The following is a 70,596-nucleotide window of genomic DNA, read 5'->3' as shown; positions in this document are numbered from 1 at the left end:
GAACCAGTACTACTTGTGGTGGGGAAACTTTGAGTGATGGTTGGAAATGGTGGGGACTGAAAAAGGCCACGATAGCTTCACAGCAGAATGGAATATTCCGGAACGACTAGTAGGCTTGTAGCTAGGTACTCCCTGAGTCGTAAAATAAGTATGCATTATACTAAATAAATAAGCATTATTAGATATTTAGATTAATCACGTCATAATTTCATAGTGAATTATTGAATATATAAATGTTAATATTATTTTCTATGAATTTAGTTGAACTTCAAAATTAGTAGACTCATCGGAATACTAGGTGTACATTTATTTTGAAAGGTTAAGAGCAATTATTAGTCCCGTTTTTGAAATATCTTTTTATTATATCCTGCTATGCTGTCGAAATAAATGTCTAGTTCTGTAGCTTCCAATTTAGCAGAACCTCATGTTATCTGAAAGAAGAAATTATCCAATCAAATTAGAACAATTTAGGACCTTATATTCGCAACAGAAATGGACAAACAATAATAAAAAAAACAAAGGAGTCACGTGCCCCTTTTATTCCAACTCTCATCCCCTGTCTCTTGCTTATCTGGTTGCATGTACTTATTAGGGCAGTTCCAACCTTAAAACTATGACGGTTTCTATGCCATTAATTAGGATGTCAACTATGAAAAAAATGGTGATGTGGCATTAGAATTAACACGAGAGCGAGGGGGGAGGGAAATGGCTTCTTATACAAATCAAGATATGGAGATATGTGATAGTAGATGATAGTAGAGAGAATACACATGTTTGGTTGAAGAAACCATACATCAAGAATATGATTTCTATGTGTGGTGTCTACATACATGTTTGGTTGCCTAGTTTACCCCCTCTCTAGGCTCTAGTAATGCAGGCCGGTCCATTTAGTTGGCCTAGCTCCAGCAATGCACCCACCACCTCTTAGTTTGGCTTACTAGAAACAAGTTGGGTGGCCATTTCTATGGAGGCAAGCTTGGCTATCGCTCACCTCACCTCCCACCACTTGGTCCATGCTACTTCATCTCTCACGCCCTCTGTCCCACCGCCTCACCTCCTGCCTTGCCGAGCTCCTCACCTAGAGCACCATGGTGCCTCACCACTTGCCCTGTCGAGCTCCTTGTCTCTTGCCCGCTTCTCTATACCCTACCAAGCACCTAGCACCGAGCAACCACCGAGCACCCATTAGAGAGGATGGCGAGCACGTTGATGTGATCGGAAGCGTTGGCGTCTATGACTAAAGACATCATGGTTGGTGGTAGTTTGAAGCATCCATCGACAAACGCAATAGCTTGTTCTTCCTAGGTTAGTGTTACTACTACTATAAACTCACATGGGTATCATACCCATCTCCCTTGATGAGTATTCTATCACATTCCACGATAACCCTTTGGTAATGGGATTTGTCAAGTTTTTATCTGTTTGCACATAAGCCACAACTATTACTCTAGAGTTTCTTAATTTTCTAATAGACTTCAAGTGTCTTTTAACGTGTCTTGTTGACTTCACATTATCCTTAGCGCTACTCACCTTCACCATTTGGTTATCACTGTTCATAAAGATAGCTGGTACTGGATTTTCAGCCACTAGCAAGTCCAACAAGAGGTCACACAACGATTCTGCCTCTGTAGAAGTTGTATCTAAAGTAGTAAGTTCTACCTCCATGGTTGACTTCGTCAAAATGGTATGTTTGCAAGACCTCCATGACATCATACACATACCCACATGTGGTGTAGATCTTATCAATATCAGATATCTAGTTTGAATCACTATATCCTCAAGCATAGTTGGATGCCAAAAGTTGTGAATCCCATAGCTTAGTGTACCTTTAAGATAATGCAAGACCCTTTCAAGTGTATGCCAATGATCATCACCCATGTTGGACATGAACCTACTCAACTTGCTTACAACAAAAGGGATATCTGGTCTTGTTGCACTAGTTAAGTACATGAGTGAATCAATGATCTGAGAGTACCTCAATTGGTCTCTAGATATTTTCTTGTTCTTTCTCAATGTCACACTAGGATCATAAGGTGTTGGTAGCCATAAAGCCAAATTGGCTCAAGATCTTCTCAACATACTGAGATTGCAACAAAGTAATCCCACTCTCATCCTTAACCAGCTTGATGTTTAGAATCACATCAACTTCTTCTAGATCTTTCATGTCAAAACTCTTTGGCATGAAAGACTTTACGTGATAAATTGGATCTATGTTTTTTCTAAAGATTAGAATATCATCAACACAAAAACATAATATAACAAATTTTCTCTCACCATGTTCATAGAACACACCTAACAACCTCATTTATGACAAAGCCCACACTAGCTAAAGTCATGTCAAATTTCTTGTGCCATTTGTTTAGGTGCTTGTTTCAAGACATACAAATTTCAATAACTTACACACTTTGTGCTCTTCATCTTTTACTATTTACCCATCAGGCTAATCCATATAGATTTTCTCATCTAACTCTCCATTAAGGGAAGTTGCCTTCATGTCCATTTGATGAACATGAAGACCATATGAGGCAGCCAAGGACAGAAGCACTCGAATGGTTATTCTAGCGACAAGTGAATAAGTATCAAAGAAATCACTGTCTTCCTTCTGGGTATAACCCTTAGTCACAAGCCGAGCCTTGTACTTGTCAATAGTACCATCAGGCCTAAGCTTCTTCTTGAATGCCCACTTAATTATAACCCACAAGTTTACAACCAAATGGTAGCTCAGTTAATTCCCAAGTTTTGTTATAAAGAATCAAGTTCATCTCATTACGGACAACTTCTTTCCAATCATCTGCATTTAGAGATGCATACATGCTCTACAATAGACGTGGGAGTATCGTTCACAAGGTACACTATCAAATCATCACCAAAAGATTTTGCAATCCTTTGTCCCTTGTTCCTTATAGGAACTTCATTATCATCCTTCTTAAGGACTTTCTAATGTGGGTTGCTCAAATGACTCAACAAGAGACTAAATAGGTGTAGTAAAATGAGGAGCTATTTCATAAGAAAATCTAATATTGTGATTCATATCTTTTATAGGAAATATATTCTCAAAAACACAACATCACGAGATTCTATAATTATATCAACATGCATATCAAGAACTTCGGATTTTGTTACTAAAAACCTACAAGCAATGCTCTAGTGAGCATATATCCTACAAAAACACAATCCACACTCTTAGGTCCAAGCTTGCACTTCTTAGAAATTGACACTTTTGCTAGTGTATAAAAACGAGAAGAGATATAAAACTGATGGTACTAGAGAAAAAAAGACACGGATAAAGAAACTTGGAGACTGTCCGACCATGCAGACTCCGCAAGCCGGAGGTCTAGCCAATAATGTGGGCCGCAAACCTACAAAAGGAAAAGGCAATGCTAGAATCGGCCCACGAAAGAAGAAAAGAAAAGATAATTTCAAGAAAGACACGAGTCACTATGCAATCCCTTGCTAAATTTAGCTAAACTTTAGTCACTTTAGAGCATCTCCAAGAGATTAGCAAAAAAAACTAGTCAAATTTACAGATTTAACTACTCTCTAAAATAAATTTGACAAAAAGATATCAGAGTACTACTCTAAAAGATGCCTAGTGAGGTAGGCTATCCAAAAGTAGAGAGCGAATAAGGTGGTATGGAGAGTTTCTAAATTTGAAGAGTCGTTTACAGAGTCTGTTGGAGACATTTTTTCTTCAATAATAATAAAATATACCTTTAAAAAATAATTTAGCTAATCTCTTGGAGATACTGTTAGTAGCTAAAGTTCCAAACACATTGACTAAAAGAAGCTAAAATAGTTTAGTTCCATTAATTACCTAAAAGTAGCTAAAATAATTTTAGCTAACTAAAATTTAGTAAGGGAACCAAACGGAGCCTTAGGCCCTGTTTGGTTCCACCTGCTAAATTTTAGCTAGCTAAACTTTAGTCACTTTGGTAGCTAAAGTTCCAAACACATTGACTAAAAAGAACTAAAATAGTTTAGTTTCATTAGTCACCCAAGAGTAGCTAAAATAATTTTAGCTAGCTAAAATTTAGCAAGAGGAACCAAACAGGTTCTAGTTTGAAGTAAAGTAACTGGGCTATATTTATTATCTTGGAGCTTCCATATTAATTGTGAAATTCTAGAATTACCCTATTATAGTCGGAGAAAATAAAAAGCAAAGTGTCTTGGACGTGTTGATAAACTACTCACTGCCATTATATTTAAGAAAAATAAAGCTGATAAAAAAAGAAAACATAGATTAAAGACGTGTGTACACCATACATTTATATTTAATATATTTAAATTAAAATGATATAATATATGATAAAATATGAACATACTCAAATACAAAAAAAATAAAAACAAAGTAGAAAACATAAGGACGTTTTAACAAGAAAATATTAATGTCTCTATATTGCGGAAAATACAATCACTCGTATTTGTCAATCTGATATCACTGCTTTAGATACACACTACACTACAATTACTCGTTGGTGATAATTAAGGCCTTGTTTAGATAAAAAAAGTTTTTAGATTTTAATACTGTAGCACTTTCGTTTTTATTTGGCAAACATTGTTCAATCATGAAGTAACTATGCTTAAAAGATTCATCTCGCAATTTATAGGCATACTATGTAATTAGTTTTTATTTTCATCTATATTTAATGTTCCATGTATGTGCCGTAAGATTCGATGTAACGGAGAATTTTTAAAAGTTTTTGGTTTTGAGGGTTAACTAAACGAGGCCTAAATCTCTGAGTAATTAAGCTCTTTCTCGGTACTCTTTTATATTACAGACGGATAGGAGCTGCACGCACGTCATTGAAAGCCCTAGTTTGGTTTTAGATAATTGATGAAACTTACTAACCTCTATACTAAGTGTGTAGACTTAATAAGGTTGGTACATACCAAGTGATGGAGCAAGAGATGATCAGGGTGATGACTACAAGATGATCAAGTGCTCAGCTTGAAAAAGAAGAAAGAGAAAAACAAAACTCTATGGAGATCAAAGAAAAGGTATTGCTTAGGGTTTTAGTTTTGGTGATCAAGACACCATAGAGGGTGTGATCACATTTATGATAGATAGTCGTACTATAAATAGGGGAATTATTTGGCTAAGTGGTTATCGAGTGCCACTAGATGTCATTGTTGATGTGCATGCATTTAGAACCTAGTGAGCTAACGTAACTCCTTCGAAGAAAAATAATTGTGAAAATGCTAACACGCTTGCACTTATATATTGGTACACACATGGTGGTATTGGCACACTTTAAGAAGGAGGTGGAGTTTGAAGGGTAGAGAGAGGTTTGAGTTCCTCTCTATTGTGTCGGTGGAATAGAGCTTGATTCGGCGCTTTTGAGAAAATAAAATACATATTTTCTATTGCGCCGGTGGAATATTTGGAGAAGTCGCCGGAGTGTTTCTCACTGAAAAACACTCACCAAACGCTCTGACTGCAGGCATCGGACGCTGAGCCTGCGCGTCCGGTGTGCTGTCAGTCTCTGGCAAAGTTAACAGCGAGGCTCGGATGCTCAGCACCGGACGCGGGTGAGACACTGTTCGCACGTCCGATGAAGGTTGACGTCAGCAAGAATGTTGCGAGTATTTCTGACTGAGAGCACCAGACGCTCAGGAGAGAGTCTGGTGGTTGCGTCGAGTGACCCAGCGCGTTTGACAACCTCTTTGCATACGTATCCATTGTGCATCGGACGCGTCCGGTGCCTACTTGACCGCGTCCGGTAGTTTGAATATGACCGTTAGAGATCGACGCACGAGATTTAAGTTAGGGACACATGGTTGTCTTCTGAGCACCGGACGCAGAGTTCGAGCGTCCGGTGGTCACCTGTTGTGTGTCCGGTGGTCTCGACTTCTGTCCAGTGAAAGAGCCAACGACTATATTTGTTTGAGGGACTTATAAAAAGTTGTTGGCCGGCTTGGGTTCATACTCTTGGTATTCTAGCATACTTGACATCCTTGTGAGCTTAAGCAAACACCTCCCACTCATCTCCTTCATAGATTAATCATCTTTGTGAGATTGAGAGTGATTCTAAGTGCATTTGCTTGAGTGATTGCATTGGCACTTGGGGGTCAATTTGGCTACGGTTTTCTTGTTACTCTTGGTGGTTGCCGCCACCTAGACGGCTTGGAGCAGCGTAGGAGCATTGGCACGAGTTGGTGATTATTCGTGGCCATCTTCTAGTGATTGTGAGGGGTTTTGTACCTTCCCCGACGGAGAGCCGAAAGGTAACTCTAGTGGATTGCTCGTGTCATTGAGCTACCTCACTTATGGTTAGGTTCTTGTGGTGTCCTAGTGAGGACGAGGTTCGTGCTACACCTCTTAGCTGCCGAACCACTGAAAGCCCTAGTTTGGTTTTGGATAATTGATGAAACCCTAGTACTAACCTCTATACTAAGTGTGTGTAGACTAAATGAGGTTGGTACATGCCAAGTGATGGAGCAAGTGATGATCATGGTGTGATGATGGTGATGACCACAAGATGATCAAATGCTCAACTTGGAAAAGAAGAAAGAGAAAAACAAAACCCTATGGAGATCAAGGCAAAGGTATTGCTTAGGGTTTTGGTTTTGGTGATCAAGACACCATAGAGGGTGTGATCACATTTAGGATAGATAGCCATACTATAAAGAGGGGAATTCTTTGGCTAAGCGGTTATCAAGTGCCACTAGGTATCATTGTTCATGTGCATGCATTTAGAACCTAGTGAGCTAACTTAACTCCTTCGAAGAAAAATGATTGTGAAAATGCTAATACACGTGCACTTGTTGGTACACACGTTGTGGTGTTGGCACACTTTCAGAAGGAGGTGGAGTTTCAAGGGTAGAGAGAGGATGGGTTCCTCTCTCCCTTCCGCCGAGCTTGCGAGGCGGGATTCGGCGCTTTTCGAGAAAATGAAGTGCATATTTTCTATTGCGCCGGTGGGAAATTTGGAGAAGTCGCGGGAGTGTTTCTCACTGAGGAACACTCACCGGACGCTGACTCAGAAGCACTGGACGCTATTCCTGTGCGTCCGGTGAGCAGGCAGCCTGACTCGGTTAGGGTTAGGCACCGGACGATAGGCACCGGACGCAGCTTGAAGCGTCCGGTGGTGTGCGTCCGGTGTGAGGAGGTTTTGCAAACCTCTCTGCGCATGAGTCCGGTGAGCACCGGACGCTCAGGGTGCGTCCGGTGGCTCGCGTCAAGTGACCCTACAAGTTTGCGGAGCTCTCTGCGCATGAGTCCGGTGTGCACCGGACGCCTGCTCAGCGTCCGGTGCTCTGCAGGTTACCGTTAGACTCTGACACGCGGCTTGTAACACCCTAGGTGTTAAGCATGCACTTAGTCTCACCAAAGCCATGCATAAGCCTTCCATCAAGCATAAGCATCATGAGCATGACACTCTTGCCAAATCATGATTTTATGTGCATCCTCTCATGTGTTCTAAATATGTTTAAAATATGATGCTTGCTTCTAAAATTGTGAAAAATTCAAATTTGGTTGATTCATGTGTGAAAAGAATTTAGAATATTTTTGTGCAATTTTTGGAGCTATGGAAATTGAGAAAATGGAATTTATACAAAAATACCCAAAAAGAATTTATTTAAAACCTAGAACTAAGTTTTAACTTGTAATTCAAATTTTGTTTGGAATTTGGTCTAGCTTGTTAAAGCAAAGTTGTAGAGTTTTTATTTTGGAACAACTTTGTTTTTGGGAGCAAGAGGTGAAAATGACTGGAAATTGGTCCAAATGAATTTATAAGAGAATTTGAAAAAAAAAAGAAATTAAAAAAAAATGGAAAAAGGAGAAAGGGGGCGCTAGCAGGCCGCGGCCTCGCTTCTGGCCCACTGGCCGAAGCCGGCTCGGCCCGCCCGCGCTCTCCCCTCCCCCTTCCCCGCGCTCGCGCCCGCGTCCGCGCGCGCGGACAGCGCTCGCCGCGACGCCGTGGCACGCCGGCAGGGCTCGGCCGCCGCGTGGCGGGCATGCGACGGCGTGGAGACGCCCTGGTCGGCCACCAGGTGCCCCCGGTCGCGCTCGCCTCCGCCCCCGCTCCCATTTGCGCTCCTCAGCTCTCTCTCTCTCGCTCTCTCGCTCTCGCGCAGCGCTCGCCGCTCCGCCGCACGCCATAGCCGCCGACGGCTCGGAGCTCCTCTCCCGGCCAGCTCCGGCCCTCTTCTTCCCCTTCGTGACCACCACCGGCTCCGCCTCGTCCTTCCGCGTCGCGTGCTCGCGTTCTTCCGCGCTTGGTAAGCCCTGCGTGTCCGCTAGAGCTCACCGGAGTAAGTCGGAGCTCCGGCGACCTCTCGGCTCGCGCGGTTCTCCCTCTCCTCTCTGCCTCTGCTTGCGCTCGTAGGTGCTTTGGGTCCGCCTTGACCTCGCGCACCTTTTCCCGTTAGTGGCTCGCGCTCTACCGCCGTGAAACGGCCGGACCACGGCGAGCAGCGCCGCCGCGTCCGCCATTCACGACGGCGAGGTAGTTCCGGTGCTCGTCCGGTGCCAAAGAGGGTACGGCTGGACTCGTCTCGTTCGCGCGAAGCCGTAGGTGCTCACGGTGTCGCCGGAAACCTCACCGGCGGCGAGATTCCGGCCGATCTTTGGCCGCGGGGTCCCGGGGTGGATGACAGGTGGGGTCCTCTGACTCGCGTGTCCCGCCTGTCAGTGGCTCCGAGGGAATGGATCCGGGTGCGTTTAGCGTTTTAGGTGGTTTTTCGTTTTAAAAGTTTTTCCAGAAAATGATTTAAATGTTCAAAAATCCATATCTTGATGAATATAGCTCCAAAAATGGTGAAATAAATTTTGGTGTGTTCCTTATTTCCAGATCTATATCCTAGTATGATTGCATGTCATGTTTGAGTAACTTTTCTGTGTAAGAATAATTAATCCATGATTTTGTTAAACTTGGAAAATGCATAGTAAATGAAATATGGCTCAGAAAAATGTGAAACTTGTTTTGCTGGCTCTGCATGTGTGTTTACTCACTGAGAAAATATTGTTACATATTATTTGGTGTATAAATGAAATTATGGCAATTTAAATGCTTGCATGGCAGTACTTTATGATTTTTAATAATTAAATGGGTCATGCAATAAATCTGGAAAATTTTGTGGGTATTTCTTATGATATTAGATAAATTGTAAAAATATGAAATCTGTTGTTTGACACTTATATCACAGTAGGGTGATTTTACTTGCCTTAGTAATTAATCTTGTGATTTTTGTGGCTCAAAATAAGTAACCAAAAATTATGAAAAAAAATTCTCAGTAAACTTTATGCTTAGCTGGGAGTCTCCTGTAATTTTTGTGGAATTTATTGATGAACAGAACTGCATGTCATTTTTAATGGGCTTAGAAATGAATAAAGAAAACTATAAATGGTTGTATATATAGGTGGAATGGAATAAGTTGGGTTTGGTGTATCTTTGAAGCATCATAGAGGTTGCTGGTTGCATTTGAAAAATAATGATCAAAGAGAATGTAATAGGTGTTTGGTTCAATTGTTTATTCTTGGGTGATGTTAACTACCTTGTAATAAGCATGACCAAGTGCATTACCTATGCATCACAAACATGACTCCTTTGGTACTCTTTCATATAAGCATCCACTCGGGCATCTCGCACGCCACTCATGAGCATATATGCATCATACAGGCTCGCAGGAGAACGAAGTGAGACCCGAGGAACCCGAGGAGCTTCAGGAGCAGGAACCTCCGGAAGTACAAGAGCCCGGAGAGGAACTGCAAGAGTGCCCGGATCACCGACCCAGCACGTTTGAGAAAGGCAAGCCCCGGAGCATTCTAAGTCTCCCTATTTCTCGCTAACTTATATAAAGTGCTATACTTATTCTACTATTTTTGCATATTACGTGATAGGAGTTGCCTGATACCGTTGCTGCATGAGTACTCCTTGTTATTCCTACTCATTCAACTACCTTGTCCTATGTAGACAGGCACGGAGTCTATGCTTAGCTTGCTTAGTCCGGTAGAAGTCGGGTGATTCCCTGTCACCTGCGAGATATAGGTGGATACCTGCTTGATTAAGCATTGGTTGCTCGGGGAAAAGAATAACCCAGGGTGGAATGAATTTGGAGACCGGGCAGGGACTTATGGTGGGTTGACCATAGTGCCCCTGTCTGTGTCGATTAAGGACCGATCGTTGACGGCCCTCTTGTCATGTTGAACGCATGCCCCACATTTAGCTGGAAGGATAAGTCGTTCCGACCGCGAAGCCTGAGCACTATCCGGGCCGGGAATCGGCCCGATGTACGCGCTGTATTGGTGATGGTCGAGGAGAACGACGAGGGCGCGGCGCGCAACCTTGGTATACCTTGGGTACCTCGGTCGCCGGAACGGTCCTCGGGTACGGGCGGTGCCTGTCGAACCCGCGAATTGGTCCTGGATAGTGCAACACGGTGACCTGTAGCTCACTTGATCAGTGAGTGTGGTTTGTGTGGGGAATAAAGTCGCCAGCTGGTTAGAAATCGATTCGAATCGCCATCGCTCCTGGATAGTGAGCACTTGACATGAGCTTCGTCCTCGTAGTAAGGACTATGGAACACTTGGGTTATAATGAAACGGGTTTATGACTGCTGTGATGAGGTACTATCATAGTCTCATACTTGCTTGTAATAGCACAGGAGCAAACCTAGATAATAGATAATGATACTTTCAACTTGAGCAGATTAAAAGCAGAAAAGATTTATGTAGGTTCGGGAAATGAAACCTTGCGGTCTTTGCAAAATGGTTGTCAGCTACCCCACTAAATAGCCTTCATGATCCTCGATGAGTCTTTATTTTAAGTTTATGGCGGGTAAGTCTAGCTGAGTACCTTCTCGTACTCAGGGTTCTATTCCCATGTTGTTTTGCAGATGGTCAGATGTATTATGGTTATTGCATCCTCTGTCTGTACCCAGCTATGGGGGATGACTAGACCAAGGGCGATGGTCACTCTGTCTCTTCTTTTGCTTTTGTGGGAATGACCAAACTATGGCACTGTATCAGACTTATCGTGTGTGTTGTATTTTCGAACTATGAAGCTTCCGCTACTTGAAGAACTTGGTTTGTAATAACTTTAAGCACTCCGATGTGTTTCATGAATGTTGTAATTTGGATGTACGTGTGGATGGCGACCGCTAAACTTATTACGATCTTGGCTGTATATGTGATGTGTGGTTTGAAATCCTTCGAGATTTCACGGACTACCGGGATTATATGGGCTTAAGCGTGATGGTTTGACTATGCAAATGGTCACTATTAGGCTTAATCTCTTATAATTTGGTCGGTTCTGTTACAGCTGGCATCGGAGCAAAGTTTAGCGAGTTACTGTTCATAAGTACGTTTTAAACAAAAATCTAAACCAGCTTAGTAAAAGATTTTATTAATTAATTAATAATGACCAAGGTGTTAAACTAAGTTTGGAAAACTATCTAGTGTGCCATGGTCATATCCTTTATGCCCAGTTAAGGACTCTAAGGTGGCTAGTTAAGTACTGACTTGGGGGTTAATGCATCATATTTTTATTTCGTCGCTCATACGGCGTGCAATAGTATGAGTGCCATTCATTTGAGTGGTAATGTATGGATCAATTCTTCCTCTACGTCAGGGTAAGTGGGAGTTGTGAGAGCATGATCGGATACACTGCCGGTCTAGGGGAGTGTTGTCAGGTGCTGTGTCATGCACACATGTTGGTGTGTCTTGGGAACAGTACCGCATGCTGGGAATTCCGTCCTGAGAGGCGATGCCGTCAATAGGGCGATGATGTGGGTAGTGGCACGTCACATGCATGGACGGGTGTCTGTGTATGTGAAGTGCATGGTTTTAAATTCTTGCTCTGCATGATCACATTGTGGGTGGGCTGAAATGAGTTTTCTGCAGGTACTCTAACCACGTTCTCGCTTAGAACGCTAGTTACGTTATGAGAGAACGTTGTGTGCCACCGCATATACCGCTTAGTGTTAACCTTTGTTTTCTAAGTTTGTGAGATCGTAAGTTCGTGCATGCATCATGTTTATTTCATATCATTGCTTACTTTCCCCCTTAAGTTAACCTGTCTCAACTCTAAATAAAATAATTAAAGGTAATCCTCGCTCTTACCCGCGGTATTCCATTTGCAGCAGATGGCACGCACTAGGCTCACAGCTCGCAAGTCCACTGGTGGGCGGGCCCCTCGCCGTCCGTTGGCAGCTAGGAGCTCGCGACATAAGAGCAAGTTCCTAGAGGAGTTTGGGATGCCCACTTTGCTTTGGAGGGTGCTCAGTTCGATGGGGTATCCCGAAGGAAGGGAGCCTCGCTACTATTGGGATAAGGAGCCGCTTGGTGACGAGACCCTGGTGGGGATTGAGGCAGTTGTCCCTACCAGTGGAGGAGACCCTGCTTGGGGCGGCTGGGTGTACGAGTCCCGAGGTGTCACGCCTTTCCACGGTGCCAGCAGGGCAGCTTTCGCAGTTTTGAGGGACCTCATGGAGAGGTTTCCACAGGAGCTGGCCCACGCCTTCGCTGGGGTGTTTCCCCGGGGTGACCCTTACACTTCGGTGTGGGATCAGTCCGAGGTGAATGCTCTAGAGAGGAGTGCGGATGAGGACCAGCACAGTGACAGTGCAGCTATGAGTGCCATGTACGCGCTGATGAAGACCTATGGAGGCCTAGAGCGTTGTTTGGGTCGCTTGTCCGGGTCTCTTCTCACCGTCCAGGATGAGAAGCGTCAGTTGCAGCGTGAGTTTGACTCTGAGGTTGAGAGGCTACAGGCAGAGTTGGCTCGTGTGACCAGAGAGAGAGACCAGGCAGCCCAGAAGAACAGTGAGCTGAGTCAGGACCTGCTTGCAGTACGGGAGCAGAAGGACAGGGTGACCACTGCTCACAGGAACTGCGAGCGCATGCTAGTCCATGTGCTTGGACAGAGGAATGAAGCCTGGCACGAGGAGGACACTTTGAGGGCCCGACAGCTAGAGCTAGAGCAGCAGCTAGCTAATGCCGAGGAGTACAATGAGAACTTGCATGAGGAGATCCACCAGCTGCATAACCAGCTCCACCCTCACCACCTTCCTGGAGCAGCGGAGCTAGACTCTGAGGACGAGATGGACGCGGATCCCGAGATAGGAGCAGCTGCTAGTGGTGAAGAGGATGAGGATGGCTCTGGCATGGACAGTGACCACAGCGAGTAGATGCTAGGGCTCTAGAGCTAGTCTTCCCTCTTTTGTGATGTATGTTGCGTGGCATGTCATGTACTTTTGGATCTGGGCTGTGTAAGACTTTATGAGTTGATTCGGAAAGTCCAGTGTATGTATGCTGGCAAGTTGGATGTACGCGAACCTTGTTGCGTGAATGATAAGTAATCTGTTAGTGATGTGTGCGTGGATAATGAGTTGTTGTGCCTTTGTTTATTGTGTGAATTTATTCCCTCAGTAAATTCAGTATGGCACGATTTTACACATTTTCTACCGGTTGATGGCAACTCCTAACGATTGCTTATCATTGGCGTATGCAGATGGTACAAACACGTGGCGGGGGTAACGGCCATCCGGGTCTTGGAGCAAGTGCATCCGGAAATGGGGCTCAACGGAATGAGGACCAAGCACCAACACCACCACCACCTCCCCCGTACACTGCGGATGTGTTTTTCGCGCAGTTTCTGGGAAGCCAACGCAACATGGAACAGATGCAGCGCAATATGGAAGAAGCTTTGCGCAACATAGCTGACAACACCCGTCGTGGAGATAATCAGGGCGGTCGAGAGGTCAACCAGTACAGTTCGTTCAAGGACTTCATGGATACCAAGCCACCAATCTTTAAGGAGGCCTTGGAACCGCTCGAAGCGGATGAGTGGATCAACACCATGGAGCAGAAGTTTCGTCTTCTCCGAATGACAGAAGAACTCAAGGCTGAGTATGCGGCACATCAGTTGCAAGGACCCGCTGGGATTTGGTGGTCCCATCACCGTACCACCTACCCAGAGGGGACACCAATCACCTGGAACCGCTTCACCACCGCTTTCCGGGGAAATTACATTCCTCCTGGTATGGTTGAAATGAAGGTTGGGGAGTTCATGAGGCTGTCCCAGGGGACGAAATCTGTGAAAGAGTATCTACATGCCTTCAATAATCTCGCTCGATACGCCCCTGAGTTTGTAAACACAGAGGCCAAGAAGATTGCCAGTTTCCAGAGAGGCTTAAATCCAAAGATGCTGAAGACCATGGGTACAGGGGCCAGGGCTACTTTCAATGCCTATATCAGTGACTGTCTGACCCAAGAGAACAATAACAACAACTACAGTGCGTCCAAGTCACGCAAAAGGGCTTTTGAAGCAGGATCATCCCAGTCCAGGGCACCAGTGGCAGGGCGACAGCAGTATCGTCCTCCTGCCCCGGGTGCTAGGTTCCGACCACCGCAGAGAAGGAACACCGGGTATCCAACACAGCAGAAGCCGTACAAGGTGGCGATAGCTCCTGCCAAGCCAAAGGCCATTCAAGCTGCAGCACCTGCCGTCAATAATGCGCCCAAGGGTCCGTGCTATAACTGCCACAAGATGGGGCATTTTGCTAAGGAATGTCCCTACCCCAAGAGGCAGCAGCCAACCTATCCAGCTCGTGTGCATCATACCTCGATTGAGGAAATCCCGGAAGGAGAACCGGTAACAGCTGGTATGTTTTCTGTCAACCAACATCTTGCAGTTGTTTTGTTTGATTCTGGATCGTCGCATTCTTTCATGAGTCAAGCATTTGCACAAAAGCATGATCAGCCAGTTACTGAGTTAGGTTATGGCTATCGCATCAGCTCAGCCGGGGCCGATGTGTTGACTAATAAAACGGTAACAGGAGTTACCTTGGATATCAGTGGTCGGAGGTTCCGTATAAACCTTGTGGTCATGCCAGGACTGGTTTTGGATGTCATCATTGGGATGAACAAAATGACTGATTGGGGCGCGGTTATAGATACCGGGAATAGAACTCTTTCCCTTAGAGACCCGCAAGGAAAGGGGGTGCTTCAGGTCAAGCTACCTAGACGGTTGGACTTCGCCAGTCTTTCATGTGCAGTACAGGTAGTCTCTCTAGAACACATACCCGTGGTATGTGAGTTCCCGGATGTGTTCCCTGAGGATTTACCAGGACTTCCCCCAGATAGGGAGGTAGAGTTTGCGATCGAGTTGATACCAGGTACAGCACCAATATCTAGAAGGCCGTATCGGATGCCCCCAAATGAACTCGCTGAGTTGAAGACTCAACTAAAAGAGTTGCTGGATAAAGGGTTCATCCGGCCAAGTTCGTCGGAGTGGGGTTGTCCAGCGTTGTTTGTGAAAAAGAAGGATCAGTCGTTGCGCATGTGCGTGGACTATCGTCCACTCAATGCAGTGACAATCAAAAATAAGTATCCCTTGCCAAGGATTGATATCCTGTTTGATCAGTTATCCAAGGCAAGAGTGTTCTCTAAGATAGATTTGAGATCCGGGTATCACCAAATCAAGATTCGTCCGCAAGATATCCCGAAGACTGCTTTTTCCACCAGATATGGGTTGTACGAGTATCTTGTCATGTCCTTTGGGTTGACAAATGCTCCTGCATACTTTATGTATCTGATGAATTCAGTCTTTATGCCAGAATTGGATAAGTTTGTTGTGGTGTTTATCGATGATATCCTGGTGTATTCAGAGAATGAGCAAGATCACGCCGAACATCTGAGAATCGTGCTGACACGATTACGAGAGCATCAGTTATATGCCAAGTTCAGCAAGTGTGAGTTCTGGTTGAAGAAAGTTCCGTTCCTAGGGCACATTTTGTCTGAAGAAGGAATTGCCGTGGATCCATCAAAAGTGCAGGAAGTCATGGACTGGAAGGCACCAACTTCTGTCTCGGAAGTTAGAAGTTTTCTTGGTCTGGCCGGGTATTATCGTCGTTTCATACCTGACTTCTCCAAGATTGCTAAGCCAATGACAAGTTTGCTACAAAAGGATCATAAGTTCGTCTGGACGGAAGGGTGTGAGTTAGCCTTCCGCACCTTGCGAAGGTTACTAACCACTGCTCCCGTTCTGGCACAACCTAATATAGAGGAACCTTTTGATGTGTTTTGTGACGCATCGAAGAGTGGCCTGGGGTGTGTGTTGATGCAAGATGGCAGGGTGATAGCTTATGCTTCCCGACAGTTGAGAAAGCATGAAGTCAACTATCCAACGCACGATCTTGAGTTAGCAGCTGTGGTGCATGCTTTGAAGATCTGGAGACATTATCTGCTAGGAAATAAGTGTCACATTTACACCGATCACAAGAGTTTGAAGTACATCTTCACGCAGTCCGAGCTGAATATGAGGCAGCGACGGTGGTTAGAGCTAATCAAGGATTATGACCTGGAAGTTCACTATCATCCAGGTAAAGCCAATGTGGTCGCAGATGCTTTGAGTCGCAAACCGCACTATCAAATGGTTCAACCGTTGTTTGAAGATGGGTTCAATCTTATGCATCCTGAGGTCTTATGTCATATACAACTCAGTTGTTCACTCGAGAGTCAAGTCATTGAAGGTCAGAAAACAGACAAGGGTATTTTCCACATCAAAGAGAAGATTAAAGATGACCCAAAGACTCAGTTTCGGGTTGATGAGAAGGGAGTACTGTGGTTTCAACAGCGGTTAGTGGTCCCGAAAGATCGGGAGTTGAAGAATCGCATCATGGATGAAGCCCATCTCTCTAAGCTTTCTATTCATCCGGGCAGCAGCAAAATGTATCAAGATCTAAGGCCCCACTTTTGGTGGACCAAGATGAAGAAAGAAATAGCCGCTTATGTGGCCCGTTGTGACACGTGTTGCAGAGTTAAGGCCATCCATATGAAACCTGCAGGTCTGTTACAACCGTTATCAGTTCCGGAGTGGAAATGGGAAGAGGTCAGTATGGACTTTATCACCGGCTTACCGACAACCAGAAAGGGGAATGACTCGATTTGGGTAATCGTAGATCGATTAACCAAGTCGGCTCATTTCATTCCAGTCAAGAACACATACAGACCTCCCGAGTATGCTGATATATATATGGCTGAGATCGTCAAATTGCATGGTATTCCCAAAACCATCGTATCAGATAGAGGACCGCAGTTCACTGCCCACTTCTGGGAGCGCATGCATAAGAGCTTGGGGACCAGTCTGATAAGAAGCACGGCGTATCATCCCCAGACTTCAGGTCAAACCGAGAGGCTAAATCAAGTGTTAGAAGATATGCTAAGGGCCTGTGTGCTATCATCCAAGGGATCATGGGAATCATGGTTACCTCTGGCTGAGTTCTCCTACAATAATAGTTATCAAGAGAGCATCAAGATGGCCCCGTTTGAAGCTTTGTATGGTCGGAGATGTCGAACTCCATTAAACTGGGTGGAACCTGGTGAAAGGAGATACTATGGTATCGACTTTGTGAATGATGCCGAGAAAAAGGTGCAGATTATACAACAAATATGCAAGCAGCACAGTCACGACAGAAGAGTTATGCTGATAAGAGAAGAAGGCCACTTGAATTCAACATAGGTGACTATGTGTACCTCAAGGTTACACCAATGAAGAAAGTTCAACGTTTCCGAGTTCGAAGCAAGCTTGCACCCAGATACGTGGGACCGTACCAAGTGCTAGAGAGGAAAGGCCCAGTGGCCTATAAGATTCAGTTACCTGAAGAGATGAGCTCGATCTTTCCGGTCTTCCATGTGTCACAACTACGGAAATGTTTGAAAGTGCCTGAGCAAAGAGTTGAACCTCGAGAAATCAAGATAAAGGCAGACCTGGAGTATAAGGAGCAGCCGGTGGGGATTGTGGATACCAAGGAGCGAGTAACCCGAAACAAAGTTGTCAGAACATATAAGGTGGTGTGGAGTCATCATGACGATAGGGATGCCACCTGGGAAACAGAGGATTACTTAAAAACAGTTTACCCAAAGTTTCATAAGAAATGGTTAGTAACCCAAAATCTCGGGACGAGATTTCCCTAAGGGGGGAAGGGCTGTAACACCCTAGGTGTTAAGCATGCACTTAGTCTCACCAAAGCCATGCATAAGCCTTCCATCAAGCATAAGCATCATGAGCATGACACTCTTGCCAAATCATGATTTTATGTGCATCCTCTCATGTGTTCTAAATATGTTTAAAATATGATGCTTGCTTCTAAAATTGTGAAAAATTCAAATTTGGTTGATTCATGTGTGAAAAGAATTTAGAATATTTTTGTGCAATTTTTGGAGCTATGGAAATTGAGAAAATGGAATTTATACAAAAATACCCAAAAAGAATTTATTTAAAACCTAGAACTAAGTTTTAACTTGTAATTCAAATTTTGTTTGGAATTTGGTCTAGCTTGTTAAAGCAAAGTTGTAGAGTTTTTATTTTGGAACAACTTTGTTTTTGGGAGCAAGAGGTGAAAATGACTGGAAATTGGTCCAAATGAATTTATAAGAGAATTTGAAAAAAAAAAGAAATTAAAAAAAAAATGGAAAAAGGAGAAAGGGGGCGCTAGCAGGCCGCGGCCTCGCTTCTGGCCCACTGGCCGAAGCCGGCTCGGCCCGCCCGCGCTCTCCCCTCCCCCTTCCCCGCGCTCGCGCCCGCGTCCGCGCGCGCGGACAGCGCTCGCCGCGACGCCGTGGCACGCCGGCAGGGCTCGGCCGCCGCGTGGCGGGCATGCGACGGCGTGGAGACGCCCTGGTCGGCCACCAGGTGCCCCCGGTCGCGCTCGCCTCCGCCCCCGCTCCCATTTGCGCTCCTCAGCTCTCTCTCTCTCGCTCTCTCGCTCTCGCGCAGCGCTCGCCGCTCCGCCGCACGCCATAGCCGCCGACGGCTCGGAGCTCCTCTCCCGGCCAGCTCCGGCCCTCTTCTTCCCCTTCGTGACCACCACCGGCTCCGCCTCGTCCTTCCGCGTCGCGTGCTCGCGTTCTTCCGCGCTTGGTAAGCCCTGCGTGTCCGCTAGAGCTCACCGGAGTAAGTCGGAGCTCCGGCGACCTCTCGGCTCGCGCGGTTCTCCCTCTCCTCTCTGCCTCTGCTTGCGCTCGTAGGTGCTTTGGGTCCGCCTTGACCTCGCGCACCTTTTCCCGTTAGTGGCTCGCGCTCTACCGCCGTGAAACGGCCGGACCACGGCGAGCAGCGCCGCCGCGTCCGCCATTCACGACGGCGAGGTAGTTCCGGTGCTCGTCCGGTGCCAAAGAGGGTACGGCTGGACTCGTCTCGTTCGCGCGAAGCCGTAGGTGCTCACGGTGTCGCCGGAAACCTCACCGGCGGCGAGATTCCGGCCGATCTTTGGCCGCGGGGTCCCGGGGTGGATGACAGGTGGGGTCCTCTGACTCGCGTGTCCCGCCTGTCAGTGGCTCCGAGGGAATGGATCCGGGTGCGTTTAGCGTTTTAGGTGGTTTTTCGTTTTAAAAGTTTTTCCAGAAAATGATTTAAATGTTCAAAAATCCATATCTTGATGAATATAGCTCCAAAAATGGTGAAATAAATTTTGGTGTGTTCCTTATTTCCAGATCTATATCCTAGTATGATTGCATGTCATGTTTGAGTAACTTTTCTGTGTAAGAATAATTAATCCATGATTTTGTTAAACTTGGAAAATGCATAGTAAATGAAATATGGCTCAGAAAAATGTGAAACTTGTTTTGCTGGCTCTGCATGTGTGTTTACTCACTGAGAAAATATTGTTACATATTATTTGGTGTATAAATGAAATTATGGCAATTTAAATGCTTGCATGGCAGTACTTTATGATTTTTAATAATTAAATGGGTCATGCAATAAATCTGGAAAATTTTGTGGGTATTTCTTATGATATTAGATAAATTGTAAAAATATGAAATCTATTGTTTGACACTTATATCACAGTAGGGTGATTTTACTTGCCTTAGTAATTAATCTTGTGATTTTTGTGGCTCAAAATAAGTAACCAAAAATTATGAAAAAAAATTCTCAGTAAACTTTATGCTTAGCTGGGAGTCTCCTGTAATTTTTGTGGAATTTATTGATGAACAGAACTGCATGTCATTTTTAATGGGCTTAGAAATGAATAAAGAAAACTATAAATGGTTGTATATATAGGTGGAATGGAATAAGTTGGGTTTGGTGTATCTTTGAAGCATCATAGAGGTTGCTGGTTGCATTTGAAAAATAATGATCAAAGAGAATGTAATAGGTGTTTGGTTCAATTGTTTATTCTTGGGTGATGTTAACTACCTTGTAATAAGCATGACCAAGTGCATTACCTATGCATCACAAACATGACTCCTTTGGTACTCTTTCATATAAGCATCCACTCGGGCATCTCGCACGCCACTCATGAGCATATATGCATCATACAGGCTCGCAGGAGAACGAAGTGAGACCCGAGGAACCCGAGGAGCTTCAGGAGCAGGAACCTCCGGAAGTACAAGAGCCCGGAGAGGAACTGCAAGAGTGCCCGGATCACCGACCCAGCACGTTTGAGAAAGGCAAGCCCCGGAGCATTCTAAGTCTCCCTATTTCTCGCTAACTTATATAAAGTGCTATACTTATTCTACTATTTTTGCATATTACGTGATAGGAGTTGCCTGATACCGTTGCTGCATGAGTACTCCTTGTTATTCCTACTCATTCAACTACCTTGTCCTATGTAGACAGGCACGGAGTCTATGCTTAGCTTGCTTAGTCCGGTAGAAGTCGGGTGATTCCCTGTCACCTGCGAGATATAGGTGGATACCTGCTTGATTAAGCATTGGTTGCTCGGGGAAAAGAATAACCCAGGGTGGAATGAATTTGGAGACCGGGCAGGGACTTATGGTGGGTTGACCATAGTGCCCCTGTCTGTGTCGATTAAGGACCGATCGTTGACGGCCCTCTTGTCATGTTGAACGCATGCCCCACATTTAGCTGGAAGGATAAGTCGTTCCGACCGCGAAGCCTGAGCACTATCCGGGCCGGGAATCGGCCCGATGTACGCGCTGTATTGGTGATGGTCGAGGAGAACGACGAGGGCGCGGCGCGCAACCTTGGTATACCTTGGGTACCTCGGTCGCCGGAACGGTCCTCGGGTACGGGCGGTGCCTGTCGAACCCGCGAATTGGTCCTGGATAGTGCAACACGGTGACCTGTAGCTCACTTGATCAGTGAGTGTGGTTTGTGTGGGGAATAAAGTCGCCAGCTGGTTAGAAATCGATTCGAATCGCCATCGCTCCTGGATAGTGAGCACTTGACATGAGCTTCGTCCTCGTAGTAAGGACTATGGAACACTTGGGTTATAATGAAACGGGTTTATGACTGCTGTGATGAGGTACTATCATAGTCTCATACTTGCTTGTAATAGCACAGGAGCAAACCTAGATAATAGATAATGATACTTTCAACTTGAGCAGATTAAAAGCAGAAAAGATTTATGTAGGTTCGGGAAATGAAACCTTGCGGTCTTTGCAAAATGGTTGTCAGCTACCCCACTAAATAGCCTTCATGATCCTCGATGAGTCTTTATTTTAAGTTTATGGCGGGTAAGTCTAGCTGAGTACCTTCTCGTACTCAGGGTTCTATTCCCATGTTGTTTTGCAGATGGTCAGATGTATTATGGTTATTGCATCCTCTGTCTGTACCCAGCTATGGGGGATGACTAGACCAAGGGCGATGGTCACTCTGTCTCTTCTTTTGCTTTTGTGGGAATGACCAAACTATGGCACTGTATCAGACTTATCGTGTGTGTTGTATTTTCGAACTATGAAGCTTCCGCTACTTGAAGAACTTGGTTTGTAATAACTTTAAGCACTCCGATGTGTTTCATGAATGTTGTAATTTGGATGTACGTGTGGATGGCGACCGCTAAACTTATTACGATCTTGGCTGTATATGTGATGTGTGGTTTGAAATCCTTCGAGATTTCACGGACTACCGGGATTATATGGGCTTAAGCGTGATGGTTTGACTATGCAAATGGTCACTATTAGGCTTAATCTCTTATAATTTGGTCGGTTCTGTTACACGGCTGACGTTGGAGCACCGGACGCTGGTGTTGAGCGTCCGGTGCCCCTTTAAGAGCGTCCGGTGACCCCGTATTTCGCCCAGTGAAAGAGCCAACGGCTCTATTTGCTTGAGGGGCTATATATACGTGTTTGGCCGGCTTGGGGCTCACTCTCTTGGCATTCTAACCTACTTGACATCCTTGTGAGCCTAAGCAAACACCTCCCACTCATCTCCTTCATAGATTATACATCTTTGTGAGATTGGGAGTGATTTCAAGTGCATTTGCTTGAGTGATTGTATCTAGTGGCACTTGGGGATCGTTCTAGCTGCGGTTTTCTTGTTACTCTTGGTGGTTGCCGCCACCTAGACGGCTTGGAGCAGCGGAGGAGGATTGGCACGAGTCGGTGATTGTTCGTGGCCATCTCCCGGTGATTGTGAGAGGTTTGTGCCTACCTCGGCGGAGAGCCAAAGGCAACATTAGTGGATTGCTCGTGTCATTGAGCTACCTCACTTGTGGGTAGGTTCTTATGGTGTCCTAGTGAGGACGAGGTTCGTGCTACACCTCTTAGCCACCGAACCACCAAGTGTTGGTCGACACAACGGGGACGTAGCGTGCCGGCAAGCACGTGAACCTCGGGAGAAAATTGTGTGTCTCCTTTGTGATTGTTCATTGGATTTCTCCCGGTGATTGGACTTCATATTATTGATTGATTCATCCCCTCTACGTGGCGGTATAAAGATCAAACCATCTCTTTTTCATTCCTGCAAACTAGAGTAGCTTTCTTACTTGCATAGAAACTTTAGGTAGCTCTCTAGTGTAAGTAGTGACATAGCTCTTGTGTGCCTAGAGATTATATCAACTAGAATTGTTGGATAGGTGGCTTGCAAACACCCCTTTAGAGCTAGAGCAAAAAGCTTCGCTTTGTTTTTTACTAACCTCTTGCTCTAGTGAGTTTGTAGAATTTTTAAATAGGCTATTCACCCCCCCTCTAGCCATACTAGGACCTTTCAACCACCAAGTGTTGGTCGACACAACGGGGACATAGCGTGCCGGCAAGCACGTGAACCTCGAGAGAAAAATTGTTGTCTCAATTGTGTTTGATTGGCATTCTCCCGGTGCTTGATTGTTCATATATTGGTGATTGGTTCATCCCCTACACGGCGATATAAATATCTCTTCCTCTCTATTTATTTACCGCAAAGTAGTGTAACTAGTTTAGTTGCTAGTCTTGTCTTGTGTAGCGTAGTTCACTAGTGTAGCTTGTAGTGACATAACACTTGTGTGCCTAGTGTTCATATCAACTAGAATTGTTGGATAGGTGGCTTGCAAACACCCCATTAGAGCTAGAGCAAAAGGCTTTGCTTCGTTATTTACTAACCTCTTGCTCTAGTGAGTTTGTAGAATTTCTAAATAGGCTATTCACCTTCCCTCTAGCCATATTAGGACCTTCCAGTCACGCAGGAGATCGCAAAGGGGGGTGGAGGACGGCCGACGGCGGCGGGGCTCTCCCGCGGCGTGCCGTACTAGGGGGCGACCACCGTCAGGGGCTCCCCAGTGTGGTTGCGCCGCACACCAGCAGCACTGTCGTGCCCAGCCCGCGTGCAGGCAGCCACGACCGATGCGCCACCATGTCGAGGGGGAGGTAGGGAGGGAGAGAAAGAGGAAGGGGAGGGGAGGTGGGGGCGACGATGGGGGCACAGGCGGCGGAGACCGAGAGAAGAGGGAGAGGCCGAGGAGCCAGTGTAGGTTTTGTCGATGGGAATTATGGGCGACGTGACCACATGTTGTCAACGAGAACCTATTTCAGGTGATGTGGCTCAATGTGAGATTTCGGGGTGATATGGCCAGGGTGAGAGATATGGGTTGAACATGCATTTAACATGTTTAATAAGAGAAAGTTGCTACCTAATAATAATATTATTCTTGGGAACTTTGAAGAGATGAAATTACTTGGAGAGATACATGCATGTGGAGAAGACCAGCGTGGGTCTAAATAAGTTTTAGAGTTTTATTTTTTCTACCTCTTTCTTCAATAAATATGCTGCCACATTAGCAAAATATCATAGATAATATATAATTAATTATCTTGGACTCTGTGATAGAGTCTTGCATTGTGAGTGACCTTAGAGCACTCACAATGCAGACTCTATCATAGAGTCTAAAGTTATTTATTATCTCAAACAATATAGACTTAGAGACTAAATAAGACTTGGAGTCTTTTTTTTTTACTTATTTTTTAAATAAATATGCTGCAACATCAGCAAAATACTATAAATAATATGTAATTAATTGTTTTGGATTCTATGATAAAGTCTTGCGTTGTGAGTGCCTTGGCACATGCTTCATTAAGAAGAAGAAAAGGGATCCAAATGAGTTTGTTTCCATTAGACAGCGAGATGCCGGTGGCGGAGGAACGGAGGAACATACTGGCTCGGACGGTGGCGCTAAATAGTCATAGTACAAACAAACTTTGCGACTAAGGAAAGTAGAGACCCGTGCTGCTAGTCAGGTAAGACGATCAGTGGCGTGAGGCTCCTAAAGCCCTCGGCGATCCAACCGTCCGCCTCCTCCGCACACATGCATTGGCGCTAAGGACTTACTCTCGAACGTTCTTGAGTTTCGTTCCATGTTTCACAAGACGAGCAGTACCAGTGAGGTCTTGTTTAGATTCAAAAACTTTTTAGATTTTGACACTATAACATTTTTGTTTTTATTTGACAAATATTATCCAATTATAAAGTAACTAGACTTAAAAGATTCATCTCATGATTTACAGATAAACTGTGCAATTAGTTATTTTTTTATCTATATTTAATGTTCCATTTATACACTACCAGAAACCTGAGATTTCATGAGACTGGATTTACTCACGAAATACGGTAAAACCCTCACGAAAATGATCCGTGACGAGCAACCGTCACACATTAGTTCTCACAATATTAAGATCACGAAAATACAACTTTCATGAGAGTGAACCGTCATGATTTATTTTCGTGGTGAATATTCATGATGGCCACCTCCATAAAAATTACATTGTCCTTTTCCTGGCGGTTTTTCGTGGAGGTCACCGTCATGAAATTAATTCGTGAGAGCCGCAAACTCACAGGAAAATAGTATTTCATGAGAGGTTGGCACCACCACGAAATAAGTTTAAACCTTCACGAAAAATAAATTTCATGAGAGTCGGACACCATCACAGAAACATGTTCAACCCTCATGAAATATGTTTTTCCTAGGAGTCCAACACCACTAGGAAAACATGTTCAACCCTCATGAAATATGATTTCCAGTACAACACCACCAGGAAAACATGTTCAAACTCTCATGAAATATGGTTTTTTTTTCAATAGTCAATCCAAATCAGATTTCAATACATTCATATATTCAACTAATTTCAGTCCAGACATATCACAAAGTGTCCACCACTTGCACTCCAAGCATATTACAAAGTCTCCAACACAATTACATTAATAAAATACAATACTTCATAAGTTATAGCCAACTAACATAAGTTCCAGCAGTCAGCACATACATAGCTCAAGGTCAACTAGCCAAAATTATTTTATTTCAACCTAGGGGCCAAAATTATTTTCCTTCAAATGCATCACACATCATCAATATCATCCTCGTCCTCGATATCATCACTGTCATCCCTTCAAATGCATCACACGGCTTCACTTAACTTAGTGCCTTCAATTAGTGCACTGGTTATAAGCACCTGAAAAATCATAGCAACCAATAAGTCTCTATTGTATTTCATTACAAAGCAACAAACACATGCATTCCAAACAATAACTAATAAATCACATTCAGAAATAGCAAATTTGAAATGAAATGAGAAATAGCACCGCTCACAGAAATAGCTTGTTGCCTAAGCATCAAGTTGGCGAGAAGATGATACAACTCGAATGGGTCTGATTGTTTAAGTGGAAATAATACATATGAAATCTCCGGTCATTTCAAATCTCAGTTGCCATATAGAGATCAGCTAAGTGAAATTCAAACTGAATGTGCTATCATGTCGGCCTCCAATTAACTGGTGATTTTGATGTGTGGTGTGCAATATCAGCAAGAAAAAATTGAATTTTATATAGAAAGTAGTTTATCAACATCCAATGAGCATTGTTACATTAAGAAATGAAAGAAAAATAAGTGAAACAAAAATCAGACTATAGTAAAAACAAAAGTATAGTAACTAAAGCAGATCTGATTATTTTCTTCTATTCGAAGAACAAAGCTCACTGTCTAATCTCTAAATTCATTGTTTTGGAACTTTGATCCAAATATGTTTTTCAAAGAAGCAAAATTAACACTAAGAAATCATTCAGTACATCATTTGTTTAGCTTGCATCCAAAACTGAAAGTAGTAATAGTCAACTATAGTTATGTTACAGTGGGGGAGGGCAGCAAACTCACCTGAGATGGGACGCACCTTATAGAGAACTCGCCGGCCCATGGTGCCTCAAAGCCATGCATCTGCAGAAACAATTGTAAAAAGAGTGCCTTAATTCAAAGACTGGCATACAACATGGCTATATCCTGAACTGCTCATATCCTTTTTCTCAGATAATGCACGTACTTAATGCACATACACAGTCTGACTTATCTGAATTTACATACAAATACATATATAGCCATTCATAAATCCTAATCACGAAGAAGTCCTTCCAAGATATGAATATCCATAGTACCACGAAGAAATCCTAACCACGAAGAAATCCTAATCACAATAGATTATGCGAGAATTACAGAAACCTGCCTATGCTGTAGCGCCATTGGACTAGAGCTCACCCGTGGGGTTGGGTTGCTGGGGATTGCAGCCTCGCCGGTCACTCTTCCTGGAGGAGTCTTGTCACCGTGGCCACCGCACCCGGTTCCAGCGACCTAACAAGTCCCCTGCTAATTGAAGGAGAGAGACAGAGTAGATCTGAGAGGAAGAGGATGGGAGAGAGAGGGAGAGAGAGAGAGATTTCTTACCATGGCTGCTACACCACCGATGGCTGACGTAGGAGAGGGTGCTGCCACTGGAGGCGCTCCGTCGCCGTAGGGGATGCTGCCACCGGAGGCACTCCGTCACTGAAGGGGGCCGTCCCGAAGGGGGCTCTGCAACTCCATTGCCGGAGGGGACGTTGGCACCGGAGGCACCCCGTCGCTGCTGGAGGGGGCCGCCGCAGGAGGGGGCCGTCACCGGAGAGGATCTGGCACGGGAGGCGGGGCCAAGCCGCGGCGGCGGCGGGCGCGGGCGTTTGCGAGGAGGTACGCGGCGCTGCTGCGTGTGTGTGTCCGAGCGGCGCTGTGTGCGTGCGTGTGACGCTGTTTGATGTGTGTGTGGTGGGTCGGCCGGCCCATTAGGGTTCGCGGCTGTGTATTCTTTTTTTATTTTTTATTTCTTTTATATTTTAAAATAAAAATAAAAATCCTAAAATCTTTTTTATTTTTCAGTCCAAAATTTTTATGTTGGTTTCATACACTATCATAGACAATATGATTGAATTTGGAACTTTTTATGACCTTTTGGTATATATTTTAAATTTTTTATGTTCACTTGAATTTTTCTCTAAAAGATAATTTTGAACAGGAGGTGCATGAAATATTAAAATTTGACGATTCAAAAAATTATATTCATGTTTCTGAGTGTGTTTCGAGGCCGTGTTCAAAGACACACTTCATATTTCAAACATGTTCTTCACGAAACATGACCACCAACTTGTAGGAAAAGTGTTTCTAAATTATATAAAATTTGAAAAAAGTCCGAAAATCACAAAACTTGTCTGGGTGTCATGTTATCGCATGTAGAGGCTATGATAAAAAATTCAGAAGGTTTCGAATAAGTTGCAATATCGGATGCCTAAAACTCACACATCTCTACATGTGATCACATAACCTATATGAGGGATATGTAAAATTTGTGAACAATGTTACTACCACTTTATTGGATGAATAAATGACCAAAATAAAAGTTGTAGATCTTGATTAGTTCTACAACTTTTATGTTCATGACTTTTTCTGCTGAAATCATTTACTCTTCGAAAATGTTGTTTCAAGTTATTATTGTTTGAAATTCAAATTTTGAATTGATAGATCAATATCACATGAAAACATGAAAAACATAATAGATATAAGAGCACAATAAATGGATAGAGCATGATTTTAGAAACATTTAGGAAAAAGAATCACCACATTTGGATTTAGCATGAGGGAGAAAGACTAGTTACAAAATTTTGTTGCAGATTAAAAGGAGAAAACCTTTGTTCATGTTCTTGAATTTCCAGCATTTAAGTAATTTATTTTTGTACTAAAAATCAACAACCCATATTTCGTGACGGTGGAAGTGACTCTCATGAAAATGATCACTCTCATAAAAATAGATAATTTCATGGCGGGGATAGTTGTTTTCATGAGAGGTACTTAAATACTCTCACGAAAATAGCTGATTTCATGACGGTGTGTGGAGCACTCTCATGAAAAAAGTTTTCGTGAAGGGATTTGCGCCACTCTCATGAAAAAGAACATTTTCGTGAGAGTGTGTTTTGAACCCTCACGAAAAAATGTAACCCTCACGAGATCTCCGTTTTCTGGTAGTGATATGCCGCAAGATTCGATGTGATGAGAAATCTTGTAAAGTTTTGAATTTTTAGATGCATATAAACAAGGCCTGAGTCGAGAAGCTCCGCCTGAACTCCTTCTGGATGGATGCTCTCGTGCGCAGCAACCACTCTGACAGGCAGGAATCGCCGAGCGGCACAAGTTGCTACCTTCCCACCCTCCTCAACAGGCGGTGCCATACCTCCTCGAACACACATGAAGCAAGCAAGTGGTCGGTGGTCTTGTGATCTTGTCGAGCTAGTTGCAGAGCACGCACACCCCATCTTGCTGGAGGCCATGCCATTTGCGTCGGTTGACGGTCTACAGGCGGCTATGAAGAGGCCAGAAAAACAAACTTGATCTTGGGCAGTACTGCCGCCTCCTAGAGTTGCTTAGCGCCAGGCAGAGCTGTCATTCCAGGAAAGAAAGCCCTGTAGGCCGAGGATGCACCCTATTCTCGTTTAAGGCCCGTTCGTTTGCAGCCCGAAATGGCCTGAAATTGTTCTGGATCTAGAACCATTCAATAAATTGTATTAGACTGGAATTGTTTCAGGCCGTTGCAGGCCGAAAAAGCTTAACCGAACGGGCCTTAGTCGTCCACTTCCAGTTCCAGACAAAGCGATCGTGGTCTAGGGGTCTTAGCTGAATCCCCTCAAGCTTCTCCCAGAGATTAATTGACATATTCGCAGAGAACTGGGGCAGTCGGCGCACCAGTTATGTCCCATGCCCACTGATCCTGCGCCAAAGCGTCCTCGACTGTGCGATTGCGCCGCCGGCGGTCGACGGCTTTGAAGAAATTAGGGAGCGTAGGTGCAAATTACAACCCCCTCCCCCGGCAGCCAGGAGCCCGTCCAAAAGCGCGCGTTGCATCCATCACCAAGCTAGACGCAGATAGAGGCGCTGAACATCGAGGCGATGGCATGTTCCCGCTTCGAAGGTAGCTGAAACTCTTTTCCTCGATCCATCCCCTCATCAATATTCTACCATCTCATCAGATTTACTTAATGTGTCATACCATTAAATAAGAATGAAACTCCTTCAAAACCTTCGTTATTGACATTGGTCTAACATGGTAAACATTCCTTCTACTTAATGCAATGATGCGCAAACCTTTTGCGTATTCGAGAAAAAAGACATTGGTCTAACATGTTTTCTGCATGTAACGAAATCATCGGTGGAAATGCTAGTGATTTTCAGACAAGTGACATGTCCCTCTCAACGATGCTGCCCCCCTGCACTTGAGCTCTTACCGACAAATTAAAAGGTGTTCCTATCCTACCTTTGGGCTTTGGCTCCTTTTAAGTCTTCAGAATTTAGGTGAAACAGAGTGCAGCACAGTCAGCCCGACGTCAAGTCCGCGCATAACTGCTCGACCTGTTTACCGTGCAAAAATTCTTGTGGCAAATTGGCAATACAGATGCAGTCATTCAGAGATCACCGCGCCCATGTCGCTCAGTCAGGAAATTCGACAGTCCTGCACCAGCACCACCGTGGAAACGCTTAACGCAACAGATCGATCGAGCCTGAGCTTTGTCCCATGCAGACTCGCAACGGACGGCTTTTTTCTTTCTTTCTTTTCAGTCAAGCGGTGGTAGCCAGCCTATCGCACTCACTGCAGACACACGCGGAAGACGCAAATCAGTTTGGGGAGACTGGGATTCGATCGCGCGGGCGCGACTGCAGAGAACTGACGGTCCAATTCTTCGGTCAAGTCTGACGAGCCAACTTAGGCCTGGTTTAGTTTGGGAAAAATTTTAGATTTCGCTACTGTGGCATTTTTGTTTGTTTGTGGCAAATATTGTCCAATCATAAACTAACTATGGTCAAAAGATTCATCTCACGATTTACAGGCAAACTATATAATTAGTTTTTATTTTTCTCTATATTTAATGCTTCATGCATATGCCGCAAGATTCGATGTGACGGGGAATCTTGAAAAATTTTGGGAACTGAACAAGGCCTTAAAGCTACTACTACACCCTAGCCGGTACGCATATCGTAGCAACTGCCGATCTCGAGACCTTGGCGCCCACGGCTCGTCAGCTCAATATGTTATCGTCTCACGATCACGTGTGTGTGACTGTGTGAGTGCTCCTACTGAACTGCTGCAGCGAAAATGTTGAACACGGAAAAACGCGGCGAACATTGCTGCATTCACGTCAGCTTGCTGATCCTGATCGGTACATGCACTACATGCACACTTAGGCCTTGTTTAATTTCTAAAAAATTTCAAGATCCCCGTCATATCGAATCAACATTAATTATAGATAATAAAAGAAATAACTAATTGCACAGATTTGATGTAATTTGTGAGACGAGTTTTTTTAGCCTAGTTAGTCTATAATTAGATAATACTAATTACTAAATACAAATGAAAATGCTACAGTAGTTAAAGCTAAAAATTTTCCCTAACTAAAGGAGTTAATAATGTGGTGAAGCACTTGCAGGACATTTGTGAATGACTGACAAATTAGCCGTCCACGTACGGGGCACGCACGCATGCACGCGCACCTGCTCCGGCCATTTTGTTAAGGTTTCGCACACATCAAGGCTGGAGGTGTAGGTGCTCATATTTCGCTCTTCTGGAATCTTTCATATCTGTGTGGCGTCGTCTCTGCAACTGCAATAAACAAGGCGTTTTGGGTACATGCGCTCGCGGCTCAGGTCGTCGCGCGCTGCGGCGCCGTTCACACTGGATAAGCTTCGGAGATTAGCGTCGGCTTAATCATGCATATCATTTGTGATCTGCGAGACTGTGACGCAAGTGCATGGATAAAAGTAGTATTAAGGGATTAATAATCCAAGCCAAGCGTGCAGCTCTACTAATATATGCCGGGCGCTCGATGTGATCGTCGTCGCATCTGCTGGGCGTCGGCGTACTACTTGATTGCGCCCTGATGGCGTCAGTCATAGCACACCACACGCCTCGACTTCCTAGTATGTTAATTCCCAACCCAAAGCGGTTGCAATGATCGACCGATCGACGCTCAAACCTTTGAATATGTATATGGTGATGACGTATATATAGGGCCGTGGCGGCGGCGTGGCCATATATATGCATGACCATATCTCAGCGCTGCGCTTCGTTTCGTTTTCGCGTTGATCGTGTGCTTACGTTCCCACCCGTGGAACGGGAGTTTTGTTTATTTAAGGCCAAACAACTGCCGTAATCACGTTTGCGTCTGATGGGGACACTGGCATTGGCATGACACGGCCGGAGCTAGACCGAGCGCATATGGGACAGGACGAGGACAGGACAGGCAGAGAGGCAGGGGAAGCTGACGCGCGCGCCTGACTGATAGCGAGAGGTTTGGAAGAGACAGCGCGCGAGACGTGGGTGCCGTCCGTTGAATCTGCGGCCGGACCGGGACAAAGGATCAGAACCGGCCGGCCGCCGGCGATCGAACCGCATATAGGCCGGATCGGAGTATTTTTCTTAGTACTCGATCCATGCATGTTGGGGTTAGGGCCTGTTTAGATTGGGGTTGAAAATTTTTTGGGTGTCACATCGGATGTGTCGGAAGGATGTCGGGAGGGGTTTTTAGAAACTAATAAAAAAACAATTACATAGCTCGTCAGAAAACTGCAAGACAAATTTATTAAGCATAATTAATCTGTCATTAGCATATGTGGGTTACTGTAGCACTTAAGGCTAATCATGGAGTAACTAGACTTAAAAGATTCGTCTCGTGATTCTCAACTAAACTGTGTAATTAGTTTATTTTTTTTATCTACATTTAATGTTCCATGCATGTGTCCAAAGATTCGATGGGATGGATGAAAAATTTTTTGGTGGAGAACTAAACAGGGCCTTACGTTGATGATATGTAGATGCTTTCCTTTGCATCGGGGAGAAAGAGAGAAAGTGGTAGAAATAGACTCGATCGATTATGGGTGGAATCTGACGGACGGACTTTTATTTGAGGGGTCGTCGTCGATCATGCTAGCTAGCTGAAGCTGATGCTGCTTGCTAGCTGTGTGATTCATCTCATCATCTCTGGGGAAATAAAGTTGGGCCGTCGTCCGTCCATTGCTGGTACGGTAGAGCTAGCTTGCTTCCCGTGGCGACCTAACTGCCGGTGTGAGCGCAAACGATCGAGTGGGACATGGTGGTGTGTAGTTGCGCCTGATTCGGTGACTTGCCTTCTCTCACTGTCTTTCCTAGCTGCTTGATTGATGCTTATCTCATCTCACGTACTATTAATGAAATTTCAGTCTAGCTTAAGCAGTTAAGCTTATGCTTATCTGACTGATTACATATACATGCATCTCCCATGATCCCTCTTTAATTTCCGTCTCTGGCCTGGTTGGCTCCGTGCGTTAATTAAGCATAAAAAAGCAGTGGTTACAGATAAGACGACGCGACGAGTACACGTGCAAACTGCTGCAGCCTGCAGGTCGGTCGTCCGTGTTCTCACAGCGCAGAAACATAACTGTTTTGTGGGTGAAAAGTTTTGGTACTATAGTATTTTTTTTTCAGAGACGGGGCTAGAGAAATTTGAAAGGAATGCAACCATATATGTGCTCCTAGCCACCGATGACACGTGTATTTTTTCCATAGCGTGATGTGTTGCTACTCGCCACCGATCATATGTTTTTGAGACCATAATAAGAGTTTGCTAAAAAAGACTTTTCTTTTTCTTTTGCACCGCTGAAACATTAGAATGAATGCCTAATAATATATAAAGGAGCTATGAAGTTGCGGTCATGCTTACAATTTTTCTTCTTGTTCTTTTAGAGATGGTGCTTGTACCAATTTTGGTGCCTCGCCTAAACTAATATATACATTAATTCTTATATATGAAATCTACATCATTTTCTAGCTCCATCAGTTTCTCCACATCAAAATCATGAAATGGATCTCTTAGATTGAAAGTGGGCTGACCAAACAAGCAACCAAACCAATTTATTTCCTCCTTTCTTGTGGACAAAATTTTCTTCTACAAATAGCAGTATTTAGAGACGGAGGGAGTATAGTATATAATCTGTTAAATTTGAACATGCACGACCAAACACCGCATGCAGCACAATTCTGGGATTACGAGATCGAACTGACAGCTAGGTTGATGAAAATGGGAAACGGAAGCCGCGCGGGCGTGCCGGCCGACAAACGCAGGTGGTGGCGCGCGGCGATAGATGATGGCATGGCAATGACGCGTGCATATTCCCCCGGCCGGCCGCGCCGGGCCAAGCGCGCGCGCTCTAGCTTACCGCAAACCGCGGGCACATTTACATGCGTCGCACTCGATCGGCCGGGGTGCTAGCTGTCTCTCAGCCCTCTCGCTCTCCCGGCGCCTGATCCCCCCACCTCGCTCGGCCCCCGCCGCCTTTTTGACATTCCGTTCATTCTCTCCGCTGCGCGGGGCGTCGTCGTCGATCCATCGTCGTCCACCAGGGACAAGGGTGTTCAGACGACCCTCGCCAAGTCCTCCTCGGCCGTCCACTATACTACGCACTATATACTACGCGCACCTTTTTCCCTCGCGGCCGCCGGCAGCACATATACCTGTTGTTATTGCTTGCTTTGTTTGCTCACGCTGTCATCACGCACGCACATATATACCTTTGCGTGCCTACGTGCGCGGCGGCAGCAGCGACCACGTCGCAACAACCGTACGTATACTACACATGCATGCACTCTTCAGACCATGAATGCATGCAGTTTTATATATGCAGGAGGAACCGGGCCGGCCGGCCGGCCTCGTCGTTACGTAGTACGTAGACGTGGCTGCAGCGTGCAAGGCGCGCGCGTAAATGTGTACAAGACAAGAAGCTCCTGTACCACTTTAGTAATTTGGTCCCACGCTTGCTTTCAGTTCACCTGGCCAGCAGGCCAAGCGCACTAATTTACATTATCTCCGTCGTCGAGTCTCCCGGTCTAACAATAACTTTAGTACATTTCTCTCTCCATTTATGCTAGCTTTCGACCACCCCACTAGATGCAATGCATGCACACTACGTCAAGGTTGGAACCGATCGAGGTGTGATCCATGCATCTCTGGTTCACTAGTCGTCCAATCCAAGGAGCCCTAAAGTTGGACTTGGTCGAAAAGCCTACTATATGACCTATCCTGCACACGACTTTGAGGCCCAAAAAAGGCACGCCACATTTTGATCTGCTCAAGTAACTAATTTTCCCTTCCCTTCTTTTGCATATAGTTTTAGGTTTACCCCGCGGCGGGTCGACCTACATATAATCTTTTACTTTAGAAAGGATGGCAAAAACTTTATCCTAAATTTTTTATTAGACGACAGATCTATATATATAGTTGATCGAGCAACAAACCGTATATTATTAGCCCTTTTGCTTGTGTGTGGTTTATCCTTTAATTATTATACAGTATATATGTGCGCATCTGTTTAATCCGGCCGCGAGCGTGTGCAATGCATTCGTCGTTTTCTTGACCAGCTTTATTTGCATCGTCTTGCTTTGCTTGCGACACATGTGCCTTCGCGAACGTTGAAAAACTTGCTCATGAATATACTTGTATACAACAAGCGTGCGCGCCCACAGGAAGAAAGCGAGGAAAATAAAGTAGTAGATACATTCCCTGCTAGCTAGAGACCTGCTCTCTAATTATATATATATATAGCACAGGGTCCTATGCATATACTTAAGCAAATAAATCAAACATTCTACACATGTACACCCACCCCTGATCTGCAGCCTGCAGGCTCCATTCAGATTTTGTGCCTATTTAATTTTTTACAGTATTCTAATAGAGCGCACGAACATGTCGAGCAGCAACTAATAATCAGCAGTTGATTGTTTGTTGGGATTATTAATCCATCAACAAACTGTAGGTATATGTTGCGTACACCCTACGGCATCTGTTCACACCTACTCCCTTTATCCCAAATAAATAACTTTATGAGGTTTAAAATTTGTCACAAATACAATAACATATTAGCTATCTCCTAATGCGAAAGCCAATCACCGATGCATGTAAACAACAGCTGCCAAATTTAGGAGATATCCTTCGGGAAAGGAAAGGAGATAATGATATATACGTCTTTTACAACGTCCTTAATCTTTCTAAAAACTTTACAAGTTGTTTATTTTCTGTACATGTCATTAAAAAACTTAACTGAATGTGGGACTTAACATCGAACTAGGGATTAAGTTGACCCAAAAGAAGAAAGTTTGGTTGAAATTGAACCTCTAAGGAAAATAAAGGAACAAAAAGTACCTACTCACAAAAAATTGGGATTGTATTAAACTTGCAGGAAATATCAAATAACCACCTCGCTTCCATGCGCCTAAATTACATAGGTACAACATAACTAGATGTTTAGAATCCATCATTCATTACCTTGTGCCATGGTAGATTAATTAAGAAAATCATAGAAATCACAATCGAAACCTTTCACCAACAATTGTAAGAGGAACCCTGGCTCTTAAAGTACCATAATAGTCAATTACTTGAATCAATTGTGAAGACATATAAGATAATTTAAACAAACAAAGCGATCTCATTGACAGAGGATGTAAATGGTAATATAACATTACCTTCAATAGGTTCAATGGAAGCAGTAACACTAAATAATTCATGGTTAATGACAATGAATCCATCAAACCTAGAACAAATTAAAATCCCACATAATGTCACCATATGAAGCTCTCCAACCATGGAGAAATGATAACATGCCATCTTTGGGATCACCACCATCATCAATGATAACACAACATGCTATTGCTTGAGAAGAGGTGGAGGAACACAATTTGACACCGTCATCACACTATCATGACCACATTGGATAATTAACCCTAACAGATCACATTATTTGAGAGATGAAACCCTAGACCAGGACTCATGTAAAGTCATCCTAGAGCATGCTATATCTAGAATAAATTAGTGGGAGGCCTATGCAATTATGTGCCTTGTTTGCTATTCAAGCCTAACAACATAGTATATGTGCTTCTATCCGATGTTTTACTCTCTCTCTCTCTCTCTCTCTCTCTCTCTCTCTCTCTCTCTCTCACAAATATCTTCATAATGCTTCTTGTCACTAGATATAAGTGGTTGCTCCATTACCAAACTGTGTGAGCTACATCTTACTCTACCACTTAGTTTGTGCCAACATATCTAGTTATGGTGTTCAAGGTTGCTAAAATGGCCCATATATATACTTCTATATTTTTTTCCATGCACGTGTCATGTTCTGTATGGTTCCATATTGGCATTATTCCTTTGTTAGTGTAAGTGATTGTAGTTCTAACATTAGCATGTCTTACTCCATTTGTCTATCATTTTCCATATGATACCAAATCATTCCTCATCTACTACTACAAAGGGATCAACATATAGTTATGCCCCATTTTGGTATGGCTCCAGCTCCTTACTACAGTACATAGAGGAGCTAGAGTCGGCTGAAGCTAAAAAAATACTTGTTTCATTGATTGGCTCTTAGTTTATTTCAAGAATATAGAAAAAAAAAATAGATCCTTGCTATGTTGCACGAACAAGCCAGATTTAGAATGGACTTGTACCAAATAGGGCCTTAAACCTAGAATCTTTTTGTGATTTTCCATTGAGAGGGTGCTTTTCTTTCAAGGAGAGGAATATGCCGTCTATTCTTCTGTACCATTTCTTGTAATATTGAATTATTTATTGTGTTTTCATTTTGTAAATATATACTAAAATATTCAATAATTGTTGCATAATAGCCATGCCGGGAAATTTACCAACATGGACAGGAGATATTTTGCTTTATTTTCATCTGGTTACTAATGTGTAATTTCATAGCTTTAGAGATTTTTTTTTATTATTTGCCTTTGTACGTAAATGTTGTTAGTTGTTACTTTTCGTAGCTTTAGAGATTTTTTTATTGGCCTTTGTACGTAAATGTTGTTAGTTGTTAATTACTTTGCTTCTTGAGAGATGTCGATCCATAAATTTAATTAAACTGCATAAGAAACTGATGATATGGTAGCACGAGAAAGATGAAATTCATGTAGAGAAGTGATTAAAAACAAGATAATTCTGCAAATGACTTACACCATGGAATGATCTTAGATAATTAACATGTGCACTAAATTTCATAAAGTCATGTCATGCATGTGCATGCATGCATTATACGATGATACATATGGTTGCCTCCATATCGGCATGTGAAGCTGATAAATTTTCTCCCTTGCAGATATACCTATATAGGTGTAGAGCTAATAATAACCGTACCAGTCTCTGAAGCTCCTCCTCTGGCTTGTCTGGATAAACCATTGTCTCCATAAAGATTGGGGGAAATAAACTAATTATTATACATCCCCTCCAATCCGAACAGCCCTGCGCTACTTCGGAAGAAAATTCATCTACTTCACAGCCTCCAAGTCCAAAGCAACCTCGATCGATCTCGAGTCTTATTGCCTGTGTCTCTGTACGCCTCCAAGTAGTATATATATGCATCCATAATCATGTTGGAACTGAGATGTAACAACTCTATTCCCTATATATATACGCGTACTACGTACGTCCTGTTAATTAATAACCTGTCCGAGAGATGTCATGCATGGGCGTGTGCTCCATTCCATGGCGCCGCCGCTCCCTGCTGATCGAAGCGGATGATCCGCTCCTTGCTGGGCTTCATCAGCAGCGACGGCCGCGGCACGACGGCCGCGGCCTGGTCGGGCGTGACGGAGAAGTGTCCGCCGCCGAAGGACCGGACGTGGTCGTTGAGGGATCGCTTGTGCTTGAAGTCGGAGCCGCAGGCGCAGAACCAGCGCTTGCCGCAGTTCTTCTCGTGCGTGCGCCAGTCGCCCTTGACGGCGAACGGCTTGCCGCAGCGGCGGCAGCCGAAGTGCTTGTCGCCGTGCTTGCGCTTGTAGTGCGTCTGCAGGGTGCGGAAGTCCTTGAGCGGGCGCGCGCGCGGGTGCGCCACGTTGTTGCGGCACCCGGCCGCGCAGCAGTAGCACGGCAGCTTCAGCAGCGCCAGCGTCGCCGCCTGCGTGCCCTTGAGCGACTCCGGGCCCTTGCGGTACTCGCGCCCGTGGCCCCACATGTGCATCTGCATGCATATATATATACAGATCGTCATGCATCAGCATCAGCTAGCGTTGATCGAGATGCCACATATATATATATATATATATACATACATACATAAATGAAGGAAAAATGTTAAAAATCAACGATCGTGAAGTTAAGTAAAAGGGGAATATGTTCGTTGCAGCACTAGAACGTATTTGTCCTTTGTCATCATGTTGGAGACAATGAAGGGAAAATGAGTGTGAATGAAGTGTGATATGTCGGCAAAGAGCTAGGTAGTGGGGTTTAATCAGTTAATTCCCTAGCTCGTTTTTTTTTTTCATCTGATTCCTTGCTTGCGGGTACGCATGAAACACTTGCTGGTAGCTAGGTCATTCGTTCTACAGCAAGCTTGAGCATGCAAGTAGGAGATGCCTGCCATTTTGTCGATCTCTAGTCTCTACTATGCATATGCCTGTTCAGTTTACACACTCTACGAGTTCACCTTGCATGCCCTATGACCACCTCGCATCGCATGTCCCAGCTGATCGATCGCTGCAAGACGAGGCAATATATAGCCACTTTCCCAATTGGAAAAGCTCTCGTACAAATTTCTTTGGAATATGCATGATCCACATGCTTCAATTATTAGGCGCAGCTGGGGCTGGAGCAATTAATTTAGAATCTTAGATTCTAAATGCATTTTCTGTCCCTATCTCACTCAAGAGTAGTGTGCTAACTAATCAAATTATTAATTTTAATGAAGTCAAGTAGCACTTGTACTTGGAACTTGTTGGAAGAAGCATTCACAGCTTTTCTTTTGCAAAAAAAAAGGCATTCAACGCAATTGCAAACAGAAAATAACTCTGATTGAGGAAGAGAGGATAGCAATTAAAGAAGTGCTCCAAATGAGACATGATAGATATAGATATATAGTAGTAGTATGAGCTAATTAAGTCACCTGCATGTTGTTGTATCTGTTGAATGTCTTGCTGCAGACATGGCAGATGAACTGCACCGGTCCGACGAGTATCTGCGCCGGAGTCGGGATCCAGTACCGCCGGCCACGGCTTCCGACGAAGCCCTTGATGCCCTCCTCCCCACCCACACGCAGGTAATCGGATCTCTGCTCGACGGGCTCCACCACCATCTCACCGTGCTGTTGCTCTCCCCCTGCTTCTTCCACCTTGCACTTCTCATGTTTCTCGTCCTCTTCCTCCTCGAAATCCTCCTCCTCATCGTCGTCTTCCTCGTCCATGGGCACCTCTTCAGAACTATAGCCGCGCCCCCCAGTCGTCGCCGCCGCCGCCGGCAAGCCGATGTTCAGGTCAACACCAGCGGCGGCGGCCTCCTCTCTCCGCGTGGCGCCGCCGGTGGTAGCGATATTATTGCTCAGCAGCTCTTCTTTGATAGGATTATTATGGCCATGATCAGGAGTCGCTGCCCTCCCTTCAAGCCTACCAAGAAGCGGCAAGCACGTCATGGCGTGGCGCTCATCAACGGCGGCTAATTGGTCGATCGATGGCGTTGAGAGCGTCGTCGAGGACGTCGTCGACGAGGAGGAGGACGGCGACGGCGGCGGCGATGACGATGACGATCGTGGCTTGAGCCACTCGTAAAACGGCACGCTGAAAGTACCCGCCTCCATTACTGCGCAAGCCCTCAACACCATAGATCGATCGATCAAATTTGCTTGCTCCCTGGCTCTGTGCGATACACGCCTCGGCAGCTAGCTAGCTAGCTAGCGCGAGAAGTGTTTGTCCTGCTTTATATGCCGGGTTTGGTGGTGTGGAGAAGAAGACACGAGAGAGGTCGTCGTCTATGTCAAGGCGTGCATGTCACGGCCGGCGGGGAGAGGGAGAGGGAAATGGTGAGGTTGGTGCGCCGTTGGTGTTGCTCTCCTTATATGATGCGCTTTTGGAGCATGCTGTGTGCGGCCCTTTTGAAGGTTGGAACGGGCTCTCATCAGGTACTACGTACGCGCGCGGCCGGTGTCTGTCGACGACGCACACGCGCATACATCACGAGGTCGCGTGTGAACACGGTGGGAGCGGCGACGTCTGGGCATCCGTATATATGTGATGCCTAGAGCGCGATAGCCCCGGGCGGCAGGGGCCAGTTGGGGGTGGGTGCTCTCGCTACTGTGCTGTGGGGTACTGTTAGCTTTCCACGAGGGGGGAAGTACTAGGTTTTCGGGAATGTAACGAGAGTCAATCGTGCAGGACAACGCGCCTATCTGGCCAGCTGCGAGAATACGTGTGCCTACCAACAACCTACTCCATCCGTGTATTAAGACATTCTAAACTAAATATAATTTATATATCTATTAATTTTTATATATATTACATATAGAAATTATGGTCAATAGTTTCTTTAGAATAATTTTTTATCTAATTACAATCATTTTCTTTTTATTCTCAACCAATCACATCATTTCGTATTTTGGTTCTCATATAGACATAGTTTCTAACTTAGATCCGGTTTCTATAATTTTTGTTCTATTTTCAATAACTATTTTGCCACATCAGTAAAATACTTAAATGACAGTACAACTTATGCTCACAGAAACTATGATAGTTTCTGCATTAGGAGTGCCCTATCTCCTTCGTTTTAAGCCTTGTGGCTAGAGACCAAGGAGCACGGATGACCCACGTCTTTGCAATAAATTCTTGTGATCCAATTAATCCAATTAATGTGTATGCATGCAACCAAGGAGCGGCTAGGATAGCCCAAGTCCCCCGTGGAGACGTGCACATGCAACCAAGGAACGGCCAGCACGCATGTGAGACGACGCAACTATAATTACAGCGGGCCCCTTCAAGACGATGGAGACTATTGGAATTTTTTTTGCTTAAACGACTGAGATAAATGGACAGAGAGAGTATTTGGTTGAAATTGGTGTTTTTTCCAAGCTAAAATAGTACGCAAGCGGAGACGAACAGCTTGCGGTTTGCTTGTGGGGCGTGCTTGGCTTCTCCTCGTCGCTCACTTCGTCTTGCCGCATGAAAAACAAGGACAACCTTGCCTAGCCGGGCGAGCTGATTCGGCTCTCTCACACGGGCGAGGTAAACCTCGTTAGCGCAGTCCGTGAGGAACTAGAGTGAGGGATTCAAATGCGCCACCTTGCTCGCTATCCTCACTTGACAAGGTGCCACAGTGCCGGGCAAAAGATTACTTGTAGAATATGTCTTCACAGCGTCTGTTATCTCGGCTCACATTACTTGTAGAATATAAAGTAGCACAACTCATAAATGTAAGGGAATACACCTGTTGGATTGGTATGATGAGAAAAATGGCCCAAATTTCACTTTATTGTTGCTCTTCTTGCTAAGCCTACTTGTGTGAAGTGACCCAAAAACTAGGGATGAAAATGAAGCATATAATGTCTTCTCCACATCCTAAACTATTTTATTTTGTTAGGTTCAAAAGTGGAGCGTGGATAATGTATGGATGCACTTATTAATACAATTTTTTAATGACGCCATAAGCAGACTTATGCCGGCGGATAGTACATGCTTGAAAGGAACTATGGATGGTTAGAGGGAGATGAGTAGTGTAATTAAAATTTCTACAAAGTATAAACACTAGGCATACATGTTAGATAACAAGATGACCCTAAAAATTACTACTTCTGTGATGATCTTGCAAGGCTAGGGTGATAAAGACTACACAATTCTAGAATTGAATGAAGCAACTAAGCCACGTCAACTAGAATTGGTAAACTAGCTAGTTGTATATGACAAAACATAATATCTTTACACTATGATTTAAGAGCACAAAGTAACATGGAAGTTAGAGTGAACAAACCACACAAGAGGATGACATAATAATGATATTTCCCCATGGTTCGCTGACTTGCCTGTCATCTGCATCCATATTGAGGCAAGATGAAAGATCACCACCAAGAAAATAATCCTTGATAAGATGATAAGGAAAATTGTTTTCCTTGATAGTTTTAACACTCAAAGATGATTTTCTTTGAAAGGTTGGCTGCCAAGGAAACTAGGACCATACCTAATTTGCCAAACTGACAAGAAAATGTCCAATCACTAAGTAAATTAGTTTCCTTGAGGGCCAATATTGTCAGTAGTGCCATCCTCCCCTCCAAGGAAATGTAAAGCAAGAGCAAAAAAAACAACTGAAATCCTAGCTTCGCGTGAAGCAAAGTTACCACTACACCTCAAAGTTACCTGTGACTAAGTGATTTTTTTTCTTTTGTAATCACTTTAATGAAATTTTGAGATCCTAAATAATTTCAAAAGTAAATAGTTTGAACGAAACAGTTTTACATCTTGTCGAATACTCTAAGGTCATTTGAAAAATTCAAAATAATTTAATTTCAAAGCTCAGAGTACTTCCTTGGCGGTTTCTAATTACACCCAAAAAAACATAAATTATCTTAGCAGTTTCGAATAGCACTCAAGAAAATATGAATTATCTTGACGGTTTGAAATAGCAATTATCTTGACGGTTTGTAATAACACTCAAGGGAAACACAAAATTTGCCTTGGTGCACCGTTTGGACTAAAACTCACCGAAATGAGCAATTTTCTTAGCATGTTTAGTTTGCATTTTCTTGGAGGTCTACGTCCCAAGCCAAGAAAAGCCACATTTTTCTTGGCGGTTTTATGTTAGCACTCACCAAAATTCTTGATCGTCAAGGCAATTCAGTATTTTGTTGTAAGTCGCAGTGGGCACGCGGAAGGAGTTAAATTCCCATCACACCGATCGATCATGAATCACCTCTCGCTCAAGCTGGTCGAAAATCAAAGGTTACTTGAACGTGGTTTTTCAATTTTTCATCATGAGAAGGCGCCAAATATTCAAGTCGCCGGTCGTCACTGACGCATATACCTGATGCAACTTTAACCGCTTTACTTAGAACAAGCCACACATATAGACTTCGTCAAAAAGCATATAAAACCATCATGGCACTGGCCACAGAACAGTCAGCTCGTTTGACATGGATGCATGCATGCAGCTAGTATATACCCGACTACCAGCCCCCTCTCGATCGCGCGCCAGCTAGTTTAGCGTGTGTATACATACATGCATACTCCATGTAAAAGACTAAAAAGTGATGGGACCAGCTGAAAATCTATGTATCTATCTATGTATCTATCTATCTATAGTAGTGGGCTGCTCTAACTTGGTGAGCTATTAGTATAGAGTGTGGTGGGACCTCGATCGGCCCCTCTTTTCGAAGTGGAGGTCGCAGTACCGTGCGCAGTGGTAGTGTATTGGTGGACGACCGGTTGAACGGAGTGCAGTGGCGGGAGCCAGCCGGCGATCGGGAGAGCAGATGTCAAACTCTCTCGGTCGAGTCGAGTCGAGTCCGGTCCACAGGCCAGGCGTGAGCGCGTCAGCCGTCAGCTGGGTCAACCGGCCGGCGTGGTGTGGTGTTTGTGGTGGTACGGTGTGTGGTCGCCATTGGATGACCGACCCCGGCGCCGGGCGCCCGGCGGCAGTGCTGTGCCGCCCGGGCAGGCTTGGTGCGGTTGCCTCACCCTCCTCTCCCAACGGATCAAACACGACGAGGCTCGCGGTCCCGTACGTTCCCGTCCCGCGCGCATGCGCGTCGACGAACGAAAAGGCCGGCAGGTAGCTAGTACTAGTAGCTTTGGCCGCCGCCGCCGCCGCGTCGTCCGCGCTAGACGGGTCACGAACTCGCTCGCGCAGCCGCTGATCTATCGCCGCGCGCGGGGTTGTCGTTGTTCCTGGGGTCACGGGCGAAGTTACCTTGTGTGAACCGGGTCGCCGGCCGGGTATCGAGAAAAATGGGGCCGCGTCGGGCAGGCCGCCACTGACATGTTAGGTGACCTGTCAGGTAATGTGTTGGGCTGCAACCACTGGACCAGCAGAAAGGGGACACCGTATACTATGGGCTTATAAACAGGCTTGCGGCCCATTCTGCACGACGAGATGGGAGGAGTATACATCTGGACTCAATGGGCCAAAGCGATTGATCGGCGATTAACAACAAATTGGGTGTCGACGCAGACCAGGCTATTTCGAATTCCATAGTCTAGAATGTCGCCAAGTAACATGGAAATTGCTGGCCCTAGAGCACAACGCTGTCAAACTCACCTGGTTGCGCACAATTCCCTCAAAAAACAAAAAAGTTCCTCACATGAAAGTTGCCCATAATCTTTACACGTCTAAAAAAAGGTGTATATTATATTTCTATATGCTTAGGACCTGTTTATCACTCCGACTCTTTTTGCAGCAGTTTTTGTAAAGGAGTCATGCCAAACACTTGATGAGTTGTTTTCTGGCGAATAGTAGAGGAGTCAAGCCATTTTGGATCTATAGAGGAGGTGCAATTTGTGACTACATCTCGAGGGCTCCGTCTTATCTAGAGGAGCACTTAAGGAGCCATACCAAGCAAATCCGTACAGAAGGAATAAAAATAAAATGAGGCTGGGTCATATTTTGTAGCGTACGTGCCATCGCGCCGCTCCGCTTCAAAATTAGGGCCGCACCGGGTGGCTAGCGAGTAGCGAGTTCTGAGTGGTCACTTTCCATCAGACATGCACCCAACAAAATTAGGGCCACACCGGGTTGCTCCCTTCGACACGTGGTACGCCGCCGAAACGTTAAATGTTCCCCGCCTGTTTCTGAAACGGAACTAGCCACAAAATGGCACATGGTACCACCATCAGCATCGGCGCAGCAACACGTCGGCGTCCCACTCCCACCTGCGGCCCTCTTTCGGCCTCTCTTTGCACCAAACTTTTCAGAGGCGCTAACCTTTGGTTGAGTTCAAGAGCCAGCGGAACAAATACAAGTGGAGCTATTTTGAGAGCAGAGCCTTTTTGTCCTCTTTTTTTTCCCCTAGTGATGATGATGCATGTTCCATATTCTCGATGAATGCATGAATATGTTAATGACAGAAGAACATTACTACTACAATCTGTCCCCTCGATCGGGCCTCGTTGATCCGCTCGCCACCACTGACGGTGATGGCGGAATCTGTACCCTAGCTGCTACTACCAACCATGTCATGCATCGATCCAACCTTCGATCATCAGAAGCCAGGGAACTGCTGGCTTTGGTGATTGTACGGACGGAGAGCAGCTTGCTCGCTCGTCGTCCCTGTAGCAGGGCTGACATTCTCTGCACCGGCGGCGGCGGCGGCGGCGGCGACGCTGCTCCTGCCAAAGTGAACGAAGAGTCATTTCGCCAAGAGTCAATGCATGCCAACTTGCCAAGAGTGAGGCGTGACGTGTGCAAGTGAGAGTGTTCATGGAACACACAAGAGAGGATCTTACTCGGTTGGAGGGCGGGAGGCCCAGACGGAGCTGAGCGCGCGGAGGCGGCGGTGATACTCGCTGATGGAGAGGAAGCACCGAGCCGTCTGGCGAGTCGTCAGGATCCGCCGCATCTGGTGCAACGTCTGCTGCCTCAGACTGTCCGCCTGCATGTGTAAAGAAACGATGAACAGAGGTGTCAGATAGCCGTTCACGCTTCCATGAATGAACAGACGAAAAGTTGCTAGTTTGGAGGGAACGCGCGCGGACGGGCAGTTCGACACGTCGCGTTCAGGACCGCAAATTATCGGCAGCTGCGGCCTGCGGGCCTGTGGCCGCATCTGGTGACAGGCAAAGCCCGTGCTCGTGCAGTCGTGCGCGAGATGTAGACAGGCTCAAAGCTTAGCTTACTACTGCTGTTGCATAGTCTAAGGATATGTTTGGTTGCTTCGCAATGAATTTTGGCCATTAAACAATCAAAATCAATGGTCTAGATTGTTGTTTGAGCATGCAGTGCAGACTTGCCTGAGCGAGCAACCGAACAGGCCCTGGATGTGTATTGTTTCGCTATATATAGACTACAAGGGAAGGTATATTCTCTTTTGACCTTATAGTAGTACCTATCCTATGTATGCAGCACTTATGACTTATCATGGTTTCCACTCTCATAAGAAGTCTTTTGGATATATATGCTCGTGTGCATCTCTGTTCAACAACTAGTAAAATACAAGGGAGAGCAAAGAGGGATATATATGGTCAGGAATAGGAACAGGGCAGATGTATTATTAGTTCATTCTATAATCATGTAGTAAGGTGGCCATCACATTTCTACTCTGGCTTTTCATAGAAAGGGATAGGTGGTCATGTCGACGAGTATACATTTGTTTTATGTGATAGTAGAAAAGAACCTTTTTGCTTCTGCAAGGACCCTATTATCAATTCCTCGAGAAAGCATATCGAATATATAGTCGGTACCACAAACATAGAAACGGATAGGTGCGATTGATGATGAACAGTGGAAAGTGCTAATGATGTTTATCTGCATGTTTAGTAGAGGGTTAAGCACACAAAGTTGGCTACGATACATTTTAAGATAATATGTAGCTACCTTTCTGCTATCCAGCAAGAAAGGCAACATTTATTTTACAGTTAATGAACTGAGATCAATGTTACCATAATACTCTTATGACTAAAAATTTTATCTTCAAACAATTTTAGCATTGAATTTCTATCCATATAAGTGCTAAGCGTGGTTAGTCAAGGTTAAGGTCGTTGCGACACCTATATGGAAATGGAATGAAGAGTAAAAACTGACCTGACGGTAAAAGCTCTCAAGGGTGTCGAGCCTGTCGAGTGCTAGGGCCATGAGAGCAGTGTAGTTGGCAACATTTGCACCGTCACTGAGAGGACTAGCGCCCACTGCATCCGCAAGCGACTGGTGCAGCTGCTGAAGCCCCTGCCCAAGCGCCTCCTCAGTCTGCTCCGACGACCGTTGCAGATTGTACATCCCTAGTAGCTGCGGCTCCGTAAGAGGATCAAGCTGCGGTATCAGCATCTGACCACAAACCAATACAGAACACTCAGCAGTTAATGGCATTGTGCTGATAAATTCTGCTGTTCGTTTGAGAAAAGCTCAGGTGCTTTTCCCTGAAAAAAAAAAGAGAGAAATTAAAAGGGTGCTTTTGCATGAGTTTAACACCTACATACCTTGAGGATTTCAGAAGGACGAAAGCCGCCCATCCAGAGGAAGCATCGCTCAGCTGTAGTTGCCCACAAGCCAGTCATCAGGTGGAACACATCGGATCTTGCAAGCATAGCCCTCAGGTGGAACAGCTCATCATAGTGCCGCATGCACTCTTCAACGATGGCCCCCAGGTTCGCATCAATAATTTGAGGCTGCAGCACGGCCTGGAGCTCTGTCATGTGCTTGGTGTCATCTTCTAACCACCGGGCATACTCCATGTCAAAAATCACAGCGCCTGTAATAACAAATCAAAATTGAACGAAGACTTTGAATATCAACCGGTTGGGTGGTGAGGCTTTGTTCTGCCAAATGAGATGGTTACCTGAACTCAAATCTCCAGGTGCACCGCCTCCTCCCGGGAACAGACCCTGAAACCATTTTAACATTACACCACATGGTAACACTATGCAAATACTAGATCAAATGTTCTATGTCCTGAGGCTTCTAGAGAATTTGGACCTGTGAACGTGCTCCATGCAGCTCTTGTTCAATTTGCTGAAGCCTAATCCGACTTGTCTCCAACTGCTGTACATAGGCCTGAAGTTGAACAATTTTCATATCTTTGTTAGATATATGGTACCAGTTGATCTAAGCATTTTTCTCTGTTTTGCTTTGCACCTTTTTTCTCAGCCTGCTCTTTCTTGCAGCTTCTCTGTTCTGAGCCAATCGCCTCTCAGTCTAAATTTTAGAATAATATAAGAGATTAATAGTACGGCAAAACTGTAGTGCATGCAAGCAATAAAACGTTCGCAAATGTTACCAAACCTTGGCATCTAACAGCTTGCCGTCTTTTCTTGTGGATCCATGCTTTCCCTGCACCAGAACACCAAAAAGGTAAATAAGAACAGTGTGCAATGCTAGTTCTACAGTAAGATACCTATTCAGCATCAAGAAAGTATATTGGAGCCAAAATCTCCTGTTGGGTGTTACTACTTATTTACTATTGCTTTTAGATAGCAGCTCTTTACCTGTTTCACCCTCCATTCCACAGTATTTCCAGCAGCTCAACCACATAACTACATAAGCCATCCGAAGAGCATCTGTAGGTATTTTTATTGTCTTTCCCAATAGAGGAAGAAGGGAAGTAGCATGCCCCAACCATCATTTGGTTTCTTTGTTTTTGTTTTTATTTTTCCCTGGAAAAACCTTGACCAGATGCTGTTTGAAAAATGATATTACCTACTTTTTTGAGGGTTGACCTACTCTCCAGTCGTTCAAGAAACATACTATTTTACAAAAAGAAGAAGCAGTGACTTCTATATTGAAAGGCTTGTCTGCATCTCAAAACCTTCAAACCAATTCAAGCTTCCAAAAAATAGTTGTTCTAATGGCTCCTGACAATACCAATGCTCTAGTTTCATTGTAAAGCTTACTTATTTCTCAAGAATATTTAGTAATCTATCGACTAGACAGCATAGTACCATTGTGTCACTAGCTATTACCTTGTCTTGGCCTGCCGCATGCTGCTGAAAGATTTGAGCTGTGGTTGCTGCCGCTCCGAGTCCTTGCTCGTAGTTGTAGTCATCAACGGTCACCATCAAAACTTCCTGCCGCTGCCCAGAGTCGGCCCTCATGCTCCCTGGGGACACCAACTCGGTCTGTGGCATACTGTTCTGACCTGAGCTCGAGTCAGTGGTGCTCCCTACTGAGTGCGAGTTACCCTGCGCAGCAATTCATCAAGAGGAGCAGACAGAAGAAGGCAGTGAGCAGTTAATTAACCAAGAACACCTTTGTCCGGTTTGGTCAGCAAGGAACTGTAGGGCACTGTAAATGATGAAACAGAAACAGTGCTTACACTGTATGGCTGCTGTAGATGACTCATTGGCCATGAAGGGAAGATCTCCAGTGTGGGGGGCCTAGCTGCAAGGTATCCAGCTGCTGCATACATACAAATGGAATTAAAGGTCTTTTCAAGGCTCTATCTCCAAGAGGCAGCAAAATTGGACAGAGATAGAAGAGAGGAGTGAGGTGTCCGCTCTGCAGCCTGTGGGATCACAAAATTTATGCTGTCTCCCAATCCCAGCTGCATCTGGTCATGGCTAATCTGTGCTTGGCCAGGCAAAAGCCAAGTCATGCTCCCCTATGCTTATCTACTGCTGTGTTGTGGGGAGGGCAGCAAAGCAAAGAAAGAAACCGATTCCACGGGTGGTTAAGGTTTGGATTAAAGGAGAGAGGTGTAGAGAAAAAGGCAGTCTTACTCTTACACTCTGTGTCCACATCACTTCCGATCATGCCGTGATCAACAGAAGTACGGGTGCCATGGATAAGGGCCTCCTCCAACTCACCAAAGTAATAAGGAGCAGCTGCAGGTTGCAACTCCCTGGACCAAGCAGTAGTGCAGCGAGTTCAGCACCAATGACAGCCATATGCAATATAAGGCAAAGCAGATGAAAGCTTAAATTTTCAAGAAGGTAAAGGCAATGACTGAAAGTGAGGGTCAGAGGTGTACAGATAAGGATGAGGGCTAAAAAGAGGAGCAGGAAGGTAAGATCACTTGCAGGATCAAGGCCTTAGGCATTAAGAAACTATTTGGTTTGTGGGAAGAGGTGTAATCCAATGAGAGGAAGCTCGGAATATATATACAGGAGAGTTTGTTATAAAGATAGTTAAAAAGAGGATATGGAAACACTATTTTATAGCAACTGTGCAAAAAAGAGCTTTAGCTGTGTTGTCTTTGCATTTACTAGTAGTAGCAAGAGAGAAATAGCAGAGGGAGTGAGGGATAGAGTAGAAAGGAGAAGCAGTACAAGAAATTGGCAGGTTGTGCAGCAGAAGCACGCCTTTGGGATCCACATGCAATTGCTTGGCTGAATGATGCAGCTCTACCATGATCACTACTTGTCATGCACCACGAACTCTCCTCACCTTGCGCCATGAGAGTGAGCAGAGCTCAACTGCAAGGGGAGATTAGTGAGCTAGCTAGTTTCACATATATACATGTGTTTGATATATTCAAGAGAGGATCATAGAAGGAGCATATATAAATACCACATGGTAGGCCGTTCCTTCTGTTCTTGTTTGTCTTCTCCGACAATGGTAAGTTGAATCAGCCTTGTGGTTTCATACACTAGTGTGCCCCAAAGAAGATCGTGTCCTTTAGAACATGCCCATGAGGTTGTTTCTCTTTCTGTTTTCACAAGCTATAGAGAAATGAGGGCCGAGGAGAAATAGGTAGGGATGTGCAATGTGCTGATGTGGTAGGCCATTGCCAGGATTTCTGTCTCCTACTTCTTGCAACCACCTCTGATTTCTCATTGGCTACCCTCTGACCTCTCCTCTGGGATAGCAAGTACATCAGTGGGGAGATGGAGATGGGAGGAGGAATGGCACAAAATCTTTTCCTAGAAAATAAAGGTTAAATTTTGGCAAGTTGCTCTAGATTTTTATCCACCTTCATATTCGAAAATGAAAATTCTTGCAATGCAAGAGTATTCGGGGGCAGGAAACTGGATTTGTTTGACATTATCTATGAGACCATGACTTCGAGTACTGTAAGTATTTTCGCTTGAAGAGAAACTCAGACGTTTCAGCACTGCCTAGTTTCTCTGTTTGGAAATGCTATTGGACAGGAGAATATATGTTCTTACCAAGTTGCCTGTTATTTAACTTATTAGTGCTTAACCCTTTGGATAAAGTAGGGCCGAGTATATTTGAAAAGAGTATGGTGTGGTGAAGTGCAGGTGCATTTATACTCACTGGAAAGTTCTCAGGTCTGCTCAGATTTGCTCAATCCTTTGCCTAGCTGAAGCTCAAGATTTTTCTATTATGACTTATGTCGTGCACTAGGAGAAAGGAGACTTTTATATGCTCTTCTCCTGGTACCAAACACTAAGGCAAGCTCATGCGGTTTCTGCAAGGGGAAAAAAAAGTATCAGCAATCCAGGAATTCAATTTCTTCTATACAGATATTTTAGCAACTGGACTATTTTCGGTAATAGCAAGTTATCAGAATTTCTTAGCTCAATTGCTAAAATTATTTAGCTACTCTTGAGTGACTAATGGAACTAAACTATTTTAGCTCCTTTTAGTCAATGTGTTTGAAACTTTAGCTACTAAAGTGTAGCAAGGGGAACCAAACAGGGCCTTATATGAGATTTTCTAATTACAATATGACTTTTTGTCAATATTTTAAATATTCGTGAATAATTACGAAGAATGGTGGAGAATAGCTAGATATTGAAATTTATACTAGCTAAATATAAGTTCAAATATCCATGGAATGGGCACTGGAAATTCCAACAACCAAATTTGAATGTAGATTTGACCCTAGTTTGAGATATCTCGGTCTAGGCCTTATTTAGGCCTTGTTTAGTTCACCCAAAAACCAAAAAGTTTTCAAGATTCCCCGTCACATCGAATTTTGCAGCACATGCATGAAGCATTAAATATAGACGAAAACAAAAACTAATTACACAGTTCAGCTGTAAATCGCGAGACGAATCTTTTGATCCTAGTTTGTCCATGATTGAATAATATCTGTCACAAACAAACGAAAGTGCTACAGTACCGAAATCCGAAATCTTTTCGGAACTAAACAAGGCCTTAGATGCGAAAAGATTTTGGATTTCGCTACTGTAGCACTTCCGTTTGTTTGTGACAAATATTGTCCAATCATGGACTAATTAGGATCAAAAGATTCATCTCGTGATTTACAGGTAAACTGTGCAATTAGTTTTTATTTTCGTCTATATTTAATGTTTCATGCATGTGCCGAAAGATTCGATGTGATGGAGAATCTTGAAAACTTTTTGGTTTTTGGGGTGAACTAAACAAGGCCCTAGTTTCAAAAGCACCGTCAAGGATATTAGGAATGGGGCCAAATTGTGGTATATAAAGCTCCATAGCATATAGCCTTTTATGTCGCTTAATATTTTTTTTCTTCTAATGATTTTGTTTGTCATGGCCTTGCTCTTCTAGGGTTTGTATGAGTCGTGTAAAGTCTCTCTCTTCTTCTTAATATAATGATATGCAATGAAGAAAAAGAAATAGACATGTGAGATTATGTGATTAAACAAGAGAAAATGGCAATAAACAAATACAGATTTGTCTGTGGCAAATGGCTATTGCAAAAAAGGAACTGTATTACATATAGAACAAGTCATGCTGAAACCCAAAAACATGAGAGCATCTAAAGGATTGCTCCAATTGAAATAGCATGTAAAACAGACTACAAATGAGTTCAAACTTCAAAACTTAGGCTCTGTTGAAGTGTTTACATACCTCTGAAAGATAACAATAAATGTAAGTTTTTCCATCACTTGTTCAGCTTACAATCAATCCATGGCTCCATACAGGCATGTTCCTAACTGCTCGATTGCCACAACAATCTAGTCCAGTTTGAGATCTGCCACCTTTTTAATGGGAGAGAGTCCTTTAAACAAAAGGAGAGAGTGGATCCATGCCTTTTGTGTTAAGTTCTTTCCAATTTTTTTTGAAGGAAAGAGGAGGATCCATGCTGGTTGTGATAAAGAAGTCTGTCATGGCAAAAAAAATATTAATGGTCCATTACTTCCTAAAAATCACAATAGTAACACAACATCAAAATTGTTCTACAAACGGATTTTTTTTTCTTTTTTGCAAATGAAAGCTACAAATAGAATTAAAATGGTAGATGGAGGCTAGAGCACATCCAAATTCCAGCTGCAAGCCTGCAACCACCACTGCTTCAAGCATGCCATTTCGCCGAATTAGGAGGCTCACTGGAAATTTCGATGGTTAACCAGCATTTTGAATTTTGGGCCCACTCATGGACAACCTAATTCATCTACTACCCCAACACCACGCCTAAAAAAACGGATAAGTATATACACAGGGATTGCGGAACGCAAGGTATGCGCAAAATCCGTGCATGTCCATGTTAAATTTTCGGTTGGGATATCACTAGCGTGACAAACGCAACAAAATTCGCTGCGGGAAATGAAACTCATACCTTTCCATGACGAGACGAATGCGATCGGGGCACAATAGTGAAGGGCCGGGGATGGATACGTGTGGAGGTGCAGGCAGGACGCCGCAAGAGGAAGCGAACGAGCCCATGGAACTCGGTTCCTTTTTCACGGCGTGGACTGAGGTGGCGCACCGCACACCGGCGGTGAGCTTTCTACATATATAAATACTGAAGGGAGGGAGACGCGGCGGAGCGGCGGCGCCTGTGTCCATCGGCGACGAAGGGGAGACCGATGCTTCGTTTCAGCTGCTGGGCCGTCCGCCCGCCCGCTGTGTTGTGGTGCCAGCCCAGCATGTCGTGCTGGTGTGACTCGCCCGCCTTAGGTGAGGCCCAGCCAGGCATGGCCTGTCAGCGCGTCGGAGGCCGGACTGGGCTGGGCTCACTCGGTCGCTCTATGGCCCATGGGCTCTAGGCCTGCCCAGCTGCAATTTTTCCCCTTTTGCCTTTAACTTTTCTTTAAAAAAATAAATAAAGGAAAAACAAAATTGGATCCCCGTGTCGCCGTTCGCCGCTGGGCTTTGGGCACTCAGTCAGCGCTCACGAAACTCACCGAGTCATTGGTTTGGCTGAGGCCCCGCGCCTCCGGCCGTTGGCGTCGTCGTCTACTCGCCGAAAACCTCGCCGAATCCCTGGCGCGGCGCAGAAACCCTTCGTGCCGGATTCCCCAGCCTTCAGAATCCACCTGGTCGTCTCCTCTATAAAAGCGCCGGGAGGATCTGCCGACGTTGCCGTTCATAGGCGGCGGCGGCTCTCGGGTGTCCTGCGCCTGCACTGCACCACCCCACTCTTCTTCCACTTCCAGTGAAACGGGTATAGTGATAAATCTATCTTGACCCGTTCTCGAATAGTGGTTTTACCTCTGTGTCTAGCAATTTTTGGTGGAGGTTATTTTCCTAGGTGAGATTGGGGTTATTCTTGAAATCTTTGACTGCTTGCTGTTGTTCCCCTATCCCCCTGGCCCCTACTATCGAGCCTCTCTAAATAGGATTCCAGATCCATTTTATGGGGGAATGTATTTTACCTAAATTCCAATTGTCATGTATTATTAGTTCAATTCCATTTTTCTTGTCATGTATTATTAGTTCATTTGGTTCGTTCCGTTCAAATTGTTTCATTTCAAAATGTGGAGTATGGATTATGATCAAACCAAACACTTGGTAAATGAAATTGCCAAGTCAGTTGGCTCGGAAGTTGAAACCATATGGTGGCCTGATTGTTTTCCCCACATATTGGAACTAATGTGGCTGCTATCCAAACACCTGCAATCTTAGCCTGTATTTGTTGTGTTTTCTAACGTGTAATGCCATTTTCTGGTCATCATCAAAGCACAGCTAATGTTTCCCCTTTTTTTTTTTTTGCCAGTTTCAAGGCAGAAACTCTCCTGGAATTAATTATTGAGCCATCGGAGATTGCATTTGCCAGTGCAAGCAAATTCCAGAACTAAGGATGGCAACACAGCTAGTTTTCTCCAATGCTTCCAGTTGCCGGTGCCCATTAGGCATTTCGCCAATAAGGAAGACGCTTCTTGGTGAAAGTGCAAGTTTTCAGAGAAAGAAGTGGTTTGCTGGTGATTCCTATCGCTTTTCTCGACTCGAGTGCTCTGCAAACTCCCGCCGAGCTGGGCCAAGGCGTACCAAGGATACCTTATATGACCTTCACCCTGAGATCTCCTTGCTTTATGGAGAAGATAATGGTGCAGCTACTGTATCCAGCAAAGAGCAGGGCATTGACACTGCAGCTGAAAGATTGGTGGACACTCCTCCCTCTTACCGCTATAATGAGCCCAGGATTAAAGTCATAGGGGTCGGGGGTGGTGGCTCCAATGCTGTGAACAGGATGATTGAAAGCTCCATGAAGGGTGTGGAATTCTGGATTGTGAACACTGATTTTCAGGCTATGCGGATGTCACCCATCGAACCAGAAAATAGGCTACAGATTGGCCAGGAATTGACACGTGGTCTTGGTGCTGGTGGGAACCCAGAAATTGGCATGAATGCAGCCAAGGAAAGCCAGGAGTTGGTAGAACAGGCAGTTGCTGGTGCTGATATGGTTTTCGTGACAGTAAGTACATATTGCTCAAGCTGTCAAGCATTACACATTTCAGTTTGATCTAGAATGGTGTGCATTTCTAGTCATCATGGTAGTTTGATAATATATAGGGTTTTGATAATCAAACCATGTTTTTCCTTCGATTGAACGGCCGATATAATGATATCTATCCATTCTTGAGAAGAATATGGTAACCTCTATTTTGATCCTCAAATTCATTTTGCAGGCTGGAATGGGAGGTGGGACAGGCACTGGTGGCGCACCTATTATTGCAGGGATTGCAAAGTCCATGGGTATATTGACTGTTGGAATTGTCACAACCCCATTTTCATTCGAGGGAAGAAGGCGGGCTCTCCAGGCACAAGAAGGAATTGCATCGTTGAGAAGCAATGTTGATACACTGATTGTAATTCCAAATGATAAGTTACTGACTGCTGTATCCCCAAATACTCCTGTGACAGAAGCATTCAATTTGGCAGATGATATTCTTCGGCAAGGTGTTCGTGGGATATCAGATATAATCACTGTAAGAGAAACTGCTATATGTTATATCATCAATCTTACTCCTTTTGCGAATAAAATGAATCATTTCCTGTCCAAACTCTCCTGTTGTTGAAATATTATGCGTCATAGACAAGCATGCAATAAAGGATAAACAAACCCTACTGAATTACTGATGTTATATAAGTTATGCTAAAGATATAACCTTTTCCTTCTTGACTATGCACTGCCCCATGGTATGGGGTTTCATTTAGTGCAAGTCAATGCCTCTGCACTGCTAACAGGTTTGAAACAGTGGTTTTACTGTCTAGTTTTCTTTTTACATTCATGCAGAACCAGCAACAAAGTAAAAATTGAATAAACATTGTTCTGCGTTTGGTTTCTTCATGTGTCATCCTTTTGCAGAATTTGGTTTCTTGACACACCATTTGGAAATAGGAAAACTCACGTGCCTGAAAATTCAAACATTTTTAACACCTGCTTTGTCATAATGTTCACTGTTCACCTAGATGACAATTGCATGTTATCTACTTGGCTAGAGTGGTCATTTCTACGCTTCATCTTTTGCTTGCAGGTGCCAGGTCTGGTGAATGTGGACTTTGCTGATGTTCGATCAGTTATGTCAGATGCTGGCTCATCATTGATGGGCATTGGAACAGCAACAGGTTAATTTCAGAATACATAGAACCATGTTTATTTAGAATCAAATACATACATGCAGTGGCGGAGCGTGAAGAGGAAACAAGAGGGGGCTAAAAAATATTTTAATGACAATTATAATAGAAAGCAGCGATATGATGCCGACACTTCTGTCATTTTCTGATTGTTGTCTGTAGCCTAGACTTCTGTCTCTCCATGTATAGCTTCATAAAGCAGTATTTTGTAGAGCAACAGGATATAAATAATACAATATACAATAACAAAGCATGGAAGTAAGGGGGGGCAGGTGCCCAGGTTCGCCTCCATGAGGCTCCGCCAGTGCATACATGGATAGGTGTCATGGGCATAAAGAGGGGAGCCGTAGGGCGCAAGTGTCCTAGTTGGGCCTTAAGCCCATTAGTGTTAATTAGTGTCTCTCTTAGTTATTTGTCTATAGGAATAGTACCATATTGTCTAGGCACAAGAGGTGTTAGTCCTATGTACCTTTTATATTCAGCCCATGGGACACAATGGAAAGCAAGCAATGAATTATGAAAAAACAATTCTAGTCTCCCTCAATCTCTCAAGCTCTTGTCATGGGCATAAAGAGGGGCGCCGTAGGGCGCAAGTGTCCTAGTTGGGCCTTAAGCCCATTAGTGTTAATTAGTGTCTCTCTTAGTTATTTGTCTATAGGAATATTACCATATTGTCTAGGCACAAGAGGTGTTAGTCCTATGTACCTTTTATATTCAGCCCATGGGGCACAATGGAAAGCAAGCAATGAATTATGAAAAAACAATTCTAGTCTCCCTCAAGCTCTTGGCAAAGCATAAGGCCTAGTTATCCCAAAGCTCTTGGCAAAGCATAAGGCCTAGTTATCTACCTCCCAAATACACCTCGACCATAACAATAGGTCTGTTATATCAAGTTCTCTGTGGAGTCCTGAGCATATTATGCTATTGAAAAACATAATATGTAGTTTGAAAGTCTAAATGGGTACTGATAATGTTGAGTCTGAATTTCTATGCATCTGGAACATGTCCCCACCAACACATCGACAACTAAACCACACCTGCCAATCTTTTTGACCTTTTTGTAGGCAAGACACGAGCCAGAGATGCCGCACTCAATGCCATACAGTCTCCTCTACTTGATATTGGTATTGAAAGAGCAACTGGAATTGTATGGAATATCACTGGAGGGAATGATCTAACCTTGACAGAGGTAACATACATTCATATATATATATATATATATATATATATATATATATATATATATATATATATATATATATATATATATATATATATATATATATATATATCAATTGTGGTGCTTGCCAAGGGATTCAGCTTTTAAGGAGTTCTTCCTGAGGTTGCTTACTACAGGTCATTAGTTGCCTGTGTGATAAGCAGGCCGTGGTTGTGTTCTGGCCTTTTGTCGCGCTTTTTCTTTCCTTGTCTATCAGTGTGCGTAGGGTGTGTTGGGAGGGCCTGTTCTAGCCTCTCCCGTTCTCTTGTTCATTTTGTACTGCCTCTTTTCTTAATGAGATAACATGCATCTCTCTTGCATTGTTAGAGATGACTTCTTGAATAGTCAGAATACATTCTGACTGAACCCTACTTGCCATCCTTTTCTATAGGTGAATGCTGCAGCTGAAGTAATCTATGATCTTGTTGACCCTGGTGCAAATCTGATTTTTGGCTCTGTTATAGATCCGTCATACACTGGTCAAGTATGTCATGGAATAACACTGTTTCTACTTTGTGGTTAAAATTGTTGTATCAAAACTTAGAGGCCCGTAAATTTCACAACTGTACTTGATCCTATTGCCCGTGTCAATAACACTATACATCTGTTCAGGTGAGCATAACTCTAATTGCAACTGGTTTCAAGCGCCAGGAGGAAAGTGAGAGCCGGTCTTCACAGGTACCCATTGTGACTTCATTTGTTTACTTGACCTTATTTCCTCTATGTATTCTCACGAGTCATGAAACTCCTTGCCCAGGCTGGAGGAGACAGCAACCGTGGTCGCTCGGGTTGGTTTTCTCCCACTTCCCAGGAGGATGGCCATGCATTGCAAATCCCAGAGTTCCTTCAGAGGAAAGGGCGGTCAGGGTTTCCACGAGTCTGAACGCTTTAGTTTATTGTTTTTCTTGTCATGGTTTTTTTCCCCCTTGGCTCTTTATGGTAGTTTGGTATGATGCAGGTTTGGTTTCTAGGTCTCTGAGTTTAGCAAGGTAGAGCAAATGTTTGAATCCTAACTGTAGTTCGTGAACTGTATCCTATATCTGTGTGCAAACTACGCCAGCTGAGTAGATTGGCCTGGTGGCTCTGCTTCTCAGGAACCTGCAGTGAATCAGGATCTGAGATCTCAGTTTGCGAGTTATGAATAAAAGTCAGCGCTGAGATCAAATTATAATGTCCCGTGTGAAGGTTTACACCTCCAATTTCCTTTGCTTCGCATTGTGTGTCTCGTGTAGTAACAATCTCTAACCGATCATTATATGATGCGTGGCATACAGCAGATTTATTGATTTCACTAGTCATTTTTGTTTCGTTCAAAGTTCGGTACATATGAGTCGCATACTAATGTTGTTGCTCACTTGCAGTGCTAAACGTTATCGTTCATGTTTTGGCTTGGTTCGCATTTTTTCCCCTATTTTAGAGCTGAATGTCAATTTCAAATGAAGTGAGAAGAGAACACCGGCACAGATTTAGGGAACAACCAGATAGCTCTCAACTTGCAAATTTAGGGGCCAGCCTGATAGCTTTTTTTTGCTGTTTATTTGCGATGTGATTCCATAAAAGCAGAAACTGATCCTGAGTTGTGCTAAATCTCTATGGAATCCACAGGATCAAAATCTGGCTCGTCCTCACTTGAGCTCAGAGATGATAAACTATCTTTTGCAACCATCTTGACCCTAAACATTTTGTATAACAATTGCTAACTAAGTTGATTCAGACATAATAACCTCGCTGATTCAACAAAGAAACCCCACTAAAGCTATTATCAGCTTTCACTCAGACAATGAAAGAGCAACACCAGTGTTCCTTAATAAGGAGCCCACCCATTCAAAATTTTGCCATCAAACAAAAACTCCAGTCACTAATGCATTCAGGGTCTATTTTTATCAAGTGAGTTATTCTCAATTTCTCATACCCAAGCACTAATTCGGAGTAAAGGGAAAGAAAATACCTCACTGCAGTTTGACACTGCATGCAATAAGAAAAGGTAGTATCATCGCCACTGGAATATGAACCTGTGCAATATTTGAGAAAATAAAAGTTGTGAGGTTTTGTTCTTGTATGAGCAATGAAATTGCAAATGTAAAATGGGTTATAAAATGCAAACTATATCATATTCATATAAATATAATTTAGCCCCTTCTTTTTGGAAAAGGCAGAGCAATTAGTGTATGAAGTACTTTGCCATTGCCATTAACCCACAATTTGTAATCCCTATTAAACCTAATATTGTCTATCACATGATTGCATGTTGCTATCATAGGATCTTTTTAGAAGTCTCTAGCTTACTTGTGGCTGATCATATCTAGAAATATCAAAACAATATCACAACAAATGTGCAAAACAGAGTACATGTTGTTAGGCACAAACAAGAGCTAGAAGCCTACAAGTTCACTATCCCATTGACCATCAGTAAGATGATGAAGTGCCACCATCAGCAAAATCCACTGTCGAAAGAAGGTGCAACATTTCTGCTAGTGCTTGGCATTTTGTTTTGTGGCCTCAACAGCAGATCCAACATTCTTTGCTATTTTCGAGGAAACATCATCCACCTTGATTGAGACCATCTCCCTTAAGATAAGTAACAAACACGAAGGCAAAACAATTACACAGTATAATAACATTGAAGCATGCAAAAATATTGTTAGCAAAAAAAATCATACTATGCTCAAGTTATTACCTTGCGGTTACAATCTCAAGCCCAAACACTTAAGCATGAAAGAGGAGTTACATTACATCTGGAAAGCATGAAGCAATCATGGCAAGCAAAGACCACTTCATTTGTTTTCCTTTAATCAGAAGTGCCTCTCTAGTATTTTTTTTTTTTGCTTTTCAGAGACTCCGTGATTGCACAAAAATTCCATGGATTTATTGCCATCAACAGTAGCAAAAGATGAATCGCTGCTTCCTAGGTATATTACCATATGTCTTCCTTCAAAGTGACATCATATTTTTCAAAACAGTAGCCCCAAGCTCGATCTATTTTTTATATAGAATAATACATGTACAGGGGGCTTATTATAGCTTACTTGAACAATATTTTTTAATAACTTTTTTATAACAGCAACAATTCGTTTAACTTATACAGAGCTATACTTGTGTGCCGATTCAAGTCAAAATGCAAGTACTTATTTACAACTGCAAAGTACGGGCAACTGTAAAATTTACAAGGCATCAGTTGTCACTCAAAATACGTACTGCTACGAATTTTATTGGTTGAGATCCCATAGACAAGGGCTCATCTTTTGGTGGCATTTAGGGCGTGGGAGGGGGGAAGGGCCCGTGGTTGAGGGGGGTGATAAGCCTCGCATCAAACTTCATCTTTCGGTCCTTAGATCTTTTGTGAGCCCTTGATTTTAATAGTGATGAATTCTTATGTGTGGTTTTTTAAGTATACTACTAAGTGGGGATATTTTTCTTGATGGATCTAAAATAATCCAAATTGATTAATTATAGTAGAGATAGAGATGAAAAACGGGCGCAATGCCCCGTGGAGGAAAAAAAAACCTCTATTTGGAAAATACAGTAATTCCACATATCAGTTCAATCTCACGTGAAAAACATTGAAAAGGACTCACGTTCCGCTTCAACCGGAAAACAACCTGGCTGTTCGTGAAGCACCAACCCGGAAGAGGAAAAGGGCGCAGCGCAACGGAACCGCAACAAGCGACACCAACCAAACGAATTTCCCCTCCAAAAACGAGCTCCAGAGCCAGAACGCCCGAATTCGCCCTCGCGCGCTGTCTCGCAGCGCGCGCGCCCCGTCCCTCCTGCCCGTTTGGAGTCCGCTCGGCGGCGGGACGGACCGGATCCTGCTCCATGGCGGAGGGCTTCGGGCGGTGGGAGTCGGATCCGCTCTTCCCCGCCGCCGAGTGCGTGCAGGACTCCGCCGACAGGTACGGCCTCCGCTCGCCCTGCTGCCTGCTTCTTCCTTGATCTGCTTGCTGCCTGGCGCCGGAGTCCCACGCTAGGTTGGTAGTCCTTCCCTCATGAGATTCGTGGCCATAACATTGCCTGTTGTGCAACTGGTCCAATTCTGGAGCCCCGGAATCTGTCTGTGTGGTTTCTTCTGTTTGTCTAAATCATTTGCGAATTAGAATTTTAGACCTCTACTAGGACTAGAATAGTAGGTGAGTATGAATGGCTGAGATCCTCTGGTTACCTGAAGTTTCATTCTGCTGTTCATGAGAAATTGTGAGAACATGAGTTTGACAGTTTGTTTCCATATAAAAAGTGCCTAAGCACTGTCACGACTGAGGTGGAGCCTCCAGGGAGAAGATCGTGGTTGTATATCTGAGGCATGCCTTTCTGGTGGCATGAATATGCTCTATTCATCTATTGATGATGGAAGGCCAAGCAATGGGTTAGCATAATTTTAGATGGTTACAAGAATCATGTCCGGCCAAGCTTTTCTACCAGTGGGACATTGACTCGTGTCCCCAAAGGCTGAGAAAATGAATAGTTCTTTCTCAGAAGACAAACTGACAGGCGGTGCCTGGTGGCTCGCCTCGTGTGGAAGGAGGAAGCAGCGGCAGATCCAGTAGGAAGAGCTACCAGAGATAATGAAGGCTGGCAGGGGGTGGGCTGCATCACATCTTGCTGGGTTCGTGTGGAGGTGGGAAGTGGTGCCAGATTCGGCTGCTGTAGCAGGAACCATCATTTTGCGTGGGTTATTGGAGGTGAGGAAGCAGTTCTGTTTCTCTCCATCTACTTGGACGGCCAAAATGTCGAGGACACCTGTCCCCAGGGCTCTGTTTCCGCTTTGGTTATTAATGATAAGAGGCCATTTCCAATGCTGGAAGCTCCCACGCAAGGTAGGGTCTTGTGAAGGGAATTTCTAGGCAGCCGCACCCTTGCTTATTTCAGTGTTGTAGGTTTTGTTCTGACTAGAATTTGGGAACTTTCTAATTACAGACCTATGGCTTTTTCACTTCCTCATGTTAATATGGTGCCTTATGCCCTTATGGGTGATTAGAATTAATGTGTATATGCCTTTTCTAGAAGGAATTAGGGAGAAATGTGCAATTTAGTTGTTTTTATATTGGTGAAGTACAGTTCATTAAATGCCACACCAACAATTGCTGTGGCTTTTCAAAAGCATTTGTTTTTTTGCTAGATTTGGATGGTGTGGTTTGTCAGAAGCATCTTTTTAGGACCTGTCACTGCAAACTGTTTCTGGGATTTTTAAAAGTTTCCGCAAAAGCTAGATTTTGCAGCGTAGCAGCACTACAACCTTACATTGGCCCTAAGTAGTCTAAGGCCTTGTTTAGTTCCGAAAAAATTTTGGATTTCGCTACTGTAGCACTTTCGTTTTTATTTGACAAATATTGTCCAATCATGAACTAACTAAGATCAAAAGATTCATCTCGCGATTTACAGACAAACTGTGTAATTAGTTTTTGTTTTCGTCTATATTTAATGCTTCATGCATGTGCCGCAAAATTCGATGTGATGGAGAATCTTAAAAACTTTTTGAATTTCGGGGTGAACTAAACAAGGCCTAAGTGTATAACTGGATGTCAAGCTATAAAGATCTTTCTTACATTCGACAAAGAATTTTTTTTTCTTAAACATGCTGTACTGCTGCGTACCTTTATATTAAGAAGATGAAAAAAGGGGTAAAGAGCCCCTACAGAAACCAGAAAGAAGAAAACACCCAAAGCACAGAACACACGCCAGTCTCTCTCTCTCTCTCTCTCTCTCTCTCTCTCTCTCTCCTGTCTACAATGGAGGGTAAAACACATTGACAAAGAATAAGTAATGGGCAGCTTGCTGATTGTACTGATATCTCCTCTTCGGTTGGTGTACAGAATGGAGGGTGTCTACCGCCTGCTTTTGCATGAAAGGAAAGTTATGCAGGATGGTACTTCCGATGCAAAGTTTCATGCTCCAATACAATACGAGAGAGATGTGATTACTGCTCTTGGAACTACCAAATGGCAGGTTCAAACAGTCAAGCTTTCCATATATAGCCTCCAACCACTCCGAGCGCTGTATGATTTATCAATATTTTAGAGATTATTTGCATTTGTTTCTTCTAAGGCATTTACTTTCTAACTTGCAGCTGGAGCAATTTGAGAGGGAGGTGAATGCAGCTGCATTCTCTGACAAGTCAAAGTCAAGAGAAAATGCGATCTTAAAGTTTAGGCAATTCATTAGAGCTATAGCGGACCAGATTTCTCAGGTGGAAGAAAGCTTGAAGAGTCTTAGGCTAGGTTCTAGTAGAACTCCAAAACACTCGAGCGAATATGATGGAGATGGGCTGGCATCCTTTCTTTCTGGTTCCACCAAGGATGACCATGCATATCAATATCATTCCACTGGTACAGATGAAATTGTGGAGCTTAAGCTCGATAATGTTCCTTTAGTAAATGGCTATCATTCTACCCAAGAACATACAACATACGAACACAGGAATTCAGATAAAGATGTGGAAGGAGCAGGGAGTGCATGTGAAGGGGATCATAGCAATAGCAATATGTATGTTTTGGATGCTGATGATTCTATAAGTTGGAGGCTTTTTTGCAAAAACAAACTGAGCAGACAATACCGTAGTTTTATAAGAAACATATGGTTTACAAAACGAGGTCGTGAAAGCTTTACGAAGAGGAGGAAAGATGGAGAAGATATGGATAGCTTGAGAAATGGAAAGCTACCTTCTTTCAATCTACCTCAATCTGAAAGGGTAGTTTACTCTTTCTTAATCACGTGTTTCATTTTCTGATTCTCTGTATGCTGTAATATATTTTAGGCTAAAAGTTTTCTGGTGCTTCAAATATTTTTTTTTTCTGTGCACTAATATTCACATATAATAACTTTATATTTATATTGTTGCAGGTTATGTATTTCTGGCCTGAGGTCATTAAGAGGAGAATATGTAGATCTGGGTATTTTACAGATCATAATCGTCCTCAAATCCGTTTAGTGACAGCAGTACTGATTGCACTTGCTGTTCTCTGTGAGTTTCTTTCTTCCCTGGCTCATCTGTTCCTTTTAAGCATTTAAATCTGATGATTGATCACATTGTTTTGGAACAAAAGGGTTAAATTAACAGAAGTTAAGCCAGTTGTATATTGTTCAAGACCTGAAGAAAAATGAAGAACAGAACACCCTTATTTCTGTGCTGTTCTATGTTCGCTCAGACCCTCACAAATATGTCATCAGTTAGTGGTAACTGATAGCTTTCCTGGAATCTGGATCACTGGAAATGCAGGGTCCAGGGTTGATAACTCTTTAATACCATCCGTATTCATTTTGCATATGATTCGTAACACACTGGTAGTTCTTTCTATTAACTAAGGACATGTTTGGATACCAAGGTCTAGTTGTTAGCTAGCAAAAAAATAGCCAAAACTAGCCGTAGCGCATCGAAATAGGAGAGCTATTATTTGGGCTAATTTTTTAGTCAAGCAGCCAACTAGTTACTAGCCAACTAGCTAACCAAGCCCTGCTAATCTGGGCTCATTTTTAGCCCCAACTAGTAACTAGCCCTAGCTGATCCAAACAGGCCATAAGACAACATAGAACTGTAGAAGATCGTTGTGAACTGCCTATGTGATTCTTGAAATGCCATTTTATGTGTTTAATATTCTTTTGCAGTCAAATGGTTAGCGAATTCTTTATGATCAGCATAGTTGCAGATCTAACTGGAATCTGACCAAGATCAATTTTCATGCAATCTATTCTGTTTCCATTTATCTGAGATGATTTCCTGCTTGCTGCAGGCTTGCTGGTATCCCATGTGAAATGATCCTGTGAATCTAGTTTTGGTTCACGTTGTGTTATATATTGCCATAGTCCACGGTGTACTCATACTGATCATGCTTGTGCTGTGTAATGGATTCTGGAGGACCATCATTGTTTGGAAGCATTTCAATGTTGCACTCCAAATTGTCATGCCCTACAGATGGAGGTTTGGAAACGGCCTTTTGCGGTTGACAGCTTTGGTTGCTGTCATTGGCATGACCTGTCACCAGCACCTCTCAAAGAAAATTCACTAATCCCTGTATTTGTTCAGAGCCTCCACATGTTGTAACAGTTTTTGCTCACACATCTGATATAACTCAGAATTGCCAGATCAGTGAGACTGGATTCGGAGTGTAGAATTCCTGGGGTGCGGTTACCTTGTGTTAATATATTGTTATGAAAGTGAAAGCCGAATTGAATAGAAATGAATCAGTGTTTGTAACTATAGTTTGTAACTGCTCCTATGTCATGTACGGGCGCGCATACTCGCGCCGCCGCAGGGCGCGCGACGTCCGTCGCGCAGCAGAGCGCGCTGAGCGCCTGGGTCAGCAAGGAAACAGGCTAGGTGGCTAGGATTATAGGGAATAAAAGATTTAGTTGGTTGTTTCCCTTTCTTAGTTGGTTGCTTTCCTTTCTTAGTCCTAAAGTTTAGGAAGGTTTGTTGGGACTAAAGGCTATATAAGCCTGTGTAATCAGACCTTGAGGATTATCAAAGAATTATCAATCTATCCTACCTCTTCTCCTAAAGCCGGCGACAGGGGCATAACCTGTCGACGTGTTCTTGGTCTGGGGGCATAACCCGACCAGCAGCCACGGACAGAGGCTACGAGCTCCGTAGCCGCGGTCCTCCTACCCTTGGTCATGGCGTTTGGGCTTTGCAACGCTCCTGCCACGTTCCAGGCCCTGATGAACGATGTCCTGCGGCCGTTCCTTCGCCGTTTTGTGCTGGTATTTTTTGACGACATTTTGATTTACAGCCATACATGGGCAGACCATCTGCGCCACCTGCGCGCCGTCTTCGGGGCGCTCCAGCAGCACCAGCTCTTCGTCAAGCGATCCAAGTGCGCCTTTGCTGCCTCCTCTGTCGCATACCTCGGCCACGTCGTGTCCGCGGCGGGCGTCGCCATGGACCCAGCCAAGGTGCAGGCGGTGCGCGACTGGCCGCTGCCCCGTTCAGCCCGCGCGATACGAGGCTTCCTAGGCCTGGCCGGGTATTACCGGAAGTTCGTCCACCACTACGGCTCCATCGCCGCCCCACTCACCGCTCTTCTCTGGAAGGACGGCTTCTCCTGGACAGCAGATGCGGCTGCTGCGTTTGCCGCCCTCAAGGAGGCGGTCACCTCGGCTCCGGTTCTCGCCATGCCAGACTTCTCCAAGACGTTCGTCGTCGAGTGCGACGCTTCGTCTCACGGCTTCGGGGCGGTGCTGGTCCAGGACAGCCACCCGGTAGCCTTCTTCAGCCGGCCCGTGGCTCCCCGGCATCGTGCTCTCGCCGCCTACGAGCGTGAGTTGATTGGGCTTGTCCAGGCCGTCCGCCACTGGAGGCCGTACCTCTGGGGGCGTCGTTTTTTGGTCAAGACTGACCACTACAGCCTCAAATACCTGCTGGATCAGCGGTTGTCCACCATACCGCAGCACCATTGAGTGGGCAAGCTCCTCGGCTTCGACTTCGCCGTGGAGTACAAGCCGGGACACACCAACGCCGTGGCGGATGCCCTCTCCCGCCACGACACCCCGGAGGAGGGCGTGGTCTTGGTGCTGTCCGGGCCACGCTTCGACTTCATCGAGCGTCTCCGCCAAGCTCACTCCACCGACCCAGCCCTTGCGGCTCTGCTGGACGACATCAAGAGTGGCGCCCGGGCCTTGCCTTGGTCCGTGACGGACGGCATGGTTCACTACGGGGGCCGTCTGTACCTGCCACCAGGCTCCCCGTTACTGCAGGAAATCTTGCTGGGTGTCCACGAAGAAGGCCATGAAGGCGTTCAGCGCACCCTGCATCGTCTCCGACGTGATTTTCATTTTCCTCACATGAAACAGGTGGTGCAGGACTTCGTCCACGCGTGTGCAGTGTGCCAGCGCAACAAGCCAGAGCAGCTGCACCCTGCTGGCCTGCTGTTGCCCCTTCCTGTTCCGCAGGGTGTTTGGACAGACATCGCCATGGACTTCGTCGAGGCGCTGCCGCGTGTCAAGGGCAAGTCCGTCATCTTGACGGTCGTCGACCGCTTCAGCAAGTACGCCCACTTCCTGCCCCTGGCGCACCCGTACTCGGCCGAGACGGTGGCCCAAGCTTTCTTCACCGACATTGTGCGGCTGCACGGCATTCCGCAGTCCATCGTCTCCGACCGTGACCCGGTGTTCACCTCCAACTTCTGGAGGGAGCTGCTGCGTTTGAGCGGCACAAAGCTTCAGATGTCTTCGGCGTTCCACCCGCAGTCCGACGGGCAGTCGGAGTGTGATGTACCTTCGCTGTTTGACAGGTGACCGGCCACGCGACTGGCTGCGCTGGCTGCCATGGGCGGAATATGTCTTCAACACCGCCTTTCAGTCGTCGCTGCGGGAGACGCCGTTCCGCGTCGTGTACGGGCGCGACCCGCCCTCCCTGCGCTCCTACGAACAGGGGGCAACCCGGGTGCCGGCTGTGGCACAGTCCTTGGCCGAACGTGCGGAGTTCATCGACGACATTAGGCATCGCTTGGAGCAGGCCCAGGCTGTACAGAAGCGCGCCTACGACCGCAGCCACCGTCTGGTCGTCTTCCTGGTGGGGGACTCGGTGCTGCTTCGGCTTCGTCACAGGCCGGTGGCGTCTTTGCCGCAGTCGTCTACTGGCAAGCTGAAGCCGCGGTTTTACTGTCCGTACCGCGTCGTCGAGCTCATCAACGACATCGCCGTTCGCTTGGCCTTGCCTCCCCAAGCTCGCCTTTATGACGTGTTCCATGTCGGGCTCCTCAAGAAGTTCCATGGTGACCCCCCGTCGGAGCCACCAGCGCTGACCCAAGTCCGTCACGACGCTATCATTCCTGAGCCCGAGCGTGCGGTCAAGACGCGCCTGGCACGTGGTGTGCGCCAGGTCCTCATTCTCTGGAAAGGGGCGTCACCAGCATCGTCGACATGGGAGGATCTTGACACGTTCCGGGCTGCCTATCCGCTCTTTCAGCTCGAGGACGAGCTGCCTCTCGAGGAGGGGAAAGATGTCATGTACGGGCGCGCACACTCGCGCCGCCGCAGGGCGTGCGACGTCCGTTGCGCAGCAGAGCGCGCTGAGCGCCTGGGTCAGCAAGGAAACAGGCTAGGTGGCTAGGATTATAGGGAATAAAAGATTTAGTTGGTTGTTTCCCTTTCTTAGTTGGTTGCTTTCCTTTCTTAGTCCTAAAGTTTAGGAAGGTTTGTTGGGACTAAAGGCTATATAAGCCTGTGTAATCAGACCTTGAGGATTATCAAAGAATTATCAATCTATCCTACCTCTTCTCCTAAAGCCGGCGATAGGGGGCATTACCCGTCGACGAGTTCTTGGTCTGGGGGCATAACCCGACCAGCAGCCACGGACAGAGGCTACGAGCTCCGTAGTCGCGGTCCTACTGCCCTAGGTCTTGAGGACCTTGACATCCTACCTGGGATATTGTATCAAACTAGGTCAGTTCCTGCGTGTTGCTATGGAATTTAAGAAAACTTTATTGTTGAAAGAAGCAAAATATTTTAGATGAAGGATTATGGAGAGCATGTAGAGAATTTGGAGTTCGCTGAGAGCACGATATGGTGCATTATGTTTCAAATGAAGGAAGCTCGTCGTTGGTGTGATCTCCAATAAATATATTACTAACTTAACTAATAGACTTATTACATGCAGTATGTGTAAGATAGGTTTTAATTCTTTAACTATATAAGAGAAGTGTTATTAGTCTGTTCTCTATGGATAGCACAAACGCAAATCTTGGGAAATCTTGAGCTGCATATACTACATCAACGTGAAGATAGCCGATCATAATGGTAAGGAAAAGATATATTGTTTCTTCAGGAAAAAAGACAACCTGTAGAGATGGTTCCGGAAGGATCCAACTGCATGAGAAAAATATTATTAGAGCATAAGTTAGAAAATGACAAACTTAACTGATGGGCAAGGCAGATATGGACCTTCTGTCTTTGCGATGGCAGCTAATTCATGTTCATTGTTCGAACTAATAAAAACATTAATAAGAACAGCTAATTGAGAAACACCAGATTAATTCCGGGTGTATCTTTTTTTTTCTCTTTTGAAGCAATCTGGAGGGGTTATTCTAAACGACATATGCATGTAATAAAATCAGAATAATCAATCATGTCTCTGAACCAAACAAAAGCATCTAACCGAACCATGATTAAAAAATTTAAATATCTAACAGTGTCTGATATCATTGACTAACCTTATTGACTTAAAAGAGAGAAGTACACAGCAGATGGCTTATGCATAAACAATTAGATAATACACCATAAGTTGATTTGTTGAGAGAGATGAATCACCGATTGGGTTTGTGATCGAATAAAGCTTTGCGATTGGGCAAAGGGAGGTGATCATCAGTTCCTTGCTGTTGCAGCGCTTCATAAATAAGGCCTTGTTTAGTTCCAAAAATTTTTATAAAAATAAACATTATAGCACTTTCGTTTGTATTTGACAAATATTGTCTAATCATGGACTAACTTGGCTCAAAAAATTCATCTCGCAAATTATAGACAAACTGTGTAATTAGTTATTATATATATATATATATATATATATATATATATATATATATATATATATATATATATATATATATATATATATATATAATGATCCATGTATACGCCGCAAGATTCGATGGAACGAGAAATCTGAAATTTTTTATAATTTTTTTTGAACTAAACAAGGCCTAATTGGGTAGAATGACTGGAGAGAGGGGAAGGGACATCACTGTACGTGCTTCACATGACTCACCAGACTACTCTGAAAATATCCAATACACATGGACGCATAATATGTTTGGAGAGTCCAATAGCAAAAATTAAAAGTGATGACGTGGC

At 44.5% G+C, this 70,596-nt stretch overlaps 4 protein-coding genes and 1 long non-coding RNA gene across 12 annotated transcripts; 2 read left to right on the top strand and 3 right to left on the bottom strand.

Moving 5' to 3' along the window:
* LOC110430060 lies at positions 25,241-27,197 on the bottom strand. 2 transcript variants are annotated; one of them, XR_002447258.1, is made up of 4 exons: positions 26,866-27,197; positions 26,680-26,787; positions 26,305-26,364; positions 25,241-25,606 (listed from the first exon to the last, which is right to left on the bottom strand). It is a non-coding gene; the product is annotated as an uncharacterized LOC110430060 (long non-coding RNA). The 2 variants fall into 2 exon arrangements; XR_002447257.1 differs by having other exon boundaries at positions 26,680-26,784; positions 26,866-27,196.
* LOC8072505 (protein TRANSPARENT TESTA 1) lies at positions 37,419-40,456 on the bottom strand. The gene is made up of 2 exons (XM_002439833.2): positions 39,397-40,456; positions 37,419-38,475 (listed from the first exon to the last, which is right to left on the bottom strand). The coding sequence occupies exons 1-2, from the start codon at positions 40,105-40,107 to the stop codon at positions 37,975-37,977; spliced, it is 1,212 nt and encodes a 403-aa protein (XP_002439878.1). The 5' UTR covers positions 40,108-40,456; the 3' UTR covers positions 37,419-37,974.
* LOC8061735 (transcription factor TGAL5) lies at positions 45,169-53,614 on the bottom strand. 7 transcript variants are annotated; one of them, XM_021446944.1, is made up of 16 exons: positions 53,359-53,614; positions 52,650-52,903; positions 51,126-51,279; positions 50,418-50,569; positions 50,177-50,323; positions 49,628-49,749; positions 49,225-49,304; positions 48,872-49,090; positions 48,195-48,242; positions 48,048-48,107; positions 47,889-47,966; positions 47,752-47,797; positions 47,393-47,664; positions 47,001-47,240; positions 45,707-45,852; positions 45,169-45,589 (listed from the first exon to the last, which is right to left on the bottom strand). In XM_021446944.1, the coding sequence occupies exons 5-16, from the start codon at positions 50,302-50,304 to the stop codon at positions 45,463-45,465; spliced, it is 1,566 nt and encodes a 521-aa protein (XP_021302619.1). In that variant the 5' UTR covers positions 50,305-50,323; positions 50,418-50,569; positions 51,126-51,279; positions 52,650-52,903; positions 53,359-53,614; the 3' UTR covers positions 45,169-45,462. The 7 variants fall into 7 exon arrangements, with proteins under 7 accessions (XP_021302619.1, XP_021302620.1, XP_021302617.1 ...); XM_021446945.1 differs by having other exon boundaries at positions 49,225-49,307; positions 49,634-49,749; XM_021446942.1 differs by having other exon boundaries at positions 49,225-49,307; positions 53,359-53,613.
* Positions 53,882-59,018, top strand: LOC8061734 (cell division protein FtsZ homolog 2-2, chloroplastic). The gene is made up of 8 exons (XM_021448346.1): positions 53,882-54,186; positions 54,739-55,437; positions 55,652-55,951; positions 56,501-56,591; positions 57,665-57,789; positions 58,211-58,303; positions 58,432-58,497; positions 58,577-59,018. Exons 2-8 carry the CDS (start codon positions 54,823-54,825, stop codon positions 58,700-58,702), a joined length of 1,416 nt encoding a protein of 471 aa, XP_021304021.1. The 5' UTR covers positions 53,882-54,186; positions 54,739-54,822; the 3' UTR covers positions 58,703-59,018.
* On the top strand, positions 61,417-66,290 carry LOC8060374. The gene is made up of 5 exons (XM_002441137.2): positions 61,417-61,712; positions 63,627-63,759; positions 63,881-64,501; positions 64,654-64,774; positions 65,541-66,290. The coding sequence occupies exons 1-5, from the start codon at positions 61,636-61,638 to the stop codon at positions 65,564-65,566; spliced, it is 978 nt and encodes a 325-aa protein (XP_002441182.1). The 5' UTR covers positions 61,417-61,635; the 3' UTR covers positions 65,567-66,290.

Source organism: Sorghum bicolor, chromosome 9, assembly GCF_000003195.3.
Source record: "Sorghum bicolor cultivar BTx623 chromosome 9, Sorghum_bicolor_NCBIv3, whole genome shotgun sequence".
NCBI classification, from domain to species: domain Eukaryota; kingdom Viridiplantae; phylum Streptophyta; class Magnoliopsida; order Poales; family Poaceae; genus Sorghum; species Sorghum bicolor.
The sequence above is the reverse complement of the archived record's forward strand: the minus strand, read 5'-3'. Positions and strand labels throughout refer to the sequence as shown.

Excerpts from the sequence above, each read along its gene's own strand:
- LOC8060374 (XM_002441137.2), top strand. The coding sequence starts at position 61,636 with ATGGCGGAGGGCTTCGGGCGGTGGGAGTCGGATCCGCTCTTCCCCGCC. Across the intron at positions 64,502-64,653 it reads ATCTACCTCAATCTGAAAGG|GTTATGTATTTCTGGCCTGA; the intron begins GTAGTTTACTCT and ends ATATTGTTGCAG. Across the intron at positions 64,775-65,540 it reads GATTGCACTTGCTGTTCTCT|GCTTGCTGGTATCCCATGTG; the intron begins GTGAGTTTCTTT and ends TGCTTGCTGCAG.
- LOC8061734 (XM_021448346.1), top strand. The coding sequence starts at position 54,823 with ATGGCAACACAGCTAGTTTTCTCCAATGCTTCCAGTTGCCGGTGCCCA. Across the intron at positions 56,592-57,664 it reads GGGCATTGGAACAGCAACAG|GCAAGACACGAGCCAGAGAT; the intron begins GTTAATTTCAGA and ends ACCTTTTTGTAG. Across the intron at positions 57,790-58,210 it reads ATGATCTAACCTTGACAGAG|GTGAATGCTGCAGCTGAAGT; the intron begins GTAACATACATT and ends CCTTTTCTATAG.
- LOC8072505 (XM_002439833.2), bottom strand. The coding sequence starts at position 40,107 with ATGGTGTTGAGGGCTTGCGCAGTAATGGAGGCGGGTACTTTCAGCGTG. Across the intron at positions 38,476-39,396 it reads ACAGATACAACAACATGCAG|ATGCACATGTGGGGCCACGG; the intron begins GTGACTTAATTA and ends ATATGCATGCAG.
- LOC8061735 (XM_021446942.1), bottom strand. The coding sequence starts at position 50,304 with ATGGCGCAAGGTGAGGAGAGTTCGTGGTGCATGACAAGTAGTGATCAT. Across the intron at positions 45,853-47,000 it reads TTGAGAGCTTTTACCGTCAG|GCGGACAGTCTGAGGCAGCA; the intron begins GTCAGTTTTTAC and ends TTACACATGCAG. Across the intron at positions 45,590-45,706 it reads GCCTCCCGCCCTCCAACCGA|GAGCAGCGTCGCCGCCGCCG; the intron begins GTAAGATCCTCT and ends TCACTTTGGCAG.